Source organism: Porites lutea, chromosome 7, assembly GCF_958299795.1.
Source record: "Porites lutea chromosome 7, jaPorLute2.1, whole genome shotgun sequence".
Lineage (NCBI taxonomy): Eukaryota > Metazoa > Cnidaria > Anthozoa > Scleractinia > Poritidae > Porites > Porites lutea.
Genome location: NC_133207.1, coordinates 7,980,414 through 8,052,502, shown reverse-complemented (window position 1 = coordinate 8,052,502; position 72,089 = coordinate 7,980,414). Strand labels below are relative to the sequence as shown.

At 39.1% G+C, this 72,089-nt stretch overlaps 3 protein-coding genes and 1 pseudogene across 3 annotated transcripts in view; all 4 read right to left on the bottom strand.

Moving 5' to 3' along the window:
* The window catches only part of LOC140943663 (MAM and fibronectin type III domain-containing protein 1-like), a 22,821-nt gene extending 10,769 nt beyond the window's left edge, over positions 1-12,052 (bottom strand). The window contains exon 1 of the mRNA XM_073392783.1: positions 11,734-12,052. Within this exon, the coding sequence (XP_073248884.1) occupies positions 11,734-11,842 (109 nt within the window). The 5' untranslated portion in view covers positions 11,843-12,052. The remainder of the gene's footprint in view (positions 1-11,733) is intronic.
* An 18,839-nt stretch (positions 12,053-30,891) lies between these two features.
* LOC140944395 (protein sidekick-1-like) lies at positions 30,892-59,745 on the bottom strand. The gene is made up of 16 exons (XM_073393544.1): positions 59,668-59,745; positions 59,002-59,086; positions 58,107-58,241; positions 54,817-55,049; positions 54,387-54,471; positions 53,545-53,701; positions 51,788-52,000; positions 49,617-49,657; positions 48,999-49,289; positions 43,408-43,710; positions 38,898-39,033; positions 38,325-38,527; positions 35,178-35,480; positions 33,609-33,908; positions 32,888-33,044; positions 30,892-31,090 (listed from the first exon to the last, which is right to left on the bottom strand). The coding sequence occupies exons 1-16, from the start codon at positions 59,743-59,745 to the stop codon at positions 30,892-30,894; spliced, it is 2,919 nt and encodes a 972-aa protein (XP_073249645.1).
* On the bottom strand, positions 47,526-48,209 carry LOC140943662 (uncharacterized; annotated as a pseudogene).
* An 812-nt stretch (positions 59,746-60,557) lies between the features above and the next one.
* Positions 60,558-68,703, bottom strand: LOC140944394 (CUB and peptidase domain-containing protein 1-like). Its single transcript, XM_073393543.1, has 7 exons — positions 68,644-68,703; positions 67,874-68,164; positions 65,801-65,999; positions 62,695-63,293; positions 62,050-62,064; positions 61,836-61,924; positions 60,558-60,614 (listed from the first exon to the last, which is right to left on the bottom strand). The coding sequence occupies exons 2-7, from the start codon at positions 68,127-68,129 to the stop codon at positions 60,558-60,560; spliced, it is 1,215 nt and encodes a 404-aa protein (XP_073249644.1). The 5' UTR covers positions 68,130-68,164; positions 68,644-68,703.
* Positions 68,704-72,089: the final 3,386 nt, after the last annotated feature.

Here is a 72,089-nt window from a genome sequence, read left to right as displayed (position 1 = left end):
TTTTTCCTTTTTTTTCAAGTACCGGAGGGGTTTTTCGCGCATTCTGTTGCGCAGTTTGGCAGTGATATACCGAGCATCAGACAGGTAACGCGCCGAAGCCACCATTTTACTCTTCTTCTACCAAACAGTTTTCCTGCAATGGTCTTAGTACTGGTCCCGTTGCCGAAACCTTGCACGAGCAAGATACGGTAATCGAGAGTCGAGAATCCAGAATCGATATTGTACTCGGGACAAGAAAAGGTCGTCGTCCAAGGAACAACTGATGCAATGCAAGAGCTTCAAGCTGCTGAGAATCGCCAATTCTGGATTACAAGCAGTGAAGGAACTCCTGAGAAGCGTCCAAATTATAAATGAACTTTGGAGGCCAGTCAGCCACAGTGATTGTCGCACCACGCATAAAGTAGAATAAATCTGTTAGCCTGGTCTTGTCTTTGCCACAAATCACGTAAAACTATAAAGAAGGTACCACTATGAACCCTGGAAAATGAAAATTCAATAATACTATGGTTGACGACTGACAGTTTAAAAGAGAGACAACCTTCACCTCAAAATCTTGGGCGCGCCGCCTGTAAGCTCTGAGGGAGAGGGAAGCCCCATAATTTGGCCTATTACAAAAACAAATGACACTACAAAAATAACCTACAATTATAATTTCAAAAGGGAGACTACCATCACCTCAGAAACTTGGGCGCGCCGCCTGTAAGCTCTGAGGGAGAGGGTAGCCCCATAATTTGGCCTATTTCAAAACAAATGTCAGTACAAAGATGACCTACAATAATAATTTGGATAATGACCGACATTTCAAAAGAGAGACTACCATCACCTCAGAATCTTGGGCGCGCCGCCTGTAAGTTCTGAGGCAGAGGGTAGCCCCATAATTTGGCCTATTTCAGAAACAAATGACACTACAAAAATGACCTACAAAAATTATTTGGATTATGACCGACATTTCAAAAGAGAGACTACCTTCACCTCAGAATCTTGGGCGCGCCGCCTGTAAGCTCTTAGGGAGAGGGTAGCCCCATAATTCGACCTATTTGAGAAACAAATGACAATACAAAAATAACCTACAATAACCTACAATAATAATTTGTATAATGACCGACATTTCAAAAGAGAGACTACCATCACCTCAGAATCTTGGGCGCGCCGCCTGTAACCTCTGAGGGAGAGGGAAGCCCCATAATTCGACCTATTTCAGAAACAGATGACAACACAAAAATAACCTACAATAATAATTTGGATAAATAAACGACATTTTAAAAGAGAGACTACCATCACCTCAGAATCTTGGGCGCGCCGCCTGTAAGCTCTGAGGGAGAGGGAAGCCCCATAATTTGGCCTATTTCAGAAACAAATGACAATACAAAAATAACCTACAATAATAATTTGGATAAATGACCGACATTTTAAAAGAGAGACTACCATCACCTCAGAAACTTGGGCGCGCTGCCTGTAAGCTCTGAGGGAGAGGGTAGCCCCATAATTCGACCTATTTCAGAAACAGATGACAACACAAAAATAACCTACAATAATAATTTGGATAAATAAACGACATTTTAAAAGAGAGACTACCATCACCTCAGAATCTTGGGCGCGCCGCCTGTAACCTCTGAGGGAGAGGGAAGCCCCATAATTCGACCTATTTCAGAAACAGATGACAACACAAAAATAACCTACAATAATAATTTGGATAAATAAACGACATTTTAAAAGAGAGACTACCATCACCTCAGAATCTTGGGCGCGCCGCCTGTAAGCTCTGAGGGAGAGGGAAGCCCCATAATTTGGCCTATTTCAGAAACAAATGACACTACAAAAATCACCTACAAAAATTATTTGGATTATGACCGACATTTCAAAAGAGAGACTACCATCACCTCAGAATCTTGGGCGCGCCGCCTGTAAGCTCTGAGGGAGAGGGAAGCCCCATAATTTGGCCTATTTCAAAACAAATGACAGTACAAAGATGACCTACAATAATAATTTGGATAATGACCGACATTTCAAAAGAGAGACTACCATCACCTCAGAATCTTGGGCGCGCCGCCTGTAAGCTCTGAGGGAGAGGGAAGCCCCATAATTTGGCCTATTTCAGAAACAAATGACAATACAAAAATAACCTGCAATAATAATTTGGATAAATGACCGACATTTTAAAAGAGAGACTACCATCACCTCAGAAACTTGGGCGCGCTGCCTGTAAGCTCTGAGGGAGAGGGTAGCCCCATAATTTGGCCTATTTCAAAACAAATGACAGTACAAAGATGACCTACAATAATAATTTGGATAATGACCGACATTTCAAAAGAGAGACTATTATCACCTCAGAATCTTGGGCGCGCCGCCTGTAAGCTCTGAGGGAGAGGGTAGCCCCATAATTTGGCCTATTTCGAAACAAATGACAGTACAAAGATGACCTACAATAATAATTTGGATAATAACCGACATTTCAAAAGAGAGACTACCATCACCTCAGAATCTTGGGCGCGCCGCCTGTAAGTTCTGAGGGAGAGGGTAGCCCCATAATTTGGCCTATTTCAGAAACAAATGACACTACCAAAATCACCTACAAAAATTATTTGGATTATGACCGACATTTCAAAAGAGAGACTACCATCACCTCAGAATCTTGGGCGCGCCGCCTGTAAGCTCTGAGGGAGAGGGAAGCCCCATAATTTGGCCTATTTCAGAAACAAATGACAATACAAAAATAACCTACAATAATAATTTGGATAAATGACCGACATTTTAAAAGAGAGACTACCATCACCTCAGAAACTTGGGCGCGCTGCCTGTAAGCTCTGAGGGAGAGGGTAGCCCCATAATTCGACCTATTTCAGAAACAGATGACAACACAAAAATAACCTACAATAATAATTTGGATAAATAAACGACATTTTAAAAGAGAGACTACCATCACCTCAGAATCTTGGGCGCGCCGCCTGTAACCTCTGAGGGAGAGGGAAGCCCCATAATTCGACCTATTTCAGAAACAGATGACAACACAAAAATAACCTACAATAATAATTTGGATAAATAAACGACATTTTAAAAGAGAGACTACCATCACCTCAGAATCTTGGGCGCGCCGCCTGTAAGCTCTGAGGGAGAGGGAAGCCCCATAATTTGGCCTATTTCAGAAACAAATGACAATACAAAAATAACCTACAATAATAATTTGGATAAATGACCGACATTTTAAAAGAGAGACTACCATCACCTCAGAAACTTGGGCGCGCTGCCTGTAAGCTCTGAGGGAGAGGGTAGCCCCATAATTCGACCTATTTCAGAAACAGATGACAACACAAAAATAACCTACAATAATAATTTGGATAAATAAACGACATTTTAAAAGAGAGACTACCATCACCTCAGAATCTTGGGCGCGCCGCCTGTAACCTCTGAGGGAGAGGGAAGCCCCATAATTCGACCTATTTCAGAAACAGATGACAACACAAAAATAACCTACAATAATAATTTGGATAAATAAACGACATTTTAAAAGAGAGACTACCATCACCTCAGAATCTTGGGCGCGCCGCCTGTAACCTCTGAGGGAGAGGGAAGCCCCATAATTCGACCTATTTCAGAAACAGATGACAACACAAAAATAACCTACAATAATAATTTGGATAAATAAACGACATTTTAAAAGAGAGACTACCATCACCTCAGAATCTTGGGCGCGCCGCCTGTAAGCTCTGAGGGAGAGGGAAGCCCCATAATTTGGCCTATTTCAGAAACAAATGACACTACAAAAATCACCTACAAAAATTATTTGGATTATGACCGACATTTCAAAAGAGAGACTACCATCACCTCAGAATCTTGGGCGCGCCGCCTGTAAGCTCTGAGGGAGAGGGAAGCCCCATAATTTGGCCTATTTCAAAACAAATGACAGTACAAAGATGACCTACAATAATAATTTGGATAATGACCGACATTTCAAAAGAGAGACTACCATCACCTCAGAATCTTGGGCGCGCCGCCTGTAAGCTCTGAGGGAGAGGGAAGCCCCATAATTTGGCCTATTTCAGAAACAAATGACAATACAAAAATAACCTGCAATAATAATTTGGATAAATGACCGACATTTTAAAAGAGAGACTACCATCACCTCAGAAACTTGGGCGCGCTGCCTGTAAGCTCTGAGGGAGAGGGTAGCCCCATAATTTGGCCTATTTCAAAACAAATGACAGTACAAAGATGACCTACAATAATAATTTGGATAATGACCGACATTTCAAAAGAGAGACTATTATCACCTCAGAATCTTGGGCGCGCCGCCTGTAAGCTCTGAGGGAGAGGGTAGCCCCATAATTTGGCCTATTTCGAAACAAATGACAGTACAAAGATGACCTACAATAATAATTTGGATAATAACCGACATTTCAAAAGAGAGACTACCATCACCTCAGAATCTTGGGCGCGCCGCCTGTAAGTTCTGAGGGAGAGGGTAGCCCCATAATTTGGCCTATTTCAGAAACAAATGACACTACCAAAATCACCTACAAAAATTATTTGGATTATGACCGACATTTCAAAAGAGAGACTACCATCACCTCAGAATCTTGGGCGCGCCGCCTGTAAGCTCTGAGGGAGAGGGTGGCCCTATAATTTGGGAATTTGGCCTATTAAGTAAAAAACAAGTAACAATACAAAGGTAACCTGTAATAATAATTTTTGGATTATGATTGACATTTCAAGGAGGCTAAAATGACTGATATGGAAACCATACTGTATCTGTGACGTTGATTATACAGATCGCCCAAGCGAACTCGAAGATGTTGAAGTGGAAGCTAGAATATCTGGAGTAATTCAGCGTCTTGGGCTCCTGCCAGCGAATAAGATTTTGGCGGGATTTTGGACAGTGCTTGGCGGGCTTTTTGATTTGTCACTGGAGGCACATCGACGCTTACATCGTCTTAAGCCAGAGAAAAAAGAGTTGAATCCTTCGCCGTTTGATAAAAAAGGTCGTCCACTGAACCAGATAATCGATCTTGCTGTTCCTCAAGGAGATGTGAAGTAGAGCTCGAGCTCTCGCATTCGTTTACACTGGCGACTAAAAAATGTGCATTGTTAACGGCTTTTCTCAAATGTCAAATAGAGAAGATTTAAAAATTTCTTTGGTCAGGGTCTTTTCCACGCAGAGTTCCTTCCAAACCGGAGAAAGATGTGCCAGCAGCGAGTGTATTCCTACTTGTGGGTCCACAGTAAAACCTCGATACGCCGACTCGCCGTTTTCGCTTCGAAGGTCACCAATGTTGACACGGCATACTACTCTTGAAAGAAGTTAAATAAGCCATCGGAGCACTATTTTCTTAAAAGAAAGCACTTGAAAAGCCACTGACAGCGTATCAAGCCTATTTAAATCCAAATGTGGCGAGAGAACTGTAGTTATCAATTGCGAAGCCAGCCGCGAAGATCGACTCCGACCGTGAAATGAATTTATAATCCCAAATAGTCTGATCAAATTTCGCGTTTCCTTGAGATGTCTGGTTCGTTTAATCAGAAGTACAAAGTTCCTTGACAGGCAATGTGTCCGGCGCTCTTCAAAGGTGTCTGGAGGAATGCTTAAAACTAATTACGAAAGTAACGCTTGTCTGTTATTGGAAACCGATCTGCGGTGGTTGCTGTGGAGATTAGGCCTCCTCCTGCGCGCACTAAAATCGGGGCTCTGGCCTGTTATGTACCGCAGTGCTTCTTGTCGATCAAGGCTTACTGCTGAATAAAAAAGAATTCAGAGCGAGACTCTCTGGGTTTAAGGTATAATATGACCCTGTCCGACTTACCAAGCAAGTGTGTTTTTGGTGAGAAGTATACCGTCTGCCATGTCATGTCATGGGGAGGCATTACAAGCCGCAGGCTCGATTTTCGGGAGATTGCGACGTTCAACGTCGCAATCTTCGCATATTTCTGAAGGGCGAGGCGCCAAGTCTATTGTTTTGAACCAAGGGTTATATTACATCAAGAGACCCTGAGCCTTTCTTAAAGCTGTCAACAATGTTCGTTTTATTGAGCAATCTTTCATCTTCGACACTTAATCCAGTTTATCTTAAGTGGACACCCCACCTAGTTGCTATTCACGTGCACTATCGAAAGCATAATATCAAATAGACTTCAAAAATTTTGCATTGGAGCTTCACTCTTCGTCTTTAATTTTAGCCGACCCACTCAATAAACAATAAAGAAGAACAATATTACCGAAAAATAATTACAACTGAGAACTTGATGAATAAACAATGAAAACAACAACTCAATTATCTCTCAGGGAGATCACCCGCCAAAGCAGATACCCGCGAGGTTTGTTCGGTTTCAACATAGACGGAGGAAATTTTTACATCGCTAGTATAAATCTGGCCTTATTGTCACATTTGATCGAAGAGAAATATTTACGCAAAAAAAAAACTGTCACAGTTCACAAATGATTTAGACATTATCTTAATATTTTACCTTAAACTGTCGAAATTAAAGTATTTCCGCCCGCGGACAAAACTAGCTTTTTTCCGGTTTCCGGTGTACATCAAACACAGGCATCACGCTGAATATTATCCAGACTGAGAGCCGTAGATCAGAAAAAAAATCACAATTACTAAATTTCACTTTTGAAACCAACACCACTTGTCGTAAGATTGGGCGCATCGCATAAGAGCTAAAGACTTAAGAGGGAGAGAAAATAAAAATCTACTGAGTTATACACACTAACAAAAACAAACTATGAACAAAAACAACAACTCTGTAACGACTAGCTAAAACACGATCGATTCAAGCTGTGACTTACTTTATTCTTTATCACAGCTTCTTAAGAATGGGCGCGCTGCCTGTAAGCCATTAGGAAGAGGAGAGACAAATCTACCGAATTATACAAACTAAAGCAATGTAAAAAAGCTGCATTTACTAGCTAAAACACGATCGATTTTAGATATGTGCTATTCACTTTAAGAAAATTTCCCTTCACCTCTTAAACTTGGGCGCGCCGCCTGTAAGCCAAAAGGGAGAGGAGAGAATAATCTACTGATTTACCAAACTAACACAGCGTATAAAAACTGCAATTGGCTAAGTAGTAAAACATGATCGACTCAAACTACGAATGTTTCAATTTAAAAAAATCTCTCTTCACCTCTAACACTTGGGCGCGCCGCCTGGAAGCCAAGGGGGGGAGGAAAGAGTAACCAAACTAACACAGCGTATGAAAACTGCAATTGGCTAGTTAGTAAAACATGGTCTGTTCAGGCTACGAGTTTTTTACCGTTGAAAAAAATCTCTCTTCACCTCTTAAACTTGGGCGCGCCGCCTGTAACCTAAGAGGGAGAGGAGAGAAAAAAATACTGAATTATCCGAACTAACAACGCATGAAAATAGCAATTGGCTAGCTAGCTAAAACATGACGATTCAATCTACGAGTTTTTTACCTTAAAAAATCTCTCTATTCACCTCTTAAACTTGGGCGTGCCGCCTGTAAGCCAAGAGGGTGAGGAGAGAATAATCCACTGAATTATCCAAACTAACAGAGCGCATGAAAACTGCAATTGGCTAGGTAGTAAAACATGATCGATTCAAGCTACGAGTTTTTTACCGTTGAAAAAAATCTCTCTTCACCTGTTAAACTTGGGCGCGCCGCCTGTAAGCTAAGACGGAGAGGAGAGAATAACTTACTGAATTATCCGAACTAACACAGCGTATAAAAACTGCAATAGGCTAGCTAGTAAAACATGATTGACTTAAGCTACGAATATTTCAATTTAAAAAAATCTCTCTTCACCTCTAACACTTGGGCGCGGCGCCTGGAAGCCAAGGGGGGGAGGAAAGAGTAACCAAACTAACACAGCGTATGAAAACTGCAATTGGCTAGCTAGTAAAACATGGTCTATTCAGGCTACGAGCTTTTTGCCCTTGAAAAAAATCTCTCTTCACCTCTTAAACTTGGGCGCGCCGCCTGTAAACTAAGATGGAGAGGAGAGAAAAATTTACTGAATTATCCGAACTAACAACGCATGAAAACTGCAATTGGCTAGCTAGCTAAAACATGACGATTCAATCTACGAGTTTTTTACCTTAAAAAATCTCTCTATTCACCTCTTAAACATGGGCGAGCCGCCCGTAAGCCAAGAGGGAGAGGAGAGAATAATCCACTGAATTATCCAAACTAACATAGCGCATGAAAACTGCAATTGGCTAGGTAGTAAAACATGATCGATTCAAGCTACGAGTTTTTTACCGTTGACAAAAATCTCTCTTCACCTGTTAAACTTGGGCTCGCCGCCTGTAAGCTAAGACGGAGAGGAGAGAATAACCTACTGAATTATCCGAACTAACACAGCGTATAAAAACTGCAATAGGCTAGCTAGTAAAACATGATTGACTTAAGCTACGAATATTTCAATTTAAAAAAATCTCTCTTCACCTCTAACACTTGGGCGCGGCGCCTGGAAGCCAAGGGGGGGAGGAAAGAGTAACCAAACTAACACAGCGTATGAAAACTGCAATTGGCTAGTTAGTAAAACATGGTCTATTCAGGCTACGAGCTTTTTGCCCTTGAAAAAAATCTCTCTTCACCTCTTAAACTTGGGCGCGCCGCCTGTAAACTAAGATGGAGAGGAGAGAAAAATTTACTGAATTATCCGAACTAACAACGCATGAAAACTGCAATTGGCTAGCTAGCTAAAACATGACGATTCAATCTACGAGTTTTTTACCTTAAAAAATCTCTCTTCACTTCTTAAACTTGGGCGAGCCGCCCGTAAGCCAAGAGGGAGAGGAGAGAATAATCCACTGAATTATCCAAACTAACATAGCGCATGAAAACTGCAATTGGCTAGGTAGTAAAACATGATCGATTCAAGGTACGAGTTTTTTACTCTTGAAAAAATCTCTCTTCACTTCTTAAACTTGGGCGCGCCGCCTGTAAGCTAAGAGGGAGAGGAGAGAATAACCTACTGAATTATCCGAACTAACACAGCGTATAAAAACTGCAATAGGCTAGCTAGTAAAACATGATCGACTCAAGCTAAGAGTGTTTCAATTTAAATAAATCTCTCTTCACCTCTTAAACTTGGGCGTGCCGCCTGGAAGCCAAGAGGGAGAGGAGAGAGTAACCAAACTAACACAGCGTAAGAAAACTACAATTGGCTAGCTAGTAAAACATGGTCTATTCAGGCTACGAGCTTTTTGCCCTTGAAAAAAATCTCTCTTCACCTCTTAAACTTGGGCGCGCCGCCTGTAAGCTAAGAGGGAGAGGAGAGAAAAATTTACTGAATTAACCAAACTAACATAGCTCATGAAAACTGCAATCGGCTAGGTAGTAAAACATGATCGATTCAAGCTACGAGTTTTTTCCCCTTTAAAAAATCTCTCTTCACTTCTTAAACTTGGGCGCGCCGCCTGTAAGCTAAGAGGGAGAGGAGAGAATAACCTACTGAATTATCCAAACTAACACAGCGTAAGAAAACTACAATTGGCTAGCTAGTAAAACATGGTCTATTCAGGCTACGAGCTTTTTGCCCTTGAAAAAAATCTCTCTTCACCTCTTAAAACTTGGGCGTGCCGCCTGGAATCCAAGAGGGAGAGGAGAGAGTAACCAAACTAACACAGCGTAAGAAAACTACAATTGGCTAGCTAGTAAAACATGGTCTATTCAGGCTACGAGCTTTTTGCCCTTGAAAAAAATCTCTCTTCACCTCTTAAACTTGGGCGCGCCGCCTGTAAGCTAAGAGGGAGAGGAGAGAAAGATTTACTGAATTATCTAAACTAACACAGCGCATGAAAACTGCAATTGGCTAGCTAGCTAAAACATGACGATTCAATCTACGAGTTTTTTACCTTAAAAAATCTCTCCTTTCACCTCTTAAACTTGGGCGTGCCGCTTGAAGCTAAGAGGGAGAGGAGAGAAAAATTTACTGAATTATCCAAACTAAAATAGCGCATGAAAACTGCAATCGGCTAGCTAGTAAAACATGATCGATTCAAGCTACGAGTTTTTTACCCTTGAAAAAAATCTCTCTTCACTTCTTAAACTTGGGCGCGCCGCCTGTAAGCTAAGAGGGAGAGGAGAGAATAACCTACTGAATTATCCGAACTAACACAGGATATGAAAATTGCAATTGGCTAGCTAAAACACGATCGATTTAAAGATCCGAGTTCTTTTTACTTAAAAAAGCTCTCTTCACAAAATGCGTTCCTATAATCCATTCCTCGAAATTTGGATCTGTAAATCACTTTCGGTGAAAATTTAACATCGTGCAGAAAATACTAAACGAGCTGGGCCCAGCGTGACATAAATTGAAGGAAATCATCACATTCACGGACAAAAGAATATCGCCTTTAGCTATTCAGATCCAGGAGGCACTTTGGAGAAGACTAAACAACCTAAAACTCTTATTTAGCCGCAAAGGAAGAGATTTACGTTTCAAAAGAGCTCGAAGAAAGTGCTCTTGCATCAGAGGACAAATTATGCCGACCAGAAACAATAACCGCAGAAATCAATATGCGTGTCATGACCTCTCAGTATGAAACAAGCGGCAAAAGTCACATTTACTCATTCAAAGAGTAGAACCCAGAATATAATATACCCACCAGAGAAAACAATTTTTGGAACAAGCAGCATTTTGGCACGAGGTAAAAGTCGTGTGTTGCCTACCAGCCCCCTTTTTACACTCTGTTAGATGGTTCGAGCATTTTGGCGGGATCACGGCTCTTTTGGCGCGTGTTGTAAATGCCCTTTGAATTATCATATTTGTGCGTCGTTATTGTATAGTGATCGAGGATATACACAATACCAAAGGCAAGCAAATATTTTCCTCAGTTTTCCTCAGTGTCGTCAAACCGGCTTCACCGATGTGCTCGAACTCCGCATGCGAGAGCCATAACAAGCTGCCCCTCTACCTTTTAAATAATAAAGGTCTCTCTTACCTTATATCGGCGAACACAGTTTCTGTCCTTCGGACACAATGCGCAATAACATCCAGAACTCTTCACGTTGAACTTTTGAAACCATTTCGGCGACAATATGTAACTTACCAGGTAACGTACCGAATAATTATTACTTTGGAGGGTTCGAATTCGACCTTCATAAAGCGCTAGATTTTGCCTTTCGCTTAAGAAACGAAAAAAATATTTCTTTTTTTTTCCAAGACTTGCACCAAGACCCTTTTTTAACACCAACCATGAATTCAAGTATTTTCATTAAGTGATTTTGACGAGAACCATAGCTGAGTTAAAATATCTCGCTCCGATGGTATAAATTCGGCGCGCAGAAGACAAGCTCTGATATTTGACGCAAATTTGTGTCCTGTCCTAAAATGAGTTTATTGACAGATGAACTGACAGAAAGCGATTAAAGTGCACACCTGAGGTGCGCAAGGAAATGTGTCGAGACTAACGCCTTGTAGTACAATAGTGGAATTTAAATTGGTCATATGACGACTGCCGCTTAAAAGCTAGCCAAGCGTGTGTCCGCTAATTTTAAAAAGTCGATAATGGCGTGAGCTTGTAAATTAGTGTTTTAGATCTTTTAATATTTTTATTTCATCAAAATTTTAGTCTATGATAGTGGAATGTAAATTGGTCATATGTTTGTAATAAAAATGTCTCCTTATTATTATTATTATTATTATTATTATTATTATTATTATTATTATTATTATTATTATTATTATTATCATTATTATGAGCATCATTGCCGTAACTATACATATCACGCAGTAAGTGTCCCCTACAAAAAATCTGCATTACCTGTCATTATGGACATCCAATTTGAGCGTGGTCCTTCGCCTTTAGACGTAAAAGCTGCGACTGCTATTTGGTAAGCTCTGGCTTCCTTTAGGTCCTTTAATATCACCATAGTAACGTCAGCACTGCTAGTGTTGACACTCTTACCCAAATACGGGTCGTAATAATAATAATAATAATATCTGGAGGTGCGGTATTCCCTATAGTAGACTCTGTACCCAAGGAGTCGTCCATGAGCGTGATGCTGGGACAGTGGATTCCACTGTACTTTCACCTCAGTCTCCTCTAAGTTTGAAAGTCGGACATTTGATGGAGCTTTGCTGGGAACTAATAAAAACGAAGTTTATAAAAGATCAAAAATTGTATTTGTTACCCTTGTCATGCAAAATTAAGCAAATCAATCACCAACAATTTTCTGTTCTAAAGTCCGAAACGACGTAGCTAAATCAATGTGGCCGCAGTATTAAGATTTATTACCCACTACAGAGCTGTGGGCGCTAAGCATTTATTGGGGATAAAAGTGTCGTCAAGGTTTAAAATAGAACAACATCTTTAAGTAATACACGTACCCCCTTCGTCTGTCCATGCTGTGATCTCTCTGCTATTGTAGGCATTCCCACTGTAATTTACACCAACAACAGATAACCGATATTCCCTGTACGCCGTTAGTCCAGAGAACACGTGGGAAGTAGTATTTCCTGGGACAATGTAACCGTTTACGATATTACCATATGAGTTTTTGACGACTACAGGGTAATAACTTATTCGTTGACCAACGAGTGTTTGCAGGTTTTGCCAGGAGAATCGGATGCTTGTTGTGGTAGTGTTGTCAATGGAAACACTCCAGTTAGGTGGTAGAAATGCTAAAATAAATAAATAAATAAATAAAAACGAAGAACAAATCTATGTATGAAACTAATAAAAGAAGCCCTGCCGGGGGGGGGGGATATATATGTCGCTCGTCTGCTCTCGTGTCGGTGTTTATAAATGCTTCACGTCGGTGTCGTAAATTGAACGAAAATGGAAATTCTTTGTCTTTGTTGGAATTTTAGAAATGGGGGATAGCGATGCTTTGTAAAGAAACCATTAAAGTTCTGCAATTTCTCAGTTAACATTGCGCCAATCTAACACCTATACATCGCCATTTACAATTAAGTGATTCACGTTCAAACTGACCCGATATATCGTGAACGTACGCTCTGTGAGAGCAGTTGGAAGGTCGACGGTTAGGTTACCTGGTCCCTGGTCTCTCCACCGTCGTCACCGTCATGTTGCTTACAGTACACAAGAAAGTTCAGTCTGGATCACATTGTCTCTCTTCACCCAAGTGTATAGTGGGAACGACGATCATAATGCTAGCCGGGGATTGAAAGCCTTGCGATGTTCTAACATCCCGTTCATGTTGTTTCCCGCCCGTTCGCCTCGGGTACATCACCGAAAAGAATTGACCGAGAGGGACTGGGAAGACGCCGCACAAGGAGTGAAAGCCACTTCGCTCGCAACATTTACATCTCCACCTATACAAATCAAGACCTAGTGGTCTTCTCACGGTTCTACCTGACGACGTGAGCATGACTCTCGAGTCTACCATAACAAAGCTATCGTCGTCTTCACCTTCCTGAATTTCAGACTCATCCCGATCCTGTTCTTCGTCGCTTATTCTCGGCTTTGCCGTCACTGTCGCATTTTGGCCGAGAGAGGTTGTCTCTTGTCGCGATTGCATTTTACGCTCTGTCGCTACTTTTTGGGTCATGTCGCTCGTCGGAATTTACCCTGACAGAGCCTCATAACAACTGAAGTTGCACGATATCATTGAGATGCAAAAAGAAAAAATTCTGAAGCATCTTGAAACATGTACAGGAAGAGGGAAGAGCACGTAATAAGTGTAGGGAGAAACACTTTTTGAGCGCTTTAGCCGCTTCCTTAGTGCTTCAGAACGAAACAGAGCATAGTTAAGGTTTCTTTATTTGTTTCTAATATTATAAAGAATCCGTTGAATTCCACAAGCACCGCTTTCTAATTATTAATAAGAATCTTGAAGGCCCGGTCTAAACGAATCCGGATACTTTTTAAGCCGCACACAAATCGGCTTTCCCTCGACACGAATCCATTAGGAACCTTACAAAACCACGACGACGACGGCAACGGGAACGTCAAAAAACAATAGGTTTAATTAGCAAAACTACAATTCTGCACGTGCATCACGCTTTTTTGTACAACCACTCATAATATTGCCACATTTACAAGGGCGAAACATCGTCAAGTTACTCGAAAAAATTCTTGCTTTCTCCACATAAATCGTGGCATGGAAACTTTTCTCACACAGTCGATTTATTCAAGATCTCGGATGTAAACCAGCGGTTTTGAAGAGGAGTCATGGAGCTCCCCGCCATCCAAACATTTTTTTAAAATAACTCTTTGGCCTGGTCAGAAGTCAGCATTAATTTCGATCTCGCCGAATAGATTTGACCCCTAGGACTTAGTTTATGAGGCCAAAGACTTTACTGGCAACAACAAATTAAAAGCTCGCAATATCCAGTCTTTTCTTCTGAAGCCCAGGATCAGTCTCTCACCCGTGTAGCTAAATGAGACGAAATACCACAGGGTCCAGAGGAGTTTCGTGTGAATAAATGAATTACTTGTTTAAAGTATCACCTTGAAAAATGTCTATACCTGTCGCTTAGCACGATTAATTATCCCAATGGGATCTTAATGAATCTTCTGTAAACGATTTCTTCGCTTCTTATCTGACGTTGGTCTGTTGATCTGTTGCTCGCCATTCTGAAAATCAATAACCGCAAGCCATATCCTCGGTGGCGCACGGAACGTCGCCCGAAGGGTGACCGAGGCACGAAGTGCCGAGTAAAAAAACGGACAAGGGAGGAAACTTGTACCACGTGTCTTCGTTCGCTGTGAACCGCATCACTTGGTGACGGAAGTGAATGAGACCGGAAACGCAGTAGCAACTCGAGAATCAAAATATCAGCTGCGGAGGGAGTTTTAAAGACCTCAAAGATCTATGCGAAAGCAGCAGAGTTTTAATTGAAGTGAAGATCTTTCAAGACTGGACATTTGTTGCACATGTCAACAGTCTTCGATGTCTTAAACAGGTTTCCTTGTGCAAAGGCTTCCCAGTAGTCGCAAAACGCACAGCCAAAGACGCAAGAGGTAACACTATTGCCCGGCGGGGCACTTGGGTATTTTTTGGGTGGGTATGTGCCGCCCGGGACCTTAAATTGGCACCCTGTTCTAAAAAAAAATTCCCCTAAAATTGATACCCCGTTCCAGAAATGGGCCAATTTTTTATACTCCGTTCTAGGGTGCAAATAGTCTGCTACACAGCCGTTTTTAGTGTCGTCACGCAATGCTCCTCCCCACAAACGGCTGCTGAAAACCGAACTACATTCCTTTCCCTTTGTGTTTGTGGTCTAACGAACAAGCCAATCATGCACAAGAAGTTTGACAATACGTGAGCCGCGGGGCGCTAGGAAGCGAGCACGCTTCTCAGTTTTCGACAAATCAATCAATCGTCGCTGAATTTAGACGGGCTCTGTGTTTTCAAGCAACGAAAAGGTTAATTTGCAAAAAAGTTTGTTTTAAGCGGTCAAGAAAGTATACAAACAAAACTAACAAACTGGGCCCAGCGTGATACAGCATTGCAGAAAAACATTACCTTCACGGACTAAAGAAAATCGCTTAGTTATTCAGATCCGGAAGGCACTTTGGGGAAAATTGGAACCCTTATTCGGCCGTAATAAAAAGCTTCACGCTTCAAAAGAGGTCAAAGAAAATCCGCTCGCATCAGAGGGCAAATCCTGCCGACCAAAAACAATAACCACAGTAAATCGATATGTGTGTCATGACCTCTCAGTTTGTGAAACATGCGGCTAAAATCACATTTGCTCAGTGAAAATGACTATGTAGAACCTTCCGGAGCATAATCTACCCAGCAGAGGAATAAAAATTTATTGGAATGAGCAGCATTTTGGCATGAGGTAAAAGTCGCGTAGGCTTACCATCCTCTTTTATTGCTCCGATCTTGAGCACATTTACTTTACTATGTCATTTCCGTCACCATCTGTCGCGGTGCACAGCGAACGAAAGGTAAATTTCGGTCGCCGAAAATATCTGTGAACGCTTTTTTATACCGTTTTCCTACAGTATTTGGCAAATACATAAGAATTCTAGATCAGGTTAGAAAAATTAGGCGATTTCATTCAATTTCATTTGACTTTCAGGGATTCGAAAATCGGCCCCAAATTTGTTTCCTTTCTTTCCGTATTTTATACTGTAAGCCGATCTTGCGAGCCCTCAGTCTCTTGGTTTGCGGTCTATAGAATGTGTAACGAAACTGTAACGCGATCAAAATAACCCATTTTTTCAGAGGTTTTCGACGGGTTTTGATGTTCTAACGACAAACACATCTCCTCTGGACCCTATGGAAATACGAGGAGATATTGGACGCAGCAGACTTTGCCAATCGTGAGACTTGTTCCTTCATAAGGCTTAATGATGCCTTCTGGAAAACTTTGTTAAAGGCAGCATAAAAAAACCCCTGAGACAACCAACTACGAAAGCCCTGCTTCGTCTAATACGCGCTGATTTCCAACTGACATACAGAGAGAATTACGGGAAGCGTATTTTTTGGAGGGGGGAGGGGGTAGGTTAACAGTCACTGAGAAACTCATGATAGTCTATATACTGCAGCATATTCAGTAAATATTAGGTAAGGCATAAATAGATAAAAAATAACAATGAAAAAAAAAATGCTCAACTACAAGACTCGGTAAAGGTGTTTGAGAGCAATTTCTATAGTAATGTTTTAGCAGATCCAGTCAGTTATATATAAAATAAATCTACTCATATAGGTCTACTTATCCTAGGAGTTCTCCATGCATAAAAAGTATGCAGAGCGTAATACAAATGCAAATTCAAAGGATGGAAATTAACAGAATTTTAACTCAGAGTTATTATATATATATATATATCTGTCTGGATTTCATACAAGGTGCCTGTACTGAGTCTCTAGACGGTCAACTCCGAGGAGCCATTACTCACCCTCCCCACCCATGAAGCTTATGACTAGTCAATCTCTTCCCCCAAGCCCTGCCAGTAGTGTTATGATCATGAGTCACCGCATTGATTTGGTTGGCCTAGGCCACAGGAAAAATTCTCCGACTTTGCACTGCTTTCTGACATAAAACTCTAACCAGTGACAAAATCTCCCCTCCCTACCCCACTGGTTTTCACAAGGAAAAACAAGGAAGCCACCCACCCATGGATAGGTCTTTTTCCCGGCTACACTGGCTTGAGCACGGGCGATGCCCTTGTTCAAGCGAAAACGTAGCTGGCACCTTTCAGCAAAATCACACAGATATATCAAGGGATTAAAGGCTAACCTGATCCTTGTTTTAAAATTCCAAATTGCAACTTGAAGTAGCTTTCTCTTACGTAGATCTGGACAGTGATGTTTTCAGAATTCCCAAAAGAGACTTCCCTGAAAGTTTTCTGTGTGATAGACGAGTATCCGTAGCTACTGAGAATCAGGGTACCGTTGCCATCAATTACCTTAACGTAATCACTGTGAAAAAGACAGGAATTTCGGTGTCAGAATGCGAAGGATACGTTGAACTGTACTGTTAATCGGTTGCTTTATATGAATTGCGTTCTTAGAGATAACCAACCGAAAGATCGTCTTAAAGATCATGATGTCTACAAAAAGAAGTGAAAGCACAAAATAATGAAAGAAAAAGAAAACAAAAACAAAAACAAACTAAAGTTAAGCTGTTATGTGTATTCTTTTATAAACGCAGCACACTCACCTGTCATAAGACAGATGCAGCTGCGACAATGACACAAGAGCAACAGCTTGACTTATCCCTGCATTTTGAATCTTCCAGTTACATCGCAAGTAAGAGGAACTACTATACAAATATGATGATCTGCTAAGCACTTGTAAGTTTCCAAACAACTCATTCAAGATCCCTCCGCAACCTACAAATCAAACAATTTATCTATTCATGTTATACTGAAGATCAAACAATATCTCTATACGACAACCTTCCTTTATTTTTTGTTTTGCTTTGTTTTCCTATCTTTTCTTTCTTTATTTCCTTTCTTTAGCACTTATACCTTTATATCTTTAACCCATTTTCCTGGATTCCTTACGTACTTTGCATTCATCACTTCTTGTGGTAGGAAAGCTGACGTCAATTATAGGCGGTATAAATCAATGAAAAAATTACCCGCTTTTTTCTTTCTTTCTTTTCTTTGTGCCCTGGTCAATAAAATGTTTTTATCATTCTAGTTGTCTTCACCGTTTCTATAGCATTACACGATTTTATATTTTGTTTGAGGAAACTATAAAATAATATTAAAGAGAGCTTCGCTTTTACCCCTGGCTAAATCTATATAAGATTTATGTGACCATTAACGCACTTTACATATGCAAAACCATTCATTAATGCCAATATAGTTTCAACTTCGTGAAAATAACAATCTTTTAGAAGAATAATCAAACATTTGCGCATCGTAATGTTCTTTAACAAGAAAAGAAATTTACCAACAGAAAAGATATATATATATATATATATATATATATATATACATTTTCTGGCTATTTTTATTTATCCTTCTGCTCCCTGGCTTTACTTGTATGGACTAGCTAAGCATTGTACGCACCGCGTGTTTGTTTATGCAAGCACAGCAGCAAATTACATATGTACATGAACACTGTTCAAACCTCAAAATGATTACAACGAACTTCATGCGGGCTACTTCTGCAGAACAAGTTTTAGGTATATTGTGAGATTCACTCCCGAATTAAAGCGTGGCTCCAAATTCAAAGCGATATTAGCAAGATAATACAGTCGACTACCGATAATTCGAACCTTCAAGGGAAATAGAAAAAAAGTTCGAGTCCTCGGGAGTTCCAGTTATCGAGGGTAAAATTATATAGAGAATGATCTGAAGGGGAATGAAAATTGCTTCGAGATAGCGGGAGGCTCGAGTTATAGAGTGTTCAAGTTACCGGGAGTCGACTGTAAAAAAAAAATAATGATAATAATAATAGCGGAGCTCCTTGCGCGCGCGAAGCGCGCGCGAGCGGAGCACCATAACTAAGAGAAACTACCCATCCGAGAAATTTTGGTTATGACGTCAGCGTACGTCCGTCCGTACGGACTTTCCGGGTAGTGGAAAGTAGTCCGCATGGACTCTTGGGGTAAGGGAAAGTAGAGATTTTTTTGGCGGGAAATCGCATGGCGCAACGTCGCGCAATTATATCGCGCAACTGGTTTTGAAAAAAAAATTTCAAACCAACTTAAGCAACTTGCCAAAAAGATTTTTCGACAGAGCCTTTATAACTTTTTATTACAACTTACGGAAGCTATTATGTCAACAAACAACAGCAGAGAGATTTTAGCGTGTAGATGACAGGTTTTAAGCCGAGAGCAAAGAGAAGGTGAACGGCAGAGAGCAAGAGTCGACACACGTAGAACAAGCGAAGACGATCGCCAAAGAGAGCGCGTTAGAAGTAGAAGAAGAAGACAACATTTTAGCGAAGAAAGTCGGCAAGTAGAAAGAGTCAGAGCGAGAAGAAGGAGAGAAAATTATAGTGAAAAACGCCGGCAAGCAGAACGAGACAGAGCTAGAATGAATAGTCAAAGGCAACGCGAAAGAGAAATACAAAGGCAAAGAGAACGGCAGCAAAATAACGACATGATGACAGAAAGTGTTGAGTTAATGTCACTATGGCCCCGCGCTATTAACATTTTGATTTCAAACTGATCTCGGACGCGAAAATTCAGCCAGTCATTTAAAAATACAAGCAGGGAAGACAGAGGCTTTTCATTTTTCTCACTATAGTCACGGGTTGATCACGGTCTACGACCGTCCAATTTTTATGCTCTGATTGGTCAAAATTTGACAGGTGAGTTCATGCAGAAAATTTATACGGCATCTTGAACCTTGTTTACTTTGACAGCTGAAGCTGACAGAGTATTTTGTCAACTTGTGATGTTTTTTACTGTCTTTTCCCACTGGATGGTTAAAATGAAATACAGCTGCTATCAACAGTCTTCTTTGATTCATGGCTGGTTTGTTTATTGAATTTTTGGTTCGGAAATGCGCCGGTTGTCAAAGTTGGAAATCCGATTTCGGATGCATCTTTTTCGTTTTTCACCTTGCTGGATGCGGGGTTGAAAAGTCCCTCAAGCGATTCTGGCCTTACTTGATAGCTTTCAAGAACTGCATCTCGAATGGTAAGCCTGAGTAATTATTGTATACAGTGTATGTTTGTTTTTTTATATCTAATTTCATGAAGTCGAGCGCAGTTTATGAGGCTAATTTATGCACGTTTGTATTAGGATCTGAGACAACGATCTGATCTAGTATATATAAGCTTACAGAGCTTTAAAGCCTTTAGTCGATATTTTCTCTCCGCATATAGAATGAAAAAACGTTCCGAAGAGTATTTAGTTATAATTTTGGCTGTAGAAAGAAAGCTTTGAGCGATTTTCTTGCCTCGAGTTCATCTCTGAAAACAGTAAACACCAGGAAGCCGGCTAAAACCTTTAGGCTTAAGCGTAAAGACTCAGGATTTTTAGAGACGCTTTAATACTTGTCTTCGTGAATGAAAATTGTTGTCCCTGTAAATGTTTCACCGAATTACATTTCTTTTATTGATTGTTAGTAGTCTCTTGCAATTGCTTTGCTGTTTGTTTTCAGTCGTTCACAGACAACGCTTGCAGGAGTACTCAAAATGCCGCGCGTTTGCACATCGTTAAAAAACCATAAAATAAAAAATAAATAAACAATAAATTATTTATTATGTTGAAGCGTAACTCTTTTATTGTTCACTGAAAATTTGGCCCTTGTCAAAAGTGACAACCGGCTGGCCGTATAGGTGATTTTGGAAATTTTTTGAACGGTTTTGCTAAAAGCCCACGCGTGCCTCGTACGGTTCTGGATATTGAATAAGTGCAATTTGTCTTGAAAAATTGTGAAATACTGCATTTTGTCTGAGGTCTGTATGATAAAAACAGCACCTCATATTACTGTTTCACCTCAGATGTGATGCATAAAAAGTATGAAATGTTGGTTTACACGCTCCCAGAGTTGTTGGCAAGATTTTTTTAAGTAGACTTGTCGAACGCAAAAAATTCGGCCTGATTTGTTTTTTTCCATGAATTCGTTTTCCAGGCCTAATTTACTGTGATCAAGAGCTATTATGGCTCTTAAATGTGATCGACGATGATTGCTATTTTTTGGGTGTATATATACCGGCTATCAATTCGATGAAAGATTTTTTTCACTCTAAAATCACTTAGCCTTAGTTTTCCCTAAAAAGTCACATATGTGCCATTAAGTTAACTGGTTTGTGGATTACAAGTTTATTGTTTGATTTAAATCATAAATTTATTAATGGGAGCTTCGCTTTTAGCCCTGGCTAAATCTATATATTACTACTACTACTACTACTAATAATAGTGATGATGATGATCATCATCATCATAATAATAATAGTAATAATTATATAATACGTTGGACCTCGGAAAAGGTGAGCGCTAACGGTTGACCGCTTAATTCTGGTCTGGTCAGGTTTACAGTAATTCATTGAAATTATTTCCGGGACTTTGGTAGCTAACCGCTTAATAGAGGGTGAAGTGGAGGTTCGCTTTAATGAAACAAATGATTTGTATCAAATAGAATCGGCTACAAACAAATGCATTACCTGTTGTTATTATGTGCCAGGACGAGAGTAGTCCTTCGCCTTTTGAAGTAAAGGCTGCTACGGCTATTCGGTAAGCTGTGAGCTGTCTCAGGTCCATCAATATCACCATAGTAACATTAGCACTGCTAGTGGTAACACTCTTACCCAAATACGGGTCGTAATACTCATTATATCTAGGGGTGTATTCCCTATAGTAGACTCTGTATCCAAGGAGACGTCCGTTAGTGTACTGCTCAGTGAGTGGATTCCAATGTACTTTCAAATCAGTCAAATGTAAGTTTGAAAGTCGGATATACGATGGAGCTCTGCTGGGAACTAAGAAAGAACAATAGTATTTAAATATAGGGGCAGTGTTGCCCATGCAGAATTAAGTCTGCTCTAGGTTGAAAATCGTATCTTATTTATTGAAATATTATTGGAAAAAAGGGAGAATGTTGCCCATGCAAAATTAAGGAAGCAACGCCCGACAATTGTGTGCCCTTTAGTCCAAAATGACACAGCTAAATTTAATTCAATTCCCTTGAAACTGTTCTACTATCAAACTTTGAATGAGAAAATGTGAATTCAGCAGCAAACGTCGTGTTGACATCAAAGATTGTTCTCCCTCGCGTGGTTCCGGTGCTACGGTGGGTCTTAATATTTGTTCGACAAATATTCGTCTCTCCACACTCGGAGTTTGAACAACATATGTAAAGTAGCAATCAAGGCCAGTCACTGTCTCGTTAATGCAGTTGGAGAGCCGTAGAGCTGTCCCACAGGCTTCACAGCCCCCATCCAAAGCCTCACCCAGGACATTTAATTCCACAACTCGACGGCCGCGAAGTGAAAAGCCACTGCAGACTTCGGGATCACGCACATTTTTTTTTTTTTTTTTTTTCATTTTCTTGTTTTTCGATAGGAGACCAGGCAACTGTAGGCCGATCTGCGGCATTGTTATTGCGAATAAAAGCTTTAGCTCTGTAAAAGCGACCCTTATTTGTTCTCTTCGCCCTAGCGGAAGGAACCACCGCCATCTTGGATGTCGCAATGTTATGCGCAGTAGAGGGTGCGCAGTGCAAAACAAGGGAATTACCTTAAAGACGACCGCAGTATAAAAATATAATAGCTAGTACGGAGTTTACAGTGCTAAGCATTCGTTAGTACTGGGAATAAAATAAATGAATAAAAGAACATTTGTATGCACGTACCCCATTCGTCTGTCCATGCTGAGATTTCTGTGCTGTTGTAAACATTCCCACTGTAACTTACACCGACAGCAGATAACCAATATTTCCTATACACCTTCAGTCCAGAGAACAAATGGGAGGTAGTATTTCCTAGGACGATGTAATCGTTTACACTACTACCAGATGAGTCTTCGAGCACAATAAAGTAATGACTAATTTGTTTATCAACAACTGTTTGCAGGTTTTGCCAGGAGAATCGGATGCTTCTTAGAGTAGTGTCGTCAATGGAAACACTCCAGTTAGCAGGTGAAGGTGCTAAAAACAAACAGGAAGGGACAAATTACAAAAAAACAGTGCCTTATATGACGGTTTTGTAAAACCGAACTTTAAAAAGACCGGCTGTTATTTATGGGGAACGGGGACTGAAAAAGCGATGGGGAGCAAAGTTTCCCCGCAAAATTTCCCCGCTAAACCTGTGACTTAGATGGCAGTTGGGCATGGCAGTTTTGTAACACCGAACTTTAAAAAAACAACACGCTGTTATTCATGGGGAGTGGGGAAGGAAAAAGAAATGGGGGGCGAAGTTTTCCCACAAAATGCCGTCTGAGCATCGTGCGCAGAAATTACGCACTGATGACTTGCCACTACCCAGAACTGGGCAGTATTCCTGATTGTCTGAGAGAAATTTTCAACCAAACAGAAATGTTAGCGTAGCAGAGTTTGAGGCAACATTGAATGAATTTAATAGATAAAAGGCTAACCTGGTCCTTGTTTGAAAATTCCAAATTGTAACTTGAAGGTACTAGAACTGTCTCTTAAGTAGATCTGGACAGTGATGTTACCAAAATTTCCAAAGGAAACTTCCCTGAAAGTTTTTTGAGCGACAGACGAGTATCGATAGCGACTTAGAACCGTGATACCGTTACCATCAATTACCTTGATGTAGTCGCTGTGAAAAAGAAACGAAACAAATTAAACAAAATCAAGACTGATACTTCCAATTAATAACTTATGTGTCCAATTTGGATTAGTAAATCGGCTAGCCTGCGAGCCAGCTCACTTGCTCGAGTTGGGGTGACTTTTTTGCTCCGAACTAGCACAAGTCAGCCTGCTCGCAGGCTATAAATCGTCGAACTGTACTGTGTATGTAATTAACACGGATTATGCAATCACGTTTCTGTGGTGTTCAATGCGACATTTGTACAAGGTTAGCATTAGATAACATCGAGTGAAGCCAGATTGGACACCTTATGAATTTTACACAACGCATTATTTTCATACTGGAACGAGACTGGAATGTAGAATGAGGCTAGAATAGCTGAAAACACCAAAACTACAGAGCGCCAGTTATGGAGAGAACACAGTAGAGAGTTAAGCACTGATCTCCAGTGATTAGTTGTTAAGCACTAAACTGAAAACGGTTAGCTTTCAAATATTGTAATGGGGTACGGCATATGTAAGAACATGTATATTTTAAAATTACTGGATTTGGCAGCTACTCCTCGATGGTGTAGTGGATATGGATGTAGGCTATAAGGCAAGTGACCCGAGTTCAAAGCACCACACTGGAGTTTTTCTATTTAACTTTTATATTACAAAGTAAAGTTGGACTAAAGTTATTCTTCATGTAATTTTACTGAAAGAAACAATCTGACTTCACTCGATGTTATCCCAATAGGTCATTTCCGAATTGCCCCAAGCCTCTGCTTCAAAGCGAGGCAAAGTGCGACGCTATTGAAATGAAATGATTTTAATTTAATCTTATACAAATAGACCGCATTTTCACAAGAAAGAATCTGCACTTAGCTTCGTTTTGAAAGTGACAGTTTTCGGAAATTGGAAGTAGCCTTTACTTCATTTTGTTTGTTTTTGTTGTTGTTGTTGTTGTTGTTGTTGTTGTTTTTACACGTATATCTTCTAAACATGGCTATAATGCTAGGCTATCAGCAAAGTCAATTTACCAGTCAATAAAAAAGGAAATAGCAGCAATCAAAAATAGGGTTCATACAAAAAAACTGCCACCATTTTTCAAGTAATATTTCTAAACGGGTGCGAGGGTTTCACCAGGTTTCCACTCGCGAGAAAACATTTGAAACCATTATTGTTTTTGAGCAATTGGAAATCTGATCAAAAAAGCTTTCGTTTCTGAAATAGTACTTGAAAAATGGTTGCATTCTTTTTGTATGAACCCTGTATTTGATTGCTGCTATTTTCTTTACTAGTAATAGTTGACTATACAGCTGCCCCGGCTCTGTATATTGTCGGTCAATACTTGCAGGTTGTGTAGCTCTTTGAAATATACCGATTCATAATGTTTGTTCACACATATTCCATACAATAGGTGAGATAAATACAGGGAACGCAAGGTTCCATACACAGTTTCAGCTCGATTTACACAGCTTTGATCAAAACATTCTCAGTTACGAGACTATTTTATTCTAAACCATAAGAAAAGATTTAATTAGAAGTTCAATTTTTCGCTATTTCTCTTTCCCTTTTTACATTCAGTTCATTTTATTTGCCGGAAAGAAAGTCTTAGGAATTAAAAGGACGTTTGATCTATTCACGCTAGCGCATTCTAGTCTTATTTGAAACTTTATAACGGAAGGACATCTGTGAGCAGGGAATAAGTCAGCACAGAATTTGATTGTCAGCGAATTTCTGTAAATGTCCATCAATCTGCTAGTGATAAGCTAGCCTTTGTTCACTCGTCTTGCTTGTCTGGGGCTGAGTCTTATTCCGGTCAAAGAGAGAGAAAGAGTGTCTGGCAAGGTTTCCAATATAAATCAAATATTTGTGAACTCGTGTCTGGCAAACTCTCCAAGTGTTTATATATCTACACAGTTAAACGCACCTTATAACCTCCCCTGCGCTTAACGAGTGTCTTTTGGTCCATAACTTTCAAAACAACTGCGCCACAGAATGTCACTGCGTAACGCAAAAGAGTATCGAAGTATGATTGCACAATAAATGTCACAAAATCTACCTGAGCGGTCCCCTCGGGATTTTCTGTCTTTGCGTCATCCTAACCATTTCGTACTTGGGGGCGCAAACAATAGAAACGTCATCATTACCTACCAATTCCTCGCGGCCCCAGTTTGAACAAATCGAGTTTTTTTTTAGTATACTGACTGTACATTTGAACTGTAAGTACTGTTCTTAATACACGCGCGAGTTACTAGGGTCCCTGCAGGGGCAATTGTTGATTGAGAAGTTGACTTGGCAGGAAAGTACTTCTCCAACAAAGAAAATTATTAGAAATTATCATTTAAATAAGTTTTCTGCTTTCAAACACAATTTATTTGAGACGTGAAACGTGAACTTGTCCCCTGCTTATTGCTTGCTGGTGTGTGATATTATTTCATTTGCATTAAATACCACGTTGTTACTTAGCTGTTTGTGACTTCGGAGGAAACACGTTGCTTCGCAATGCAGATGTCAGAGTACAGATTTAAACGTCCTAAAACTTGTGAAGAAGAAGAAATTCGTGCGGCCAGCGCTATAAAGTCTACCCGATATAAAAACAAAAGGGCGGCTGTGAGTTTTGAAGTCTGGTGAAGAGCTCGATTTCCTACACTTGCAACGTTGGAACCCGGGCGATCTCTTTAAACATTATATTCTGCACAAGGTTCAGTGCCTGGAACTTTGGTTTAATCCTCTCAATGCTTGAGGCAAAAAGTTGCAGTGGTGTTGTTTCATGTGACACTTGTCATTATTTATTTTGATACTTTGATACTGTTAAATTTTAAATTTTAATCACGTAAATAAAATAGAGGCAAGATATAAAATGTTGAGATTAAACGTGGAGTTGAGCGAGGTTGTACTTTTACGCTTACGTGCGATCTTTCATACATTGCCTGTATTTTATTTGCGAACGCAAATTTTACGCACGTATGCACGTCAAAATTACGCGACAGTAGAAATCAACCCTTAAGGGGTAGGGGAAGAAACGGATTTGACAACTTAGAAAACACCATTAACATCATTAAAAAAATGGCTGGCTCGCGTTCATCCTCCGGTGATTTTCAAGACCAACGGAAAGAGAAAGCTGAAAAGAATGCTCAGTTTTCTTTTTGTGGGAAACTTTTCGTAATGAAATTGTCTTTCGAGGAAGTCAACATTGTTTTCTTCATGGCGGAGCGCTTGGTTTGTTTTGAACCAACCAAGGCATCGAGGTTTATGAAGAAACTTCAGGTACATTCTGAACTCTACGCTCAAGGAAAGTATTTTTCAAAAGGGAATTTTTGTATTTATAAAGGTTTCATTGACGTTTTCTACATTTTGACATCGGCGTGAAAGAAAAAACCACAAGATGTGCCCCGATTTGAAATTGATTTTATGTGGTATTTTGCCAATGATGTGCTCAGCCGATTTAACTTACGTGAACGGATCCACGATCCATTTGGTGTTATGCGAATTGCTTTTCAGGATTAACTTATGGGTTTTTCAAAAAAAAAAAAAAACAAACAAACATATAAACGAATTCAAGAAATTTAGTTATTTATCTGTCATTATTATTCATTCAAAATATTTCTCCGTTTCTGAATGGGTAAAAGCACACGCAAAACTCGCCATAACCAGCTACTGTTGACCGACTTTGGAAGAACTTTGCGATTAAATCAACCGATGTTGTCAAAAATGCAGTAATGTTGCAGGTTAATGCACCTTTAACCGAGAAGACCTGAGGACGAGGTTGAGCTGTTTTGGTTGTGAAACAAAAATGGCGGAACGTTGAAGATTTTCAGAGGTATTCCATGCAATAGGTGAGAGTAAAAACAGGAAACGCAAGGTTTGATCTGAAACCTTCTCCGTTTCGAGAATATTTTATTCTCAACCATAAGAAGAGATTTAATTAGAAGTTGGAATTTTTCGCTCTTTCTCTTTCACTTTTTACATACAGTTCATTTTATTTGCCGGAATGTAAAAAAGTTAAAAGGTTTGATCAATTGACGCTCGCGCGTTCTAGTCCTTTTTTTAAAAAATGTAGAAGGACATCTGTGAGCAGGGAATAAGTCAGCACAGAATTTGATGGTCGGCAAATTTCTGTAATCGCCCATCTTTTTGCTAGTGATAAGCTAGCCGTTGATTCACTCGTCTTTCTTATTTGGGACAGAGTCTTACTCATCCAAAGAGAGAGCAAGAGTGTCTGGAAAATTGTTTCCAATCGAAGGTCTGTGAACTCGTGTCTGGAAAACTCTCCAAGTGTTTATGTATACACAGTTTTACCCACCTTATAATTTCATCTGCGCTTAACAAGTGTTTTTTGGTCCATAAAATTAAAAAACGTGAGCCTGCTCCACCGAGTGTCGATCACTGATAAAAAAATAATGCTACATGTAAAGCGTATCGAAGTATGACTGTACAACAAAATCTACCTAAGCAGTCCCTTCGGGAATTTCTGTTTTACGTCATCCTAACCATCTCGTACTTGCGATCGCAAACAATAGACGTCATCATTACCTACCGATTCTTCGAGGACCCTGTTCAAGCAAATAGAGATTTTTTTTTCCAGCAAACTGACTGTATCAACTGTAAGCACTTATACGCGCGAGTTACTAGAGTGCCTCCTCGGGATTTTGCCTTCTAGGCCAAATCCCTGCGGGGGCAAAAAAAAAAAAAAAAGTATATGTGTCACCTCTGCGGACTGTCTGGACAAGTAGATTATGTTTTTAACCCGAAACAAAATGACTTGGATCGTTATTGAGTGGGATAACTTCAAACAGCGTTAAGCAAAAGGAATCTGCAAATCGAAGGGCAAGTGATTACAGGATACAGGACCTTATAGCGTCAGCTGTGAGGTTTAATTTGCGTCCAATAAATTGTAAGTAGGGCACTAAACATCCCTTCTATTAGTATATATAATTTGTAACGGCTGAAATGCTTAAACATTCGCTCGAAATTTGGGTTAATACATTGTATTTCAAAGACAGACAACTGAGTTGGTGTTGTCACGTTGCGCGTCAGTCGCGTCTTATTTCATTTTACCCTATATCGAATTTAAATTCACGTTTACAAATAGCAAAAGTTTAATTCAAACCTTGCACCCTTCACAGCTTTATTACTGGAATTAAACTGTGTTAGTTCTTTGAAAATTTATGTAGATGCACGGTTAAATTAATCTGTGACATTCCTGAGAATTCTCGGGAACTTGTCAATGTTCCTGTTCCCAGGAATTGTCGAGAATTTCCAGGATCAAGAAGGAAACCATTTTATTGTCAGGAATCCCCGAGAATTTTTAGCCTGTTTCTCGTCCAATATAATCGCGAGAATTCTCAGGATGTTGGTGCAAATTGACGCGAAAGGATTTTCCGGGAATATGATTCTCGCAAATGCTCGGGAAATCCCAGGATTTTCTTGACAAATTCGCACAGGTGACTTTGTTTTGCTTTAACTTTCAAGTGACAATCTTTAAAAATATCGCACTAACTGGTAAGAAGACAGAGACAGCTCCGGTAATAATATAAGTGCAACAGCTTGGCTAATCCCTGCATTTCCAATTGTCCAATTGCATTGCTGCGTAGAAGAATAGTACGATCTTCGGCCGACTTGCAAGTATCCAAACAATTCACTTAAGCTGCCTCCACAACCTGCAAATCAAACGAGCAATGTCTCCTGTTATTACATAATGTGGATACATAATACTGCTTTATCATTGGCGACGAAAGTTAGTTAAAGAAACACATTTAATTCATGAGTTCCTCTGTTCTTGCAATTACAAATAAACCGATTGAAACTGAGACACTTGAAAATAGTGCAGTAATGTGTACGCGTTTATGTTCTTCAGTTGTTACGATAAAAAGAAATGACAATTAAACAATTTCACAATTAATTGATGAGGTTGAGAATGAAGAATGAGGAAGACTCTTTTGTGAAGGGGGCAAAAACGCTAGTCAAAATTTTATAAATGACTAAAATTTAGCAGCATATAATTTATGGCAAGAAAAAATACCTGTTGTTATGTACTGCCAATAGGACTGGGTTCCAGCGCCTTTAGACGTAAAGGCTGCTACGGCTATTTGATATTGAGTTGCTGCCTTGAGACGTCTCAATATCACCATGTTAACATACGGATTACTGGTGCGAACCACAGATTTTCTCAAGTGCGAGTAATAATACTCCTGGTAGTAGATAGCGTATCCACGAAGACGTCCATTAGCAAATTGATGAGGGAGAGGATCCCACTGCACTTTAATTTGATCATACCGTGCGTTAGACACTCTTACATTAGACGGTACCCTGCTGGGAACTAAAAACAAAAACAGGCGATTGATTATAGTAAAAATAGGTGTACTTTTTCGGCTATGCCTAAACTGATTTAGTGACGATAATTATATATTACTGTAATAACTGATTAATGAATTGATACTTTTGTTAACTTTAGTATTTAATCGATGATATTTGCATTATGTAATGATTCAGTAGAGACGTTTGGTGGTTTTGGTACCTCAGGAATGAATTTACTTTTGCTTGAATGTTTGTTTTCTTTTAGTCATTTTTTTTTTCCTATATTTGACATATACTCCAGCATGCCGATTCGTATTCCATCAAAAAGAAAAAAAAAAAAAAACTTACCTCCTTCCTCTGTCAGGGCTGTGACGTTCGAGCTGCTGTGGGGTTGACCATGGCTGTTTATTCCAAAGACGTTTACTTGATATTCAGTGTAAGTTGACAGCCCCAGAACATTTGCACTGTATAATTCTCCTGAAACGACTGCTGCTCTTGATAAGTTACCATAGTGGGCGGTTGCGATATAATAGAGTACGGTATTATCGATAAGCGAGGCTAAATTCTCCCAGTGAACTGTCATCGAACTTCTCGAGGTGTTGCCAACGGTGACATTCCATTCGAGAGGTAGAGCTAAGATATAAACAAGATTGAATAACAATGAAAACAGAGAGCCTTTCCGAAGAATAGTACTAGGCTTTTCTCAGGTTCTGTTGGAGGCTATGCAACTTCTGTTCGAATCAGTGCAACTAGACCAGTAAATTTAAATGAAAATAAGAACAGAAAAGGCGACAAATGCAAATTGTGACCATTAGGTTTCTTGGTGTTGCCGAAGGGAGCAATCACCAAATGACGTATTGAAAAAGATATAAAAGACAATAAACAATACCCACACAACAACATAAAAGCGAGCCAACACCAGGAAACATCTCAGCTAGGTTTAGCTGCCTATCTAGAATGCTAATGTATGAAACTAAAAATGTATTCGTGAGCTTCACCAAACTAAATGAGTAGTTTAATAGGCACTATGCAAGGATTCTAACCTGAGAAAAGACCTTGCTTCATAATTCCGTATTGAACCTTGAAGCGACTGTTGCTGTTTCCTAAATAGATCTGAACAGTTATGTTATCAGCATTTCCAAACCCAGCCCTAACTAAATATGGGAGAACAGGCGAATAAGGATATCCGTACTGCCAAACCAGTGATCCATTTCCGTCAGTTATTTTGACATATTCACTAAAAATAAAAAGAAAAATGTCATAATAATAATAATAATAATAATAATAATAATAATAAATAGGTAAATAAAAAAAAGCTTAAAACCATGGCCCCAAAAGTTTCTTACGCCTTGCGTAAACATTTGACAGCTGCGCCTGTCTCCTTTCATAAATCAGACCAAATCTTCAATGTTTGTTACCATCATTATATTTAATCATACAGCCGTTAGTGTTTCAATGTAAAACTCCCTGGAGAAGTATACGTTAGTTAAACAAAACGCGTAGAAGAATAAACAAGTTTTACAACTACAGTTCACAGAGTGCTGCTCACTAGTTTAGTTTAAAAATGTTAATAATAATAAAAAAGAAATTAAAAAGGAATTCGCTTCTACAGTGTACCAAGTCTCTCCTCGCGTTCGCAAGCAAAGTCGCAGGGAAAAATTTGGACACTTTCCGTCAATGGAACAACTCTCTCTATTTCACTAGACGATAGATACATGTATTTTCAGGGCAATAGCGGGACATGTCAAACTGAAATATTTCAAACACTAAGAACAGGTGGCGTATGGGATAACGGTCGATAAAGGGTTGTAGTAGAGATGGTCAAAAGTAGAGTTTTCCACACTTGAACGACACACTGACGACATGCGTCGTTTATGCGAGCCTCCATAATAGATTTCTTAAGCTTGAATGTTTTGTTTTCCCAATACAGGTCCCAGGAGAACTTGGACCTTTTGTCTTTTTATAAATTACCGTAAATCCTCTATTAAGTCCCCCACCCTCCCCCCCCCCCCCCCCCTCTCTAATCAAAGGGTCCAGAGGAGTTTCGTGTGAATAAATGAATTACTTATTTAAAGTCAGCACGATTAATTAGCCCAATGGGATCTTAATGAATCTTCTGTAAACGATTTCTTCGCTTCTTATCTGACCAGATCGACCTTGTTGTTCGCCATTTTGAAAATCAATAACCGCAAGCCATATCCTCGCTGGCGCACGGAACGTCGCCCGAAGGGTGACGAAGGCTGTCGCTCGAAGGGCGACCGAGGCGCGAAGTGCCAAGTGAAAAAAAAGGACAAAACAGTTGTAAGCCGATCTTGCGAGCCTTCAGGTCTCTTGGTTTGCGGTCTATAGAATGTGTAACGAAACTCTAACGCGATCAAAATAACCCATTTTTTCAGAGGTTTTCGACGGGTTTTGATGTTCTAACGACAAACACATCTCCTCTGGACCCTTTGCTCTAATAAGCGCCCCCTTTTCAGAAGAGGAAAGTTAATAAACCCCTCTCTCTATCCCCCCCCCCCCCATCCTCCTCTCCATCCTTATGTTTTATGCTAAACTTTTTCAACTTCATGCTCTAATTCTCTGTGGAGAATCGTTACCATTTTCTTAATGTTAGAAAATGTAACGGTATGCGTTCATATGCACGTGGATCAGACGAAATTTGAAAGAAACAGTTCTTAGGAGTATTATCACCTGACCTGCATGACCTACAAAACAGAAAAGGTAAAGAGGTCTATTGCAATATCACATGATCTGTGATCCCTTAAGCATATACTGTACAGTCAAGCAAATCTTGGAGAATCGTGTCAAGTACAGTCAGACCCCGTTAGTATGGACACTAGCGGGGGAAGGGGGGGGGGGGAGAAGTGTTCCAGTCGACGGGGTGTCCATATTAGGCGGGTTGAATTTAGAGAAAATACAAGGACTACGGACGAGGAAAACTGTTCGTGATAACGAGGTGTCCGTATTAGGCGGGTGTCCGTAAAGCGAGGTTCTACTGTAATCAGAGGTAATAATTTCACTTCAAACCCAGTACCTGTAATAAAACAAATACAGATCTTGTATCCAGATAAGCGCAACTGCCCTTTTTATGTCCCCTCTACCAATCACAAAGGTACATGTTATATAGCTCGAGCCTCTGTTGGAACCAATCTCTATGTCGCCAAAAGACCTATTTGTGTATCCTCCGCAACCTAATTGACGGTAATAAATCAAAACGTACGTTCAAGTTAGTTCATTCTTTTCAATCTGATTAAATAATTCCAAACACACTGCCATTTTGCTAACCCTGTGCAAGAACCAGTTTACATTAGTAGTAAACGAAAGGGTATTATTGTTAATTATAGCCTATTCGTCAGAAACAATTATAGTAATGATACACCTTAATGTTGTATTTTTCCGTAAGGAAGCTAGCAATCAGGTTGTATATAGTGTATAAAGATTTCTTGCGCGCTGATTTTTCGAGAGCTATAATCTATAGGGCTTGACTCAAACGTTATGCTTCTGCCGGGCTAAGCTGGCTCGACTGTTTTTCTCTGTATCTTGAACGCGGTTTACTGAATGCAAGTCTAAAACAGTCAATGTTATTGTAAAAGCAGCCAATGACGTCAGAATGTTCAAAGTTCTGCAGTGAAACGACAAAGGAAATAGGAGACGTGTTTTTTCAGGCTATGGAACTAATCGACTGCGGCTTGTGGTACTAATTCAGTTTTGAACTTTCTGACGTCACGTACGTCACGTGGATTTGGCCAATTTACCAGTTGTGACGTGATGTGGAGATGACTTAGGTCCAGTTCCCAAGCGTGTGAACGCCTCCACCCACACTCTGTAGGAGTGTGCTGCTTTCAAGCCACTCAACACCAGCATATGGACGTCTGGGCCACTAGCGTTGACTCGTCGTCTCGTGTTATACCAACGATAGGGGTACTCTTGATACTCGACTACATATCCCAACAGTCGGCCATTTACGCTGTGCTGAGGTATTGGATTCCATTGCACCTTTAATTCAGTGAACTGCAGCGTAGAAACTCTTAAGCCCGAAGGTGCAACGCTGGGCACTGAGAAAATTAAAACATTAACAAATGGCGGTATTTGTGAGAAGGTACACAAAAGAGGAGATATAAAAGGAAAAAAATTACATTTATATGGTTACCAGGGGTGTCTAACGTCCACGTCATATCTACGTTCTATATCACAATGAAAGTTATACATCTAGCTAACTAAATAATACTCTGATTTAGCCAGGGCTAAAAGCGAAGCTCTCATTAATATACTTATAATTTACTAAAAAACAAAAAGGCCAAACGTGTAATGCCAAACGGCAATGGGAACGAGAACGTCAAAATAAATCAATAGGTCTAATTAACAAACAAACAAACGTGCACGGCACGTGCAGCACACTTTTTTTTTTTTTTTGCACATTTTTTTTAAGTTCTTTTGAGTGACCACAACGTGAAACTGCCTAGAAACTGTCGACTGTGCTCACTAAAAGTTTTGTTGCTTTTGCTCCTGTTCTTAAGGTCAGTTCGTCACGCGCTCCTTGCATAACGCGCAAAAATAAACGTCTGCATAGGAAGCTAATTCAGGGAGGCTCAGAAAACAGCTTCTAGAAAAGCAAACAACAGCCAAACGCTTTTAGTGAAGTCTTTTGAGTATCGTTTTTGTTTCAATAAGTGGCTCACGGTTATTTTGTATTTTGTCCGCACAGGTATTTTCCTGTTTTGATCTTTCGTTGTTACTTGCTCTTGAATTTTGCTTAGCTCTCCAATTTACTTACTATCGTCAGATGTGAGTTTTTTGTATAATGTTAGAGCTGACCTTGGTTCATTTATTTAGTGTCGTTTGAGTTCCTGTTGAGGTTTGTCAACGAGCGCTTAAGTTTTGCTATGGTTTGCAGCTCCTTGCCGATCGCGACCATGTAGATTAAAAACTGATCAGTAATGTCATGTAACACCTTCTTTTATTCCCACGGTTAGCTAACCCAAACACGTCCAACTTTGGCTACAAAAACCCTTAGTATTTGACTCGTTAAAATGAGGAGAAGAGAAGATTATGAGAGTTTGGAGTTGATAAGGGAAGGAAGTAAGAGAATGAAGAAGAGTAAAGAAGCAAAGACCACGATGTAAGACGCAGACTTTCCTTACCTTCCCATGTCGCTCGAACAACTCCCCAGACCGTTAAACACAGCGCTGATTGGTAGGATTGTTTTGTTTGTTTGTTTATGTTTGCTTGTTTTTCATCCACTTGGTTGACATTTATTTGTTGTTTATTTTTTGCTTGTTTTTTTTTTTTTTTTCTTTTTTTTTTGTATGTTTTGATTTATTTACCTCCTTCGCTAGTTCTGGCAGTTATCACTTCACTGGACTGATACAGTGTTCCATTCCCAGAAGTATTCGCCACAGCAAAGACATTAACCTCGTAAAGCGAGTACCCTCTAAGTATATTTCCGGTGTAATGTAAGTTATTCCATTTAGAGACGCGGTAGATCAAGCTGATGTTTGAATTTTTTTCTTTATACTTCACCAAAAAACGTTCGATTGGAGCACTACTAGGGAAGTTTGTCCATTGTAATGTCAATGACGATGATGTCTTGTAGGTGATGGTAACATTCCATGAAGGCACCACTTTCGCTGTGGACGAATAATAACAATAATAAAAACGATGATGATGATAATGATAATGATGATTAATTAAATATAAACACCATTATCATCATCATCATCATCATCATAAACATATTATAATCATCACCATTATGACAAAAAGCTAAAACCTTTTTAAGCATAAAAAATGAGAGAAAGAAGGAATGTTTTATTTTTAGAGGGGGACATGGGAGTCTACGGTATTGCAGTATTGAGCAATAATTTTTAATTTTAATGTGCGGTATTGCGGTATCATCTAGATCTGCGATTGGCGGTTTGCTATTTTCGTCCTTTTGGCTAACGGCATTCGGTAAAGGACGATCTTTCACCGTACTCTGCGGTATTGCAGCACTGTTTATGTGCGCTCTCCTCTCTAATAATTAAAGATCAATATTTTTTCGACTTAAAACTTAATGGTAAATGATTACCCAATTTCTGACGCTTGAGCAATGATGAAATTGGTAGGGCATCCAACGAACGGGCTTTTTAATCGTTGTATATATAAATTCGAGGTCTTCTCAAGTTCTCTTGAGGGTAAGACTAATCTACAGAACCGGCGCAACCTACGGAAGCTAAAGAAATGAATGTTTTATTACAACTGCCTTTAGCTAACGTGATAAAATAATACGTTGCCATTAAGTTTTAACTACAACTGAGCGATTTCTCAACCGCTGATTTGTCAAGAGCTATTGTCGATGACAGTACAGATCACTGAAAACTGTTGTCGATTTCGGTTTAGTATCACTGATCGGGAGGTCTGGTTCCGAAACAGAAGTGACCGCTTTACACAGAATCTTTGCGACCTCGTCAAATTCATTCTCACTATAAAAGTGCTATTCCATCTCTTACCTAAATACCCTTTATCTCACTATTAAATTTACATCAAACTGCTCATCCAAATCTTTCTCCTTCCTCTACGTCAAGATGTCCCTCAATGATGGTATCGATCATTGAAATTGTTCTTTATACTAAACTTACAGCCGAACATCAATACCTTTTACGCTCATCATCTCACCCCTTACAAACTAAACGAGCTTTTCCATTCAGCCTTGCCCTGAGAATATGACGCATGTTTCTCCAACGAGACGCACAATCTCAGTCTCCTCAACCAGGAGCCATGCGGCGTGTTTATACTATCACACACACTCACACAAGCGACTCGCCCAGACGTATCCCTTTAGTTGTCGGATAGCACCCAGCGATTCGCTCAATATCATCAATTTTTCACAAGCACATTTACATTCTCTCATCCTCCCAACTTTGTGCTACTTTCTTTAAATATATACCTCTCGTTACCTTCCTACGTACTAACAAGCTTAAGCCGGAAATTCGCTAAGTGGACTTCCCATTCGGAACGAGAGCTCTCGATTAATGTTATAGTGATATACACTGTTCAAAGTCCTCTATTTGTCCGCAAGATCGTCGAGAAAGAGGCTACAGGCGGCCACCTTGACCGGGTCTAGCTTGTACTATAGTTAAAGCGCGGGGGACGGTTTGGGAACCCCGAGGGTCGCTCTCTCGTTATATGTGAGTCCAATATATGGTTTTCACAGTGACGTCATCAAATTGTTAAGTCAAAATAGCGAGGTTTTACAAATTCTTATTTATACTAGATTGAAGATAAACAAAAAATAAATCTTTGTACAAGTTTCCAGTCTCGTAGCATGTTTCATTGCGAAAATAAAGCAATTTGAAAATCCAAGTCTTCATAGTGCAAGACACCACAATGGAAATGCTGCCTCGTTGAAAAAAGTCTCTCCTCTTGATTTACAGCAGTATAACCATTTCAAGTATTAGAAGATATGTTTATGTGCACGTATGCTAGTTCTCGAGTGAAAAAAAAAAACTTTTATAGAAAACGTGAACTCCAGATGTTTTTGCTGATTTCCGGCGGCCATATTGGTAGACCAAAACGGTACACCAATATGGCGTCTCCATACAAAGCTCTACAAAGGTGCGTGAAACGTTTCGGCAAATAACTTATAAATTGAGGGCCACAAAGACCTGAGACTTCAACAAATTGTTTATATATTAGTCTTTTATAAATTTCATTTTCTTTGCCTGTTCAACTGGACGGTTTCCAATTATTTTTTTTGTTGCGTGACAGTGAAATGGCTGCCAGTGAAGGTGAGCGCTCGATCTCGACGATCTTACGGAAAAAAAAAAAAAAAAAGGAACGTGAACAGTCTATCAATGCTACAATTGGTTGTAACTGATTACTTATCACGTTAACTAAAGGTGGTTGTAATAAAGCAGTCATTTCTTTAGGTTCCATAGGCTCCGCCGGTTTCGCAGGTTCCGCGGTCTACAGTCTACAGTTTCGTCGATTTTCGACACGGTATTTCGGTATTTGCCATTTTTCTTGCAGTATTGAGGTATTGGGTATCCTCCAATGTCCCCCCCCCCCCCCCCCCCCCCTTTTAGGGAGGAATTGAAATCTAGAGATTCGCAAGTCTTGACACCGTAAAACAAGTGATGTGCAAGTAGGTTCAAGGATGAATCTGTAAACCACTTATTTTGTACCGCCGCCCGAAAGAGCGCCGATCTGCTGAGCGGGAGGTCGTGAGTGCGCCTTTACGTGCGGACGTCCGATCTCACCTCTCTGGTTCCTTCGCAATTCAGCCATTGGTTGCAAGAATGGAGAATTGGCACCGTTTATATATTTAAAGTAATTTATCAGTTCCTCTGAACATATAGTAAAACGCTTACGATATACTTCCTACTCTCACCGCGTCACGATAGCTGAGGGAGTGGATGCAACCTTTCCTCAGCTTTCTGGTGTTTACAGTTTTCAATTATTTTTTAAGCAAACTTGTCATAGGGTCTTATTACCTGAGCCGAATGCTTTGTCTAACACTGTGTATTGAATTCGTGCGTAGCTATCCCATGGCCAGGGTGAAAGAGAGACCACCAAAGTTATGCTACCACTGCCACCAAATGGAACTTCAACCGATTGTCCGCTAGAACGTGAATGACAACCTCCTCTTCGACCGAAAACCTCATTGCCACTATTGTCATAAATCTTGATGAACTTGCTGCAGAGAATAAAAAAATAGGCAACTCAAATGCTCTGTAAACGCAGCTAATAATTACTTGGAAAACTGTCTATGAAATCATAGACAAAAGCGTGTGGAAATTTAAATTAAAGAAAAAGAAGAATCCTAAACATAGTAGTTTCTTGGTGTTGCAGATGAGTGCAATCACCAAATAACGTAATGCAAGAACAATACCCACACCACTTAACTACCATAAAATGGACGATCGTAGCATGTCTAGTTTAAACCCTTTCGTTTTTTTTCGGCTTTTCTTAAACAATAAAAAAAAATAGTTGCTGTAACTTATCTTCATTTTGACGATTTACTTTGACTTCTGATTTCTGATCTACAAAGAACAATACAACATTACCTGCAATAAATGTACTTGAATGATATTAGGACGACCCCTTGAATTGCACCAGCATTATTTATTTGAACACTGCAGTTGGTGTTGGAAGTGGTGAAGTTTAACCATCCAAACGACTGGTTCACAGAGGCTTTACAACCTTAAAGCAATAATAATCATAAAAAAAAATAAGGAACGAGAATTACATTGACTGTAACTGCATATTAGAAAACGATATTTCTTTTATTCTGCTTTATCAAGGTGTTTCGATACAGTTTTTTTGAGGATCATACTGAAAATTTTCAATCGCCCCAGAAGTGAATTTATCCTCGATTAATCGCTAAGAAACTTTTGCCACTAACTGACTTTTGTTTGAAGTTTATTAAAATGTAGCCTTAAGTAAAATCGATATCACTATGGCAAAAATAAACAAAAAACTTTGAAATCGATAAAAACTGAACTTTGCGAGATAAGGCCTTCTACTGAAAAGCTGACACCGGCCAGGAACTTTAAGTGTCGTGTTTTGCCAAATAACCTCCGCAAGAGGTAAAAAAGTCTGTATGTTTGAATTCAAATAAAACGCAATATATATTTTTTAGCCTTATATTTCCAATAGCCGTGATAAATTGTACGACGAAAAAGAAATCTAAATAACTCACGTTAATCTTAACTCCCATCAGAATACTGCTTAATATCATATTTTGCTTCTCGGAAATTTTAGTGTATTTTCTTTCTTGTGATTCTGAAAACCAACGTGTTTTCTCACCTCCTGTGTAAGTGCAACTTTATTCTAAATTTGACCTCTAGCGCTTTTCTATATATCTCTCGAGCGGGTTACAGAATTCTTTTTAAACCTCATCAAAGAATCTTCATGATATATATCATGAAGATTCTTTGATGGGGTTTAAAAAGAATTCATTAGGATTGAATTACTGCAACACCTTTCCTTGTCCCTAGGCCTCAATAATCCGCGCGGCCAATTTGTTTCGGGTCACGTCGTCCGAGCGGAGAATTGAGGCCTAGATAAAAATCCTCAACAGTAAGACAAAAGTGAGACATCTTATGCGGTGGTTTACGAGGCCAAAGTTTCCCATTTCGAGGTTTAAAATACACCGCTAAAAGGCACTGATGGGTAGGAAAGTTCAAGAGAATGCTTAGTTCCGTGAAAAAGGGAAGGCATGTCTTTACAAAATTTTCCTTCGAGGAATTCTAAATTTTCTTCACGGTGGACGGATTGGACACTTGGCCTGTTTTTTGTTTTAATTTCCCGGTACATTGTGTACTTTCTAGTCAAGAAAATTACGTTTTAAGAGGAATTTGCGAACTTGTAGATATTTCATAGACGTTTTATACATTTTGAGATCTGCTTGAGCGCTCTAATGTGAGAGTTGTGTTAAATAATTTTTGCCACGTGTTCACCCGATTTGACTTGCGTGAACGAATCCACGGGCCATATAGTGATACGTGGATTGCTTTTAACGATATATATATTTTTTTGTATTTTAATATTTTTTATCATTATTATTATTATTATTATTATTATTATTATTATTATTTTGTTTTAAAAATAAGTTTGACTAATACAATGTTTTTCACACAGAAAAAAAAAAAAATACAAAAAGGAAGAGAAAACACAAACACCCCCACACACACACACAGAACACAGAACACACTTCAGTACATGGTCCTCTGTTTACTTGAAAAGTTCATATAAGTGCACTAAACAGCAAAAGAATCTTATGCTAATCTGATTTGCATCTGGTCCATTTCACATTGTGGGTTTCCCACTTGTTTTCTGACTTAGCGATCATTGTCTCGATTAGGAAAACAGTGTTAATTTTGGTTTTGAAAACGCTAATGGCGGGTGAAGACTTGTTTTGCCTACAGACGTACAGGTATTGTTTTGCTAGTAGTAAAATATGGTTCATAAATATCTCTTCCTCGCATCGAATAATGGCAAACAGTATGTCTTTGTCTGCAAAATTTTCAATGTTGACATTATGTTCATGAGGCCATTTCTTACATTCAGCCTAGAAATTCTTAGAATGATGACAAGACAGAAAAAGATGTTCGACGGATTCATCCGATTAACCACATAGGGAGCACCACGGAGATGGTATAATAGCGATTTTGCATAAGGAGCCATGTCATTAGGCATCTGTTTAGTAACTTATACTGAAATTCGTGTCCAAGGCAACACGATATCGCAAGCTGTAGATTTTTTTCCATTCTAAAGAATCGCTATTAACAAATTGAGCACTAAAATTTAGTTTAGCAGTTGGTGGAGTGACAATCTTGTTTCGTAGTTCTTTATAAATAATTTTCGAATACGCTTTTTCAGTAAAACAATTTGACCATTTAAGCTTAACCTAACTCATCAAGCAAATGGGAAGGTGTCACCTGTAGAGATGCATGTTTTCAACGATTCACACCATTCAGTTGGTCATCTAACGGCCAAACGGTCAACTCGCTTTTGATTATAAGTTCGTTTTTACCCGTGATGAAATCACCCACTCGAAAGATCCCTTTCTCAGCGACATTTCGAAAATATACACAGACTTGTCACCAATGCAAATGAAATTGTTGTTCCATAACCCTTAACATAACTTTTGAAGAGTCTTTTCCATTTAAATTCTCTACATTTACACTGTTTACCGCAGAGCACTTTGCTAAACTTTTTAAGCATTCTTCATAAAAGGCATTTGATGTGCAATTCATAACTAGTCTGCCCTACTAACTATGGTGTCCAGTTTCCAGTATAAACTTGGGAGACAGAAGTAGTCACGGAGCATACGTCGCTGAAAAAAGTTTCCTGGGATTTTTGTTATGATTTCAAGCGACCAGTGTAGAAGTGTTGAGGGGGACCTAAGGAATATGTTTAACTTGTCTGTACTTCTGTAACTCGTGAAGGAGGTATTTAAGGGGCACTAGATGACTGCCCATTGAACTTTACGAGTTTTCGAGTTTTACGAGTTTTCAGTAATGACAGAGATCAACTTAAGAGTAGGCATGATATTGACTATGTCTGATTTACAAACGGCAATTCATGGGAGTATTCTTGAAGAACACAGTGTCCATGAGAATGTATGTAGTCAAAAGACGCTACAACAGATAACTCAAATTTTGATGCCTGCAGAGGAATTTCACCGACCACCAAAAGCTAACTGATCAGACCGACAAAGCATTAAGAAGACACAGGAAACCACCATTCATCTAAGTAGTAGAAAAGAAAAGTACTGACAATTCGAAACAAATGAAAGTACTGTTTGAAGCTGCACTCTTGTTATGGAAGGCAATCAATAGCTACACAAAATGGGTATATTCGGTGATTGGCCAGTATGAGCTTTTGTCAGTTCCGAGGTCTTTGTTTGCACCTGATTGTAAAATGGTTAAAATGGTTCAATGCATGTGAAGATACTGATACACTAAAAATTGAGTACGAGGACTCTGACAGTGACGAGTACGAAGATTAGAAAGTCGAAATTTGTTGAAAAATATATCTTTCAATTTGTTTATCTGAAAGGTATTAGTGTTAATACTCTTTAAGGGCCACATTGTATTAAGTCTCTACTTCCGGTCAAGTGACCACGCAAAAATGTCGCCATCAACTACTTGTTAAGTAAGAACGACATCACAGAATATCGAAACTGATTGTAGTTTGTTCCAAAATTACAATAAACAGGCCTTTTCAGTCGTTTTATTGTCCAGCCTCGTTTTCATCACGCAGGGCAGAACAGTGCTCTTCTTTAACGCCTTCTAAAAATCTTCTGCACGCAATACAAAAGTGACGACAGCATTAAACATGTTCCTTAGGTTCCCCTTAACACTTCTGTACTGGTCGCTTGAAACCATCACAAAATTGAATCCCACGAAAATACCATAAGATTGCTCCTAGACTACAAGGCCTTTTATCTTGATCTTTACAGCTTAACCAAAGTGCATAAAGGGTGCAAAGAAGTTTGTGTCACTAAAAGCTTGTAGGTTATAACCGTGAGACATTTAACTTGCCAGAAAAAAAGTTGACATACAGGATAAATGATAAATTTATTATTAATTAATTACTTGAATAATCAATTAATTAATTATTTGCACCAATAGTCAAAATTTACTTCTTGTTTTCAATTATTGAATCGTAGTAATAATCAAAGAAAAAAATCATTGTTTGAAATACAAAAACAGCTTTCAATCCACATGAATTTACCTGGAATTTAACAATTTTTCCACATCAATTTATTAGGTATTTAAACAATTTGGCCGACGTTGCACTCCCCCCAAAAAATTCACTCTCTTTTTGGGTAAATTAAGAACAGAATGCACTAACCCCCATCGGAAAATCCACCAACCCTATTAAAGCTCTCGAGTTAAGTTTCTCAAATAATTCAGCTTTTGCCGTAAGCAGAAAGTAAACATACGAACCTACGGACGATTTTGTTAGAAACAAAATTTATTGGATGCATATAAAAAATAACCAAATTTCCTTACCCATTCTTCTCCGCTGCGCGCGAGATCTTTGCTTTAGGCTTGATATATTTACCTTTTTCCTTATAGACAGGGTATGACCTTGGTCCGGTTCCAACAGACGTGAAAGAAGCCACTGAAATTATGTAAAGTACTCCAGTTCGAATATTCGGCAAAATTACTCGTGCCATATTTGTGTTGTTGATTCTTGAAATGTTGTCCGGAAAGGAGTAGTACAGCTGTTTGAAAGTTTTGTAGTACACGTTGTATCCTAATATGCGACCGTTGGCTTCCTGAATTGGATGGGGATTCCATTTGACCAAGAACTCATTCAATCCGTGGTTTTCAACTATGATGTTCGTTGGTGCACGGCTGGGAACTAAGTGAGATGTAGAATACCTTGATTAAGGTATAGAAAATATATGTTATTCACTGGCTAGGAGGTCCGTATTGCGAGAAACTGTGCCTGAGGTCTTGAGTACCGCCCAAGCCCGTAGGCCGAGGGAAGCACTTAGACCGAGGGCAAAGTTTCTCCCAAAATGGACCGACCTGTGTGTTGAAGTGAGACCCGTTCGTGTTGATGAAGCGCGCGATCCACTGCAAACCAAAACAAAACATTGCAACATGATTTTTACCTCGGTAATTTATATTATCACTATTAAGCTCTCTTTAAGAATAAAGAAAGATTTTTGTGTCTTGGTAGACAATTCATATTGTTATATTCCTAGACTTTCACTCAACTGAACAGCGACAGCCATTGGCTGATTCTTGGTCACGTGGCCTTGACTAAAATCAAATGTTTCCCGATCGTGATACATCAAGCAATGTACCCCGCTCGGATTACATTACAGCACGTGATCAAAGCATGGTGGAAAGTGGCGTGAGAGAAGGCGGGAAAACACTGCCAGTTTTCTTTTTCGTGAATGAACACAGCAACATTCACAATAACACAAACATGAAGCCTCAAGCTAAAAAGCAACGATTTTCAAAGTTATCCCAGAAAAGAAACAGCAGCTAGTGGAGGAAAAAGATGCAGATGATATAAGGAAAGTACTTTTTAAATAATTCATTCAGTGGTTTTGAGAATTAAGTTGTGTTCTTATAAGCACCAAGTCGTACTGTTTTGATTCGCTCCTCTTAAGCGTATTCTTTTGTTGCTGTTGAAGTACGTTGAAGTGAAAGTCTAGAAATATAACAAAACACTTAATGTCAGGTCCCTCGGGAAACCAGTTAGTTTTGTTTTCCCTCGATGCCTGATGTTTCCCGAGACGAAGTCGAGGGAAACATCAGGACTCTTGGGAAAACAAAACTAACTGTTTCCCTCGGGATCTGACATTAAGTGTATAGTGTGAGTGTCAAACAAGGAGCTTGAAGCCACAGGAAAAAAAAATACAGCAAGAATTTTCTTCGGCTGACTTACTTTAAGATTAGTTCAGTTGAGTTGGATGAAAACTGTACAAAGACTTTATAAAAAGAGCTAATTACACACCCCAATCTTAAGGTTTTGAATTGAATTCGAAAAAAAGAAGGTGATTTGAATAACAAGTACATAAACAATTAAAGAAACTGAAAACGGCGATATAAACTGACTGCTGGAAAAAAAATTCGTGCAGTGTGTGGTCCTTGGTCCGCGAAGTCCTTGGTTCGTGACTTTCGAAACATGATTAAATATTTCTTCGAGAAATAAAATACGGAGAAAAGTGAAAAGTGCGATTATTTACTGATTATTATTCTTTCATATGACGATCAAGTTTCGGTTTTCCTGGTGGCGGTGAAAGCGTGAAATTAAAGTTTGTTGACAGGTACGTTAACTTGCCTTTCTTGAAGTTTGGACTTTTACGGGACCGTCAATTGCATTGTCATGTTTACTTAGCTCGTAAATAAATAAAACGCAACGGGAAGACGTGCCTTTTTGCAGAACAGGTTTTCAGATAAACCTTTTTCTGCCGTTAGAAGCACGCGTGCGGCGGGAAGTTTCGGTGTTTTCGAAGAATGTTTTAAAAATCATCTCTATACATGTTTACAAGTTCTCCTTTCTTTATATCTCGAAATCATACAGAGATTTTTAGTAACTACTATCGACCGCGCTCAAAAACGCTCGCAACGCTCGTGTGGGAGACTGTGGTCTGAAGTCTTTGATAGAAAAGCAAATGATTTTATACTCACAACAACTTACGAAAAAACTATAGCTTTAATGCATCGAGAATAGAAAAAAATACATTGAAATATTGTGAAAATTACGTTTTCGTTTGGAAACTATCGCATTCTCACGTTTTGTTTTGTTTTTTTGTTTGTTAGTTTTGTGTGTGTGTGTGTGTGCTGCTTACCTCATTCGCGGACCAAGGACCACAATCACGGACCCAGGACCATCGAGCACGGTCGCCTTTTTATCCAATTACAAGCAAGATACTTAAGTTTGGAACTTGTAGCTTCACGATTGTCGAGAGGATCATAGAAGCTATCTTCATGGGATATTTCAGCACGTTACGATTTGATTCTAGTAAGATATTCATGATAATAATTTTAAGTCGCGGACATACTCTTGTTTATTTCAAATTAATAGCTAAATGCAACCATTGAAAACAACCGTTTCTGATACGTAGAAAACTAGCGAGGCAAAATTCAATGAAAAAAGGCAGAATATAGATTCGGACAGCAAAAACTGACAACAAAACTACAAACAGAGCAAAAATGTCGAACAAACGGTGCATAAAAGCAAGATTGCAGTACTTACACCGCGGTTATAAAGCTAGTGAAGCGACATCACGAGCCGCCTGTTTTGCTTTACTTTAGCGGTTTTCCTGACTGACTTGCTCTCTCTTCAGATTTTTTGTCTGTACAATAAAAATCACTTTTCCCTCGCTAATGGTAATAATACCGCACGTTTTAAACGAAAACTGGTTTAAAAATCACGGTTTTTGCTCATTCACAAACAACAAACAAACTTGTGAATGAAGCTGCCCGGGTTGGCGGGTAAGATCGTAAAATACCACCCACTCTCAGGATTTGGAGGATTCCGCCCGCTCGCAATCTTGGAAAAAAATAATAACCGCTTACTAACCGAGTGCGAGGGCGGTACTGGGGAGTATTGGCCCTCGGTCGAGGCAGTGCGGACCTCGCTGCGCTCGGTCCGTAGTGCCACGACCGAGGGCCAATATTCCCCAGTGCGGCCCTCGCACTCGGTTAGTAAGTTGTTTATTATATGGCACTCGGTTATTTCTGATAGTAAAATGCACTTCAGGTGGCTTGCACTAAAGGGCTTCCGCCGTGACGTATTCTTGATGACGCGAACAACTCAGACAAAAGCAAGCTACCACGAGTTCGAGAAACAAATTTTGAAAGCGTCTAAAATTAGCTTAAACAAAACTTCAAAAACGCTTTTAACGGAATCTGACAAAAGCAATTGCTGATGCTAAAATTCGAGAAAGGATTTTTTTTGTCGATCAAACAATATTTTCTTGATTATATGGATCAAGTCAGTGTCAAATGAAAGTCTAGGTTTGAAGCTGTGAAAATTAATCCAAAACTGGACAAAGTTGACCAAAAAAATAGCTTCAAAGTCCATCGTCCTCATCGCTGTCGATAACAATTCGACGCTTCCTTTCATTCTGGACAATTTTCACATTACCATGAAATATTTGGATGTGCGCCCCCTGATGGATCCTATGTTTGCACCTGTAAAAACTGGAGCGGTGAAAGACAGTAACGGATCGCTTTACTGATCAATCAATGAATTTGTGGTCGGACGAGCGGCGACGTCTGTAGTCGAGCGAGTTACTAATTCAAACCCTTGATTATGGACACTTGATGAAGTTTGATTTCTTGATCTACAATCTTGGAAAAAACTGTTGAGAAAATTGCATACTTGGACAGCATGTTGCCGTGTATTCAAAAGAAAGCCTGATCCCTGAGCGTTTGTGGGAAGCAACATTGAATTGGGGGAAGGGGTTTTCTTTGCGCAAAGGCGTCGTTTTGGAAATAGTTTTGTTGCATAGGATTGTGGACATGATGGGGAAAACTTTCTCAAGTAGTTTTGTCCGGGATTGTAGAAAGATCAGCTCTGCTGAGCGTCAAGGACATCCTCTTTTGGTATCTAGCACTGGCGGACTTGTAGGACTGTAAACTCTCCGTGCTTTTGTGGCCACTCAGTTGGGTTACAAAGTTTTCTGGAACATTAGCATCAAGGAGCCTTGAAATACAGGTTTTCCTGACAGAATGATTGGTTACTTTTTTTTTTCCTTCTCTTTCCTATTTCATTTTTTTTCCGAGGGGTGCCTTTATCTAACAAACTTCTTTATTTGAGCGTCGATTATGCCACACAGTTCTTTGAAGCGCAACTGGATTGGAGTTGTCGAATTCTCCTGTTTCAAAAAGGACATCCTCTTCGTCTTCCTCGATGGCCTGAGCAGCTTGCGGTTTTTTTCCTTTCCCGTGCTCGTGACCAAGGGACTTTTGCTTCGCTGCAAGGACTTTCTGGATTTTTCGAACTCATTGTCCTTGAGTATGTTAAATAGATGTTTCTTCTCACGTAAGTATCGATGTATGCTGTGCTGAAAACTGGAAACAGTTACTGGCTCGTATTCTTCTCTGTTTTTCTTGCGTGCGTTCCAAAAAAAATTTCGACAAAAGGTGGTCAAGCTAGGACGCAGGTAAGCTTTCAATTTTCTCATTTTTCATACCATTAGCTTCCATGTAGCGAAGAACAGTGTTCATATCAGTAGCCGTCTTCTTGTTTGTGTTTGCACTTTTCTGTTGGTTGACAAAATCGTCTATGGCCTCTTGGCTTTCGATGATGCCTGTTTCAGTTTCCGCATCAAAAGTTCCCAGATCTTCAGAATAATAAAACACGCTCGGAGAACGTTCGTCTTCTTCATCCATCTTTGATATCTCGGTAAAATTTCACTCTTTTTTAGCTTTTTCTGGTAGTTTCGCTGTGAAGAATGACAATATTCACAATTTTTTTTTCGCTGTTTTGGTTGCAAATTGTGATTTTTCCAAGACAAAAATACCGACCGAAAAACACCGAAAAAGAACCAATCAGAGCGCACGGATTTGCTAAGACTGGCTTCGCCATATAATAAAGGCTAGTTATTTGTTCGTGATGATGGCAGATTACTGATTAGGGTTTCAATGAAATTGTCTTCTTTCTGTTCACCTTCAATTATGGAAACAATGGTTTTTCAACGAAACAGATTTGTAACAGTTTACAGCGAAATTCTTTGTTTCACGCTTCGCGTTTTGCAAACTTTTGCAAAATTCCTTTGATTGTTGTAACCATGTTGATGTTGTAAGCCCAATGCAGCACATCTTGAGAAAAAAATAGAGATGGTCATGGGTCATATTGATTCGTGCCAGGAACTTGCCTTTAAGGTTTGTAATTATCTACGCAAAGGTGTAACGATCTTTTATTTTTACACCAAGGCAGTGAGTTCGTTGTTGATTACTGAAACTAAAGGTGTGGAGTAGAGCAGTCAACGGAGTGAGAGTGTTTTTTTTTTCTCTGCTTTGTTTGGTCGTTTTCGTCTTTTGTCTTTTGTTTTGCTTTTGTGTCAGAATTGATTCTTTCAGATATATATGCACACCGCAGTAATGTCTTGTGTTTACAATGAAAAATCGTCATTAGTGGTATAATCTAGAAAAAGATGCATGCTGATGCGGGATCCTTACCTCCTTCTGGCGTTACTATGGACACTGTATTACTTGCGTATGTAGCATTCTCTCGGCTTGACGTAACAGCGAACACCTTAACTTCATAGACTGTATATGCTCTGAGAAGGTTAGTGTAATAGGAGTTGCTATTAGCTTTAAAAACCTTGCTGACTCCATTGGGGACCTCTTTAAACCTTACTAAGTAGTAACTGACAGACTGCGCTGGCAGTGGACGGTATGGCCAATACAACCTTGCTGAAGATGAGGTTATACTGAATACTGTTACATTCCAGGAGGAGACAGATTCCGCTTAAAAGAATAGAATGAATAATGATATTAATATTGTAAATTGTTATTTAGCTGGAAATTTCTTTCCAACACCGTGCGCTCTCATTGGTTGGTTGGAGGTCACATGACATCTATCAATGAAAGTGTTTCCCTCCAAAATCTAGCCTCTGAGCGGGCAACATTGCAGCAATCTATGACGTCAGAGGGTAATAGTGCACTGCTACCCGCGAATGTTGACCGACGACGACCGCAACAGCGAGGTTTAATGAATTTCAAGCTTCACAATTTCCAGCTATATAACAAATCAGTTAAAGACTGGTACCTTGGGAAACAGTTTTTTATTTATACTTTTTTTTCCCAGAATCTCTTCGCCTCGGAAAACATTGAGACTACAGGGAAACAAAGTTAGGTGTTTCCCTCAGGACCAGTCATTAAGTCTTTAATGTTTTAGCTGTGTGGTGCATTTAAAAGTGACCAGTTGACGTCGGCATTTGAAATATAAGGGGGTAATGAACATGATTGAACAAGTCGGGAGACTAGGCCGAGGGCTGTAGAGAGTCGACCTTTCATCACACGGCAGTGGAAATTTTTCAGGAAAGTAATGTTCTACCTAAGAATTTTTTTCCATGACCAAAAGAGTGACAGGACGTCATCAGACACGTGATCAAAGCACTTTGAATGCTCTAGTTCGTTTTTAAAGTACCTTTTTTTGTCATAAATTGGCAAGTTTTTGTTGTTTTTCTCAAAAGCTTTTTACACTGTATTGTCTCTGAGTAATTATCATTCCATTTTTAAAGCAGAGGCAAACGAAAACTGAGCCATAAGTTTAAAAGTTGCGTAAATTGACCGGTATTGGAAATTTAAATCGAAAAGGGGACCTACTTTTGAGACTTTTGTAAAATCATTTTTCAACTTAACTGTTTGTTTGCCGAAACAAATGTTCAACGTTTGTTAATAAAGGAGAACTTTAAAAACTAAAAGGATGTAGTTGGCGGCCGTATTGTTTTTCTTCATTCCGAGGAAAGAGGTCATGTAGCAGCTCTTTTAACCCTAAAAGCCAAATGGTTTGCTACCCTAACCTAAATCAATGGAAACAATGATAAACAATAGAAACAATGCTTTATGTCTCATGATTTAGAAGTCGCATTTCACATGTGCTGAATATAACGCATTAATTATAGAATGTCCAAAAAACAATTTCTAGAGACGGAATATTTACAACAAACGGAGTTAAATTCGGCACCATCATATCCGAAGTCTGAATCAACTGCCGTATTTAATTACTTTCAACGACTAAAATAACTGTTCGTCACTGATAGGAAATTCCATGTCTGAAAGCGGCCTAACATGACTTAAGTTTCAGTTTAGTGGTTTGCAGGCTGTTGTTAAGTTGTTGTTTTCTTTTCAGTAAGAGCAATTCTTATCTCTCTTTGTAAATCCATTTTATTAATCGGCTTGTGCCGCGACTTAAGAATCAGCTGTAATCGTTGATTTTACTTTCTCTTTGACATGTTTTGCACGTCACTGGACATGATTTGTATATCAAAAAGAGCGATCAATTTTCATCCATCCAAAAGCAAATGGAAGCACTTCGCACTATAGCGGACAACCTCGAACCGTGACTTCGTCGTATAAATATGCGGCACCCAAGAAAAACGAAAAAGCTAATTCTTTTTGATCAAAGTGTCTTAAGGTTTAAACTCGAGGCTTTACATAGTGTAAAATAACTATAATTTACTTTTAGCGGTATCACTTGTTATAATAATAATCATCATCATCATCATCATCATCATCATCATCCTAATAATCATAATCATAATAATAATGAAAAATCATAATAATTTATATCGCATTCATCCATTAGTTGCTCGAGGCGCTTTACAAAGATTAAAATCTAGATGAAACTAACATGCATAAAACTAAGAATGATGATGAATAAGCTAAAAAACATGCTCAATTTAAGAATACGCGAAAAAGCTAATAGAGCGGTTTTCACTTGACTGTCGAATTGGGATTGGTTTTGGTTTTGGTTTTGGTTTTACTACGTCCTTTGGTTGGCTAGTGTATTTACTTTGGTTTTGGTTTTACGACAGTCAAGTGAAAACCGCTCTATGATACTACGTTAACTATAATAAAAACTAACACTAATAAACTAGGAATAAAAACTAATTAACTAAACAATTACTCTTAACAAAGTGTCAAAAAAGAAACGTTTTGCATTTCAGATTCTTCAGTAGTAAACAATAAAAACAGAGCTAGAATGACGTATATTTAAAGAAAGAGGTATAATTCCTGGTGTAAACAATTCTTGATTGGAGTGAATACAAATTTTAAAAATCAAATATTAGATAGCTTTTTGAGATGGATTTATACTGGGAAAAAAAGTTCCCTCAATTTGAATTCAACCCCTCATTCAACGGAGAAGGAATAGGTGATGGGTTAGTAATAAGAATTGAACTTAATAAAGCACATATTTCTAATTTTGTATTCGTTATTATGCAAGTATGTATGTAAGGTACGCCATGGGTCGCAAACCTGAGTCAACTGTTTGACCGACTATACTGTACTCGGCGTTAACTACGCTCCATCTATATTCCAGAGATATATCAAGTATGAAGTGTTCTGCGTCTCCAAATGGGACCTCAAATGAAGTGCCAGCGGGGTAAGAAAAATTACAGCCTTCCTGGTTAAAAACTTCATAGCCATCTGATCTAAATAGCTTGATGTGTTCACTAAATGAAAAGAAAAAGGATGACAAATATGAGCCTTCATAATAGGTATGTGCGGATCTTTGTTAGAAACAAGGTGCTGTAAATTTGCCTTGTTTGCATTGATAAGGCAATGATCATAATGTACGTAGAGAGTTTTATTACCTTAAATGAACAAAGAAGAAATACAAGATGAAAAGGCATAAACTTTTAAAGGGTTGTGACTAGAATGGATACCTCAAATTCAGGTTGGACACCTTATGTTTATTACACAACGCTACACTCTACATCACGCTATACTATATTTAGGCCAATTTACTGGGCACTAGAACTTTTAGAAAAGTGGGGAAATGAGAGTAAGAGACAGTTGTGCAAGGAAAAGAGTTCAATACAGGGCTTAGCACCGAAGTACAGTGATTAGGGTTAAGCACTGTTTAAAAAATGGTTAGCTTTCGATAATGTAATGAGTAAAGTACGTTAAAATTAACCGGTCTCGGCAGTTAGCCCTTGATGGTGTAGTGGATACTGACAAGGATTCGACATCAAATGACGCGGTTTCGAGTCGTACATACCACCTACTGTTTCCTTCTGCTTAATTTCTTCTCTTAGTTAATACTTCAAGTTATAAGACTCCTATCATGTATTTTGGGTGAAGATGACAATCTGATTTTGGGGTATCCATTCTAGTCACAACCAATTTTATAGAGTTATTACAAGCTGTAACTCATCTATCAAGACTATTAACGTTATCGTCATCGTCATCATTACCATTAACGTTATCATCAACGTCAACGTTAACGTCATCGTCATCGGCATGGTCAACGTCATGGTCATCGTTATCATTATCGTAATCTTAATCATTATCGGGGGCACTTTGGGTTGGCGCAGTGCTGAGGACATTCGCCTGCCACCAATGTGGTCCGGGTTCGTATCCCGGCGTCGACACCATATGTAGGTTGAATTGCTGTTGGTTCGCTCGTTTGCTCCGGGTACTACGGTGTTCCCTTCTCCTCTAAAACTAACACTTCCAAATTCCTATTCCTTCTGGAACGCACGGACTCCTTTCAACGAGTTCTTAAGGACTCCTTCGCGCTTCTTGAGGAAACAAACTAAAATTTCCAATTTTTAACTAATTCTTAATATTATTAGTATCATTGCCGTTATTATTATCGTGATAATTATCATCATCATCATAAATAACATGGTTAAATTCTGAGCCAAGCCCACTGGAAAAAAAAGAAGAAAAAAACACAAAGCAATAATACAATACGCCAGTAGAAAGAAGAGCGCACCTATTTCTTCAAATAGATCAAACAAATTGCAATACCTTTTTTAATATTATTTAGCAAAACATGGCGTGTATTTTTTATTTACTTTTTAGAGGGGATTAAGTCCATTGCAACGCAGGTACACAGGTATGATTACATGACAATGCACAATGCTCAGAATGCTCTCAGTGACTTTGTACGATACGTTTAAGGGCGGAGTAAGGAGGTGAATTTCATCAGTGAAGTCGTAAGTGCGCCCTTCTCTTACCATTAGACCCATTAGACAATGCTTTTTATTACCTGCAATAGCGGAAGTAAATCATTTCTAATGTAAAAATTGCTACTGCGTGATTTACTCTAGCCTTGCCGATTTTCCAGACGCATTGCACTTCGGCTTCTTCTCCGCCATTTGCTTTATACAACAGCCCAGACGTTTCATTCAAAAAACCACCACAGCCTTAGGAAAAAAAACAAGAATGCGACGAGTGATATATCTGATTTAAAAATGCATTACGTTCTAGTGATGTTTATGTCAAGAGAATTTTCAAGACAAATTAAGAAAACAATCACCTGTAGCTCGGTACAAGACGAGTTTATCTAACTTCCGGCAAGGAAACGACAATCAATAAAATGCTCAATACAACAATTAAATTATTTGAAGTTAGATTCGAGGAGCAGAAAATGTTTAATTTAAACCGGTCAAGTAAGACATTCATGCAAAGGAAGTTTATCTAACTTTCGGCAAGGAAACGACAATCAATAAAATGCTCAATACAACAATTAAATTATTTGAAGTTAGATTCGAGGAGCAGAAAATGTTTAATTTAAACCGGTCAAGTAAGACATTCATGCAAAGGAAGTTTATCTAACTTCCGGCAAGGAAACGACAATCAATAAAATGCTCAATACAACAATTAAATTATTTAAAGTTAGATTCGAGGAGCAGAAAATGTTTAATTTAAACCGGTAAAGTAAGACTTTCATGCAAAGGAAGGAAGTAGCAATTGTATGATCCTTTATCCATGTTTGCTCCAGCAAAAATCACTCAGACGAAAAAATTGAAAACCTTCAATTCCCTTGGTTAGGGAAACTTAAACTACCAAAAAAGTTTTGACCAGCTACTTCTCTGACTATTTTCTAACCTGGACAGCTTCCGTCCACAACTGACACATCATCGATTGCAATGTCAATTTGAGACGGTGTTCCCTTTATTCCTTCAAACGTCACCTATGACACAATAAATTATTTTTATAATAGCAAAGAAACCACAGATTAACTACCATCGATTTTATATTATACCAATAAAGTGGTGAAGGACAGGAGCAATAAGAGGCGGAGCCGGAGAAATAAGAGGCGGACGAGGTACGAGAAACGGGAGAAGAAAGGGCGAGCAGATGGAGTTCAAAATGAATTGGAATCGTAATGGGCGGTACGGACCTCCCTGACAATCCTGCCCCAACCGCCAAACTCTTCCGAAGGGAAGGAGTTGAGGAAAAGAAGCTGGAGCCGGGGAGATGCAAAATACGGGAGATCAGAGGTTTAATACTCAACATGATCCGTTTACACATTTACCATATCACTGAGGTATACTGTCCGGATGGCCCTTTTCCAGTAGTTACCCTGATTTCCTGACTTGGTGAATATTTTATTATTTCTACTGTAAACATTTAGAGTTTCCATTCCTGATCCGTACATGTAATAGTAGAATGTTAAGCAGTATGACGATTTATTTCTAGGTAACGCAAATGTCAGCTTTGCATTATCACCAGATGAATGACGATAAGTTTCAACATAGAAATATAATCCTGTAAATAAAAAACAATAATAGATAATAATTATAACAGCAACAACTAGGAAACTGTAATAAAGGAGGATCTGGTTTGCATCCGGAAACGATAATAGGGAGCTTAGCCAACGACGACGGCGACGCCAACGAGAACGGTGAAAGAGCAATAGATTTAGATTGGCAAAAAAAAATTTGCTCGTGCATCGCGCTATTTTGTACGTTTCTTTGCCGTCACTGCCCGACTATACGTCGTGAAAATGCCAAATTTCACGTTTTGTGGAGGACGTGAACACAAGACAACGACCTTGCTTTTCTTTTTCTGAAATTTGATACAGTCTTTTAGAATTCAACTGCAGAAAAGGCGACGTTTGACGAATTAAAGGAGAGAGCGAAAGCGCGATAAAGTTTGAAGAAGCGCGACTTCACATTTTTGGTGAAGTTTTTGTAGCCGTCGCCGTCGTTGTTGCTTAAGCTCCCTAACATCAATAACAATACCCTTCATTAACCCTTTCACTGCCAGAGTGCTTGATGGAGTCTTGTAAGGTAACTCTAACTTTTAAGTCTGTGGACGAAATCATATGATGTGACCATTCACATGAAAGCTCTCTACCTGTACTTACACATGGTGCTATTTGTTTTTCAAAATTTCACAAAATGAAATTTGGACATCTGGTCAAATGTTTCTTTTGGCTAAGTTTGGCAGTGAAAGGGTCAAAACCTAACTGGGGTCTTAAGGGACTGAATTAAGACAGAATCATTCAAAGCTGACTATTGAAACGTTTACCGATTCTTTCTCCGCTAGGTTTCTGCTCAGAAAAAATTAGGTTGCCACTACCAGTGTCAAAAAAGCACTTCCATGAGGAGCGTACGGGAAAGTTAAACTTTCCTTAATAGGGATAACTAATGGTCTTTTCGAACATTCGCGAGCGTGCGAGTACTGTGACTTTTTTAGAGCACGAGCAGAGATAAACATTGGCCTTGCGAGCAACGAGTATTTTAGAAAGTACAACTCTCGAAGAGCGAGCACTTCTTATACTTTCACCTGAAACAATCCGTATGAAAATCCGTCCCTTTAAAATATTTAAACAGAAAATAGTGAACGGCGTTTTAACTTAAAATTTATCTCGTGCATTTCCACTGAACTTGATAACCGCATTAATTGTTTATAGAACTTAACATAAGTGCAATGCAGAATCACATTTATTTCGAAACAAAGACGCAGGGATTTACAAAATTTCGAGCAATATTGACAAGAACGCAAGCATGCCAGCAATTGCAAAAATTTTGAGAGCATGAGCAAGCAAGCAATTGTTGAAATAAGGGGGGGGGGGGGGAAGAGATCGAGAAACGATGTTCTCACAACTTGCAAAGCGGTCACCCAGCGTGGTGGTCAGCGGATAATCACAGTATTTTTCTCACAGTAAATATTTTTAGACTTCTTAGAAGCAAGAACCGAACCGACAGAGGAAATCAGAAATGCTTAAAAAATTGAAAAAAATCATATCATGCATCTTTGTTTTTCTTGCATATCGTATGTGTCTTTCGGTAGTGAAATGCGGGGGAAACTAAAACGCAACCGTGCTAGATCTTAGCCAACAACAACGCGCTCGATTGATTTATTTATATGTTACATCGTTTTTTGCCGGGCAACGATAACTTGATACTGATAAAAATTACTGGAGCAAGTGTAAAATTTATCGGAAGCAAGTATATTCAAGAGAGCTTTATAAAAATGAGCTTACTGCTCTACATATCATAACTGAATAAAAACTAACACTTCATAACATTTCACTTCGTTTATTTCGATCAGTCAACACCTTGAATCCAAAGCTAAAATTCAAAAAGATCCTAAAACAAATCACAATTACTACTGACAGCTCTGTACCTTGAACTGACTTTAACTTTCCTAAGGTTTCCAGCAAAACACTGCTCGATAGCTCAACTCTTTGGCGGTTCTTAGCAGCTATACGGAGCTATATGTTGCATATTCCAAACTCTGCGAAGGGAAATTGTTTAACAGAAAAAGAAAACCACACACTATGTCTGAAAGGCGACATAGAATCAATAAATTTGCGAATTACCAAAATATAACAGTGAGAAACAGTCCCGCCTTCGACTGCCATGTTTTTGCTTTTTCTCAAGACCGTGTATCTATGGTTTTTGACGCAATGCGCATGATCAGTACACAAATCCGCTGGCAAGACCCTTGGTGATCGCTTTGCAAGTTGTGAGAACATCGTTTGGATTTCATTTAAGAGAATTTATGGGAAGTAGCTCCCCCCCCCTACCCCGGTTGAAATTTTGCAATAAAATCGAGCAAAATCTGAATTCCTATCTTTAGTGGGATTCCAGATTCCAAAGCCAAGCATTCCGGATTCCACAAACAAAAGTTTCCCGGATTCCATGCAGAATTCGGATTGTCTTATATGGAGCGAATCGGCGTCAGCCTTCTCGGCAATATTCTCATGCTAAATAGAGGGTTGCTTTTCATACTTATTTATAACATAGCTAGAATATTTGCCCAATCAAATTGAATAGCACGAGCTTGCTAGATTGAGCACGCTGATGACGTCAATAAACTTTGCCTCGAGTTCTTTTACTTCTTGTGAGCTTAACAATACTCCCAAGACGTCTACTTAGTGCACACAACTCAACAGTGTTTATCATGTGTTTTAGAACGTAAATTTTAAATTTAAGAGAAAACGTTTGAATTCGTTGACCAATAGTACGAAACTGAGGTGAGTGTTGTTGTTACTTGTTATTGAACGAGCTGTGCGGACTATGGTGTGTTCAAATCATTTTTTGCAAAGTTTTTCTCTCGAAAGGAATTTTTCGGAGAATTTATAGTTCTCCGGCACCTTAATATGCATTTTACAATCTTTTTGAATGCTATCTTAGGCTAGAGTTGCTCTCTGCTGCACCTCGAGCAACTCTTAGGCCTCTTTCGTGCTCTCCAAACTTCCCAAGTGCTCAATATCTCGACATACGCACGCTGACGCATGAACCAATTGTTAAAATTTTTTCGTGAAATGAATGTAAGAAAATGCCAAGGAATAAATTTCAAAAGCCAGCAAACCTCTTCCACTTGTATGATCCGAGGGTGGTCCAGTACTCGACAAATACCTTCGGCTACGTTGGGGCCTCCAATCAAATACATCTTCCCTTGACTGGCTCCACTCAAAGCACAATCCATTATCAAAGTTACAGGACACTACAAGACAAGCAGGTGAAAAAATTATGGGTCGTTTACTTGAAGAGTCGTTCCATTGTGTACAGATGAATGGCGTAACTGGCAAGACGAGTTACGCTAGGAAAAGTCATTTTCCAAGTACAAAGGAAACTGCTCGCAGGCTAAAAATGTACATTTTTTTTTTCTTTTTTTTACCTAGACAGCTTCCACTGTTTATTTCTACACTATCGATTGCGATATCGCCAGTAAATGAAGTCCCTGCTATCCCCTCGAATGTTACCTGCAAAGAATGTTGAGTAGTAGTCAGCGGTATTAACACTTACTATATGTTAATTGGCCTAATTAACCACGCCTACACTTCTCTTTACTTCCCACCATCTAACGTGAGGTATTACGCCGGTTAATAATTAAAAAGTGTCATGCCTTGGCAAAAATTCGATATACAGTCGACTGGTAAACCGTCAAAAAGAGTTTTTCTAGCTATTAATTATTCATGACCATGATAATGATGATAATAATGATGATAATGTTGATAATGGTGATGGTTTTCTTACGATACTGATGAAGGTGATGATGATGATGATGATGATAATGATGATGATGGTGATGATGATGATAATGACGATGATGGTGGTGATGATGATAATGATGATGATGGTGATGATGATGATAATGATGATGATGGTGATGATGATTATAATGATGATGATGGTGATGATGATGATAATGATGATGATGACGATGATGATGATGTGCGCGTTAGCACAATTCTATTTCTCACCAATCCATTCAGAATTATATTTCTCTTCACCATAATCCAGTTGAAATTTTGATATCCGGAAATGTTTAATACTTTGCTGTTTCCACTGTAGACGTTAAGAGTCCCAACCGTAGCTCCATACATGTGATAATAAAATGAGAGACATGACGTTTTTCCGTTGTTTGGAACAGTAAAAACAATCTTGGCTGTGTCGCCGGGTCTTCTTGGGGAGGATGTTTCAATGTACATATATTTTCCTTTAAGATAAGAGGAAGAGGGAAATACCACTTAAACAATCAATAAAGGGCAATAATACGATAAGTGGCCGACTTTGTGATGTATTTTGCTGTTGATGTTTTTTTTTTGTTTGTTTTTTTTGTCTGTTTGTCTGTTATTGTTTGTTTTAACAGAAATGTCAACAAAAAGTGCCTTTCTCTTTTAGAGCATACTTTGACTGAAAAACACATTGCAGGGATCTTTACATGATATAAACTTCTTCATGCGATTTGACAACTAATTTACTTAAGCTATATTTCTCCTACATTGAAGATGGAATGCACTGAAAAAACTGGACCTTTTACAGCGATAGTGAAATGTCTATACATTGTAAATTTATAGAATTTTCATAAAAGTGCAAATCTTCCCCTCTTTTGGGGACTAAAAGAAAACGATTTTTCTAAATCAAACCTGCTCCCCCTTGATCAGAAGACGGTCCAGTAGATGATGATGGTGTTGAACCAGACCAAAGTGTCCAATCAAAGTCATCCGAAGAAGATTGGTTCCATCCAGAGCATAATCCACTGTCAAATGAGCACCATACTAAACTCGTAAAAAAAATGAACAAAGAAACATTTTTATTATTCTTCCAAACACCAACTTCGTGGTAAAGACCATTTAACAAATTTATTTTTCATTGCGTGCGAGGTACGAGAACGCAACCCCTAATTTGCGTTGGGTGTTATGTGCATTATTGGGTGTCATGTGCAGTTAATAAGGGAGGCTTTTTCGAGATTGCATTTGTCGTCGTCGTCGACACACATTTGCCTCGCTTTGAGGCGCTTGCCTACGTTTGCCTCACTTTGACGAACTAACTCACGTGGTCATTGGTGCGCATTCAAGCGTTTGATGAGGTCTTTTATTCTATCTTCGTAAAGCGTTCATCTTTTAAAAGTTTGCTGAATCTTCGTAAAGCGTTCATATTTCAAGAGTTTGCTGAAGGTCTACTATCGATCTGTGTTGGCTGAATCTTTCAAAACGTTCATCTTTCAAAAGTTTCGGCGGCCGTTGTGCCACAAAGTAAATCTTTTTTTTTTTTTTTTTTTTTTTCTCAGTGATCGCAGCGATCACAGCGATTGTAGCGATCATATGGAAACCGGGCATAATCTGTCGCAATGACCATCCACCCTTCCTCCTCAACTGCCACCTGTACGCCTTACAAACATATCGAACGCAATCTTCTAAGCTCCGATTACTCCTACTTTATTTAAATCAAAATTTATTCAGAAGCACTAAATTTAGCAGGGTTAGTTTAAATGGAGCCCGATGGTGTTGAACCAGACGAAAGTGTCCAATCAAAATCATCTGAAGAATATTGGTTCATCCGGAGCATAATCCACTGTCAAATGAGCATCATACTAAACACATAAAACAAATAAACAAAAAAATAAAAAAAATGCATTTTATTTGAGAGTTAATGTCTTTAGTACGAAGGAACTAATTGGGAACACTTTCTTTTTTACTTCTCAGGCCTTTTATTTTTTTATTTATTTTTATTTATTGATTTTTTGTGGGGCAAAGGGCTAGCCGTTTTCACTGCAAAGGCAGTACATTATTTCTCAAGTATTTTAAGAGACTGAGTATTGATCCGAGCCCGGGAATCGAACCTGCTAACCCCCCCTCTGCAGTCATGCGCCCGAATGGCTGAGTTAGTCCTGCCACACATGTCCAATACTCTCGACCAGATTCCAGTGGACAAAACCTGGAGTCCGACGGAGTCTAGTCGAAAAATGAAACCGGAAGTTCAGTAGAGTCCACTTGAGTTACCGGAAGTTTAGTCATGAGATGAAACCGGAAGTGTAAACAATACTTAGAGGAGGGTTGGAAAGTCGTCCGATGGAGTCCATCGGATCCATTGGAAACACTTCGATTCCGATGGAGTCTCAGAAGTCTAGTCGTGGCATGAATCAAAACAAGCACGCTGCACGTGTAACATAACTCGTTCTTTAAGCCCTACGTCGAGAATGGCAAGCCTAACAGGCAACAGAACTCGTTCTTAAAGCCGTGAGTCGAAACAAGCACGGACGTCGGTACACTAAAGTCGTTCTTAAAGCGATGAGTCAAAACAAGCACGCTACACAAAAAATATAACTCGTTCTTAAAGCAATGAGCTGAAACGAGCACGCTACGCGAATGGCATAACGCGTTCTTAAAGCCACGAGTCGAAACAAGCACGGTACCCACGTAACATAACTCGTTCTTTAAACCCTAAGTCCCCCGGGCCCTTTATTCGAGACGGACTGGCACGCTTAAAGCCACGAGTCAAAACAAGCACGGTCGACAGTATTGGACAACCCTCAGTCCTGCCAAGCCGGTTACAAATAAATAAGAATAATACGCAAATCAACATTTTCTTACAGACATCAAGATTCTGGGAAAGGCTACATGTGTTTAAAAATCGCAAGAGTTCATAAAAGCAGTAGCACTAACAATGTGTCAGTTGCATTTTTTTTTTTTTTTTAATAATGAAAGCTTTTAATTACTACAAGCAAGTTTAATTCGACTCAGTAAATTAAGACCAGTAGATAAAAGTTGGCGAGCTGATAAAAGTAAGAGAACTTTGTTCTTCTGAGACAGACCCGGATTCCTGGAAAGCCGATTAGCGCTAATCGAGGATTAAATCTCGCTAATCGTGGAATACATTTTGTCCCACGATTTGATTCTGTTCCTGAAAGGATCGTTAACCTTAATCTAGGAATAAATTAAGTGTTAATTTTAACCCACCTAGCGAGGTCGATTAAGTCACAAATCGGGGGAAAACGTTTGTAAAAACAAACAAAATGGCGGACTTACCGTTGCCACAAACACCTGAAAAAAAGTTCCGACAGCAAGAAATTGATATGGACCAATTCACTGATGAAGAGCTCTGCAGTAGATGCGGGTTTGACCGAGAGTCAATTCAATATTTGGTAGAAATCCTCAAGAAAGAGCTCGAAAGACAGACGAGGAGAAAACATAAGCAGTTGCCAACGTGGTTACTACTTCATGTAATAAATTTGATCATTATAAAAGATGGAATGCGGACTGTGGACTGCGGATTGAATGTATGGACTATGTAATAAAAACTGGGCCAATTATTTCTAGGTAGATGAAGAATTTCGGTTTCCTCTTCTTCTCCTTTGGTTCAACCTAGACCACTTCGTTTTCCGCCATTTTCCTTTACTTCACCCGTGTCTAAACATTTTTCGCGCCATATCTTTTTAAAAGGAATCATCCCAAAAACTAGTTAAACCGGTTTATTTTAACACTAATCTCGGATTAGTTAATCGTGCGTTTATTTCGCTTTCAGGAACTCCTTTTTATCCACGATTAGTTATCCGAGGAATAAGAAAATTAATCGTGGATTTGACGCTAATCGGAAGATGGTTTAATCGTCTTTCCTGGAACTGGGGCCAAGGTTATATCAAGCTGTAATAAAAGCTATTTTCGTATACTCACCTAACGTAGACACCGATAGATTTTGTGGCGAGACTCTAGGCAGCACTGCTTGATAAATATGGTTTGTTATCCATGCTTTCAGATCTCTAACGTAAGCAAAAACCACATACTTTGAAGCATACGCACAACTGTAGCCCCAACTTGTTACACCTTCAAGAAACCATGTACCGTTAAACTCACACACCAATGGACCACCACTGTTTCCTACACAAGTGTCAACGCCTCCTGCATCCGGGCCAGCACAGAACATGGAATCATCAATTTTTCCAGTGTAGGAATAAAGACAACGTCCTCTGGAGACCAATGGAATCTGAGCTTCCATGAGTGCAATTTTCTGGGACCCACCTGAAGACAATGTACCCCAGCCCGTTATCCAGCACTTTCTGTTCAAATTGTCAAAAGGAAGAGCGTGGAGCATATCAGGTAGGCAGACAAGCCCGGTGCCTACTCCAAGACTTGCAGGTTTTAAGAGCTTAATCAGGGCGATGTCATTGCTATACCTCAACGGGTTATTATAGTTTTCATGCTTGATGATTTGTGCGACCTCGATTTCCTGTTCTGTTCCAACACTACTGCTTGTTGTGTAGTGGGCTCCCAACCTACGAAAAAAATAAATGAATGAATGAATAAATAAATGCAAAATTATTTAATTAATTTAACTAGTCCGACAGAAGGCAGAAGGGCAAATAATACAAACTCATTCCTAGCCTCCCCTCCTATTCGCCCCACGGTCCTCTTTCTTCCGCTCTGGGAGACAATGAGGACAAGACCCTGGTAATGAGGTTGTATAAAAATATTTAGCCTGAAATTGATAAGATTACCCAAAAGTAAATAATAGCAATTATTATTCATTCCAAATATTTCTCCATTTCTGATTGGCCAAAAACACACACATAATTCATCGTAAAGAGGTCCTGTTGACCAAAATTGGAAAGAGTTTTGTCATATTGGACCGATGACGTCAAAAGTGCAGCTTAAGTTGCAGATTATTGAACCGGTAACCGAGAAAACCTGGGGATGAGGTTGCGTTGTTTTGATATTGAGAACAAAATGGCTGAAAAGTCGGCGAAACATTTTACTCGTTTCACGGCGAAATATTGTCTAAAGAACAGCAAGAAGACACCTCGACGGACGACATCTCATATTCAGAGTAGATTAGACCTTTATCTCCTAAACTTGCTGATAAAGATACGCTATCGATATCAAATTAACATCGACCGAAGTACGCACGATTTAGCTTGTTTTTAAACTTGGACTTATTTAGAATGAGTAATAAAATAATTATTGAATTCGGCTTTGGTAGGATATGAAGAATTCTGCAGATCAAGGAGGTTGTTATCCACCTCGGCCGATAACACCCTCCTCGATTTGCAGAATTCTTCATATCCTACCAAAGCCGAATTCAATAATTGCTAATTAAACTTCAACGATGACGATTATGTGATAATGATGACGATTATATCAAAAACGCCAAGCCATTTATGAACGAACTTAATGATTATCCTTTCAAGGACCAATGTGATCGCAGTTGTGTATTAATTTAAGTAGCCAGAGTCACTAAATAATGCACGCAGAGTAACACAAATCACAGCCAAAAATGCGAGATGCTGCTGCATGCATGCTGTCGGGATAGTGGTCACACTCCAGTGACGCCCTAGTCTTCCCCTCTCTCCGCTTGGTCACATTTTTGACAGGTTGATTCATGAATGAAAACTTATGCAACGTCTGGAAATTTGTTTGCCGTCAGACTTGCCGACAACTGAAGCTTCAGTTAACTTTTACAATTGTCGTGTCCTTCTCCTACCACCACAAAATGGAATACAACTGCTGTCAAGTTTCCATTTCTTTTTTTCAAAACTGAGTTGTTTAATGTTGGGGTTTTCGTCGAAGAAAGTGTCGAAAAGGAATTCATCGATGGCTGCGTTTGTGGCAGTTCATGCAGGCTCTTTCTGCGGACTACAGGAAATGTCTTTCAACATTTCACACTTTTATCCATTCGTATTCCTCCACTGCCGCCACAAAATGAAATACAGCTGCTATCAAGATTCTTCTGTAATTCGAAGCTGGTTTGTTTATTTGGTTTGGATTGAGGAAGACTTCGCCGCGGGATTCAAGTCGAACTTGCAGGCAGCAGAGTACAGGAAATGTTTCGGGCCTCACTTACTCGGTTTCAGAAGCTACATCCAAGGTGAGTGAGCCTAAGTAATTATACAATTTTGCCTCCTTTGAGTTTTATCGTAAAGTCAGGCGTATTTTAGGAAAAAGCTTATTATAATATTAAATTCATGATGTGTGGTGAAGAACTGAGGTCGAGAATACCCAGTTCTTGTGATTGCCGGTACATCTTTCATGGAAAAAGTTAGGATAATTAGCGAAAGCCTTCTCTCCAGGCGCATTTATCTATTTCAAAAGCCAAGCCTCACAAGCGGACTAAAAAACAAACAAACAAATAAAACAAGAACGTCCATTTTTCGAGTTATGGCTGGACTGTTCTTATTTTCTGAGGAGTTTCAGCCTGGAAATGTTCTTACAGATGGGTCTTTCGCCAGAAGAAACAAAAAGTGTAACTTACGTACAGTAAAAGTTACTGAGTATCGGATCTATATTGTGATGTATAATCTAAAGGGTAGTTTACTCGTAAGGCTTCGTCGGTCCGATTTTGCAAAGAAAACTTAAGCTTATAATAAACCGTGACTGTGCACTGGACGTAGCCGAACATTTTCGTGAACGACAAACAACCTATATGAACGATTAAAAATTCACGGGCTTTGAGCTTCTCAAAGGGGCTTAGTTGGGTGGCTGGGGTCCAAACGGCAGGGGTAAAAATTCTTTCCAAGACTAATACTCTGATCGATTTTAATTTATATTTGTCTCCTTAAGTTTTAAAGTCACTTTTCACTTTTAGGTAGTTAAATGTATATAAATGGACGCTTCCCTTTTAGCCTAGGCTAAATCTATATATTAGAGGGAATAACTTGTTAAAGTTCGGTGTCTTTGTTTTGCGTCATTTGACGTCTTAGCCCCGGGAGATTTGAATTGTGTACAACACTGCGTTAGCCGAAAAGGGTTATACTTCTGGTTTTGAAAAAGTTTAAGCATAACTTACTTTACTTTGATGGAAGACGGCGATTTTCCGCTAATACAATTTGCAGTGGTCAACACCCAATAAGGATCTACTAACGATCCTCCGCAAAACAACTGGCCATAAGTTCCCATCAACATCACCTGCCACGGCCAGCTATTTACTCTTGCAACTGAACCACCAACAATTAGACTACTAGCGCTTGGTCGAGAGCCACAAAATACTATATGCAATAGAAAAAATTGTAAAAAATATCAATTATTGTATCAGAAAAGGGCAAAAGCTTTTGTCCGATACCATCGGATAAATCACTGAAAAACCTACAATTATGGACAAAAGTCCTTGGGACAGTAATGCAGTATTTCGAAATTTTCTTACAGTTCTCCCCGCCCCCCTCCGCCAACCTATGTACAAAGTTGAAACTAGGGAAAAATTCTGGATACATGCGTCCAACATCTGTTTGTGGGGTGAGGGGAGGGAATGGGTCTGTGCAGTGAATTGGAAAACACCCCAGAAATGCAAAAGTGTCCCAAGTCTTTTGCTCAAGATTTTAGGTTGTGGCCGGGTATTTTTTAGCAGCCACCTGAGAGTGAGCTATAAGCTCAGGTATGGACGTAAGGCTACAAGCAGGGAATATGAACCTTCGTGGCACTTACATACATATGAAAGTACGTTTTCACGCCGCAGGACGTCCAATCTGGATGCGCCTTCCCTTTTCGTCGAAGGAATCATAATCGTTTAAACCAAACTTCTATTCGAGACGGCGACGTAGGGCCGTGATTAAATTAGAGCCAAGACCTGAATATTAAAAAAAAAATTCCCTGGTTCCTTGAATATATCTCCGTCTGTTTGTCTTGGTCTTCAGCAGGGCGATTTTGTACCACGTGAATGACCAGCTTCGAAGAGCGGATTCAAATTGAACTTCATTTAAAACGCTACCCGTAAAAATATACCCTGGGGATCACTACATTATCATTATTGTTACTAGAGAGCCTAAGCCTGTCCTAAGCAAGAAATATAATGCAGTGCAATTAAGCAAAACGAGAAAAGCTTGTAAATCACGAGCCGAAGGCGAGTAATTTACAAGCTTTTCGAGTGTTCTACCAACATCCCAAGTGGGTTATCACGCCGGTAAACCCATATAAAGTGTGGTCTATTGCTTATTTAAAATAACTTGTGGTAGAACGGAGTGTTTTAGGTAAAAAATGTGGTTTTCATAAGCCAATCTTGACTCACGATCTAGTAGCGGCGAACTTTCTCAAAATTCAGATCAATCAAACAAAAAACAGCAGCACTTCAAAATACGAGTTTTTGCACTCATTACATGATAACTTATGAAAGCTGTTTTACAGGAAAAGTATATACATATTTATGCGAACGTACAATGAAAGAATACGTTCATGGTTTGTTTACTATATACAAGTAGAAAATTGAGCATCAAACAGTACGCAGCTGTACTTTGTGGTTTGAAGAAGGTTATGGCATCGATATTATCGAACGATTCGTGCTAATATTGAAAAAAAAAAACAGCGCGAAACTATGACATCTTTCATCATCGTTTACAGCTTGTTTACAACCTGCAGTGGCCTATTTTGTACCAGAACTTGATCAGATCTCTCTTTGAAACAATTTCTTTAATTCAGTAATTTAACTTTGGCATAAAATATTTCAAAAATGCTAAATCTGTCCGTTTTTTGCTGGTTGGCACTGGTTAAGTTTTCCTAGAGACTTTCTACACCAGAAATTCACACAGTTGTTGTCTTCCTCTGCGATTCGGCGTCGTCGTGAAATGTAAACTGCTTTCCAGCTTTGTACTTTATAACTTTTAAAGGTATGGCATGGCAGAAGTGAATTGTGACGCTCAGTAATAAAACTTGGAAACCAACGCTTTTTAATATTAAGAAGGGCTGTGTAAGTAAATTGTTCTGTTTTTGAGTCTTTCTAAGATCGTTGTTTGCAGATCAATAGCCGGTTTTATGTATGGCTCGTGGTCTGGATGCCTTTTTCTATGGGTTTACCGGTATGATAAACCATAGGTTTTTGACCAATGAGATTGTGCTTACAATCTCAGTTATTTTCCAAAATGTGTTAGTTTACCATCAGTGGTTGAAGCCAGACTTTCACTGGTTTTGTAGGCTTGTCCAGTCTTGTCAATTCCATACACTCCGATTCGGTACCTTGTAGAAGGTCTTAAGCCTGTAATAACTTTAGTTGTCGTACTTCCTGGGACAGTTTCTTCAGCTAGTAAATTTCCTGCGAGACTTTTAATAAGAATCAAATAAAACCTGGCAGTCCGGTCAATGTTCGTGCGAAGGGCAGACCACTGAACGCTAAGACCAAAATGACTGGACATCAAAACAGTCACATTCCATCCTGAAAGCGGTAAAGCTAAAAACACAAAAGTAATAATAATAATAATAATAATAATAATAACGATGATGATGATGATGGTGATGATAGTACCTACCCAGAAAAAACGTATCAAAAGACCTTATTCACGATAGCCGCCATCTTTATTCTAGATAATAGAAAACGAAGTACTTTTAATCTTAAAGACGATAAATGCAGTAGCGGCCGTAGATGTCCTCACAGCAAGCCGTAATGACATACCGTGTAAACCTTGCATGTTTATCAAAAAAACCGTTGTCCCGTTTTGACAGAATAAGGAAACTCAACCATAATAACTCGTTTTGGTAAATTTTATCACTTGTTTGCCCCCACGTGACATTCCCTATATTCCATCGATCCTAAAGCGCGTGCAAAGATGGCTGATATCTTGCCGAAGGTCTATTTACCTAGGTGGCGGGGAACGGATTGAAACCAGGACTAATACAGAAACAGTAAAATAAGCATCGACTAAAACGTACCTGAAGATATGCCGTTCTTCAAAACAGAAAACTGGATTTTCACCCTGCTTCGATTACTTCCAAAAGCCATTTGAATTGAGATGTTACCGTACGAGCCAAACTGTACATCCAACCAAGTTTCTGTATTGAAAGGCCTACAACCGTCTTGATTGAGAACCTCGGTACCTTCTCCATCAATAATCTTCACATACTCGCTGTGTAACAAAAATATATACTACTTATTAACCGAAAAAAAGGTCATTACAGGGAAATATCAGACCGAGGTCTTGATGTATTAAGTTATTTGTTATATAGCTTTTCCTTAGGGACTGAGTCAGTGATCAATCAAGACTAACAACTGATCAGCGGATAACTTTAAAAAAAACACGTCACGTCAATGAGTTGTACACTCGAATTGTTGCCAGCAAAACAGTCAGATGACATTTATCAGCGGATACCCTTTTTGACAGCTGTCAATTGACCATAACATGGATGTCCATAAGGATGTCCACCATCAAGTTAACACAGATTGTATATGTCTTGGACTCCTAGCTAGTGATGCCCAGGGAATACAAATTTGTCATAATATTAGGCTTTTTTTTTTTTTAATCAAACCACAAGAATTTTCGACATTTTAGTTGCCAGCAGAGTGAAAAAAAGCCTTTGAAGCGCGCGCGTGATAACGCGTATTTTCCTATTACACTGTCCTATTAGGGCTGAAATCAGGGATAGATAGTTATAGTCAATCAGATTTCAGAATTTTGTTTTAGTTGTGATTATAATAATAAAAATAATAGCAGTGATAATTATAACACTCATCATCATCAGTGATCACAGAAGAGTTAATCAAAGACAACGTTGCTGGGAATAACACATATTCTTAACTGAAGGTCATATCCATCAAGTGCTTGAATTAGTATTTTGACATACAGTACTGGTAAAACAAAAATGTCTTGAATTTATACTTCTATTAATATTGCTTTTCTTTACCAGTAAGGTTATCTCATGTTTTTTTTAAATTCACAAAGATAACAAAGAACTGCCTCTTCTTTCCATTCATTTCATTTCTTAAGAATTTATTACATTACTCAGTTTACCCGCAATAGGGGAGATATAATTCTCGTACAGATACCAAAGCTACAGCCTGGGATATACCGGTACTTAGTATGGTCCACTGACATGTTTCATCGTAGCTGCTTGTACTATTAACCTCAATATTACCATACGTAATATTTATTGTCCTGGAGCAACCTAGAGAGGACGATTTCAAGAAAGACCTTCAATGATGATCATGTAATGTGAATATTACTTTAGGAAAACAAAATAGATTATATGATAGAGATTTACATCCTCCTAAATTAAAAGGGTTATAAAAGTTTTAAGAAGGGCTTCTGACAAGATGCGCTGGTGCAAGAAAGGGCAATGCCAAAAATAGGCAACTTGCACTAAGAGGTCACGTGACCGTGAGTTGGAATTCAACTGATGCCAAAAATTAAGAGAGCACATAAGAATTATTCTACACACGAAATTTGAAAGGAAACGCGTTTAAGGGAGATATTTTATGGCACTTTGATTTTTCAACAAAGTAGTATGATTTGTATTGGCTGCCATGTTGGAGGGCATACTCTTGCCCTCAACATGGCGGCCAAAACTACATGTACTTTTTGCTCATATCTTGTTAAACGTTTGATAGTTACGCTCAGATGTGCTACAAATGTTACCACGTCATCTTTTCAACATTTTCCTTGAAGTTTAAGTGCAAAATTGTGTTCAGAAAGAGGTAATTCATAATTTTAAAAATCACATTTTGGTCACGTGACCAGCTACAAACGTACTCATTTTAATAAAATGGTGCAGGTTGGAAAAACCAAATCACTATTATTTTGTTTAAGATATGACCCACTAATCGTTTTTCGGAGGAAAAATCATGTAAGTTTCATTTTCATAAAAAGATTTCACATGACCCCTTAAGGCAAATGGCCTATTCAGCACAACTCAGCAAAGTAATCAGTGGAACGAATAGAGTTTCTGCAAATTCGTGTTTTGCTCTTGTAAACTGAGAATTTTAGAACCTTTTTGGCAGTAATAGCCGAGATGTCAGCCGTCTCCACTCTGTAACCTATGGGGGGGAGGGGGGGGGCTCACCGGTTAAGGGGTGGAAATGGCTGACATTTCAAACTATTAAGGCACTATACAGACAATTCTCTGTTCAAAAATAACATTGTTTATTACAATCACCATTATCACTATCTCTTTCACTATCATTATCAGTATCATTATCATTACCAACATCAATATCATTATCAGTTTCATTATCATTATTATTACTTTTTTTGTTATTGTCATTATTATCATTATTATTATTATTATTATTATTATTATTATTGTGCAGTTCCAAAGAATATCCATACCCGCACCCCCCCCCCCCCCCCCCCCTCGGAGCGGACGTTTCCTTTTGACCCCCACCTCTGTGAAATTTCTATTACAGAGGTGCTTGTCATACCCCCTCCAACAACCCCTTGGGTTCCTCTATTTTCATGCGGTATTTTTATCGATTTAAAAAAAGGCTTCTGATACTGTTGATCATGTTATTCTTTTAAGTAAGCTAGATCACTATGGTTTCCGCGGACTTATAAATAATTGGTTTTCTTCTTACTTACAAGGCCGATGTCAAATCACTCAAATTTGTCCGCATATTGCTGATAGGTTACAAACCACATGTGGAGTGCCATAAGGTTTCATTTTAGGTCCATTGCTTTTTTGATATACATAAACGATATACAATAAGAATCATCAGACAAGCTTAGCTTTTTCCTTTTTGCTGACGATACCAACATACTTTATACTTTTATCACCCATACCCTTTTATAAATTTATCGAGCTCTTATAGCTCCCTATCTAACATATGGTTTGACAGCCTGGAGTCAGGCTTGTAAGTAGGGACTTTAAGAAAGGTCACTACGGTCGCCTGGGACGGTTGGATAGATGTCACGTCACGCAAAACTTTTTCGGGACCTTTTATCGTCGTCCTTCTGGGAAGGTATGTTTTCGCCGGGTTTTTCGTCGTGAAGACAACGGTGAAACCGATAAGAGTTCATGCATACTTATTGCCACTTTTCTTCTAAAACTGAGTAACCAATGGGTTAAATATGCGTTGGGTTGTGTTTACATTGATTTACCTATCGGTGAAATGAAAAACAAAACAAAACAAAAAAAAGGGAAAATCTCTGAGTTCATTCATAACTTAGCTCGCGGCCGTATGGCGACTGATTGTTTTCTACCTAGTGTCGTCCGCTATGGCAGAGGAAAATTGCCGAAAAGAAAGGTAAGGCCCAGTTCAAACGTCCATCTTTTCAAGTACCGAACTTAATACCTATTTAGGTCGACCCAAGTGATATAAGTTCGAGGTTGATTCACTTTCACGATGTTCGTGAGTACGTTCAATGGTCTAGCATGCTTTAAACAAG

Bases quoted from the DNA above. Each gene is read 5' to 3' on its own strand.
- LOC140944395 (XM_073393544.1), bottom strand. From the start codon at position 59,745: ATGACTTTGATTGGACACTTTGGTCTGGTTCAACACCATCATCATCTA. The intron at 52,001-53,544 runs GTAATAAAAAGC...CTTTTCATTTAG, and splicing joins ATTTACTTCCGCTATTGCAG to TGAACACATCAAGCTATTTA. The intron at 39,034-43,407 runs GTAAATATATCA...TATTGCTTTAAG, and splicing joins CCCTGTCTATAAGGAAAAAG to GTTGTAAAGCCTCTGTGAAC.
- LOC140944394 (XM_073393543.1), bottom strand. From the start codon at position 68,129: ATGTCCAGTCATTTTGGTCTTAGCGTTCAGTGGTCTGCCCTTCGCACG. The intron at 66,000-67,873 runs GTAAACTAACAC...TATTGCATATAG, and splicing joins TCTGGCTTCAACCACTGATG to TATTTTGTGGCTCTCGACCA. The intron at 60,615-61,835 runs GTCTGTCTCAGA...TTATGTGTTTAG, and splicing joins TCGGCTTTCCAGGAATCCGG to TATGATGCTCATTTGACAGT.